This window comes from Bidens hawaiensis, unplaced genomic scaffold (genome assembly GCF_021521415.1).
Source record: "Bidens hawaiensis isolate Kalapana, Puna unplaced genomic scaffold, B.hawaiensis_p1.1 tig00009413_1, whole genome shotgun sequence".
In the NCBI taxonomy this organism is placed as follows: domain Eukaryota; kingdom Viridiplantae; phylum Streptophyta; class Magnoliopsida; order Asterales; family Asteraceae; genus Bidens; species Bidens hawaiensis.
This window is the reverse complement of record NW_027491695.1, coordinates 507,857-579,945: the sequence shown is the minus strand read 5'-3', so window position 1 is coordinate 579,945 and position 72,089 is coordinate 507,857. Positions and strand designations below refer to the sequence as shown.

The 72,089-nt window shown below is 38.1% G+C and overlaps 1 protein-coding gene across 2 annotated transcripts; it reads left to right on the top strand.

Moving 5' to 3' along the window:
* The first annotated feature begins 26,332 nt into the window (after positions 1 to 26,332).
* Positions 26,333 to 44,981, top strand: LOC143532230 (bidirectional sugar transporter SWEET14-like). 2 transcript variants are annotated; one of them, XM_077027341.1, is made up of 6 exons: positions 26,333 to 26,408; positions 27,349 to 27,385; positions 43,595 to 43,808; positions 43,897 to 44,058; positions 44,405 to 44,524; positions 44,602 to 44,981. In XM_077027341.1, the coding sequence occupies exons 1-6, from the start codon at positions 26,354 to 26,356 to the stop codon at positions 44,776 to 44,778; spliced, it is 765 nt and encodes a 254-aa protein (XP_076883456.1). In that variant the 5' UTR covers positions 26,333 to 26,353; the 3' UTR covers positions 44,779 to 44,981. The 2 variants fall into 2 exon arrangements, with proteins under 2 accessions (XP_076883456.1, XP_076883455.1); XM_077027340.1 differs by lacking the exons at positions 26,333 to 26,408; positions 27,349 to 27,385 and adding exons at positions 43,084 to 43,244; positions 43,437 to 43,473.
* The last annotated feature ends 27,108 nt before the right edge of the window (positions 44,982 to 72,089 follow it).

Here is a 72,089-nt window from a genome sequence, read left to right as displayed (position 1 = left end):
CTGCTTAAATTCATTAACCAGTTCATCACTTGAGGAGGTATAGATAATATCATCTACATATAAGCAAACGTAGATAATATCTCCTGTGAGAGTCTTTTTGACATACAAGGTGGGTTCATTTTGACTTCGTTTATACCCTTTTTCAGCAAAATACCTGTCGATCTTGGAATACCAGGCTCTCGGAGCCTGTTTTAATCCATACAGTGCCTTCTTAAGCTTGTACACCTTCTCTGGATTGGTTTTTGACACATAACCCTCTGGTTGCTCGACATAGATTTCCTCAGTAAGATCACCATTTAAAAAGGCTGATTCGACATCGAGTTGGTTCACATACCAACCCATATGCGCTGCTACTGCAAGTATGACCCTGATGGTTTCAAAACGTGCCACAGGTGCAAATGTCTCCTAGTAATCAATGCCAGGAAGTTGAGAATACCCCTTGGCCACCAACCGTGCCATATGCTTTACTACTTGACCATTCGAGCCCACTTTAGTCTTGTACAACCATTTAACACCAACTACATTTTTTCCAGGAGGCAAACTAACCAGCTCCCAGGTATTGTTCTTCTCGATGGCTTGCAACTCACAATGCATAGCCTTGACCAAATCACTGCATTTAACAGATTGAGAGTAGTGGATAGGGTTAGTGATATTGAGAGCAAAGTGGCATGTAGTTAATTCAGTATCACTATCTGAAAGACCTTATCCACTTTGGTACTCATTAAGCCAGGATGGAGGTTTAGAAACTCTTTTTGAACTAGTGGATGTAGGGTTTACAGGTGGGGTAGGCATATTTTCGTTGGTATGGGTGGATGTGGATGATTCATCATTGGTATTAGGTGAGTTTTGTGTGAGGGTATGAGTAATGTCAGGAGCATTAGTTTTAGGCAAAGGTATGGTATTTTCATGAATAGTATCACTACTATTAGCCTCATGTGGAGAGTCGTCATAGTCATAGGGAAATGGGTCTGCAAAAGTAAAAGTACTATCAGTACCTTTAGCATATTCAATACTTTTCCAAGACCATTTTTGGTTTTCAAATACTTCAACCTCCTCATATCTTTTGGTACTAAACTGTTTGGTGTCTGGGTTATAAAGTCTATACCCATGACTTTGACTAGAATATCCAATAAGGATATATCTAATTGCTCTACTGTCTAGTTTCCTAGTTAACTGGGAAGGAATTAGACCATAAGCAATGCTACCAAACAACTTCATACGAGAAACAGATGGCTTAATACCTGACCAGGCATGTAGCGGTGTTTGGTACACAAGAGCTTTAGTTGGTGATCGATTGATTGTGTAAATTGCAGTTGACACAGCTTCAGCCCACATAAATTTTGGCAATTCTTTTCCCTTTAGCATACTTCGAGTCAGGTTCATAATAGTTCTATTTTTTCTCTCAACGACACCATTGTGCTGAGGGGTGTATGGCACAGTGACTTCTCTTCGAATCTCAGCTTCATCACAAAAGTTGTTGTATTCCGTTGAGCAAAACTCACCACCGCGATCTAAGCGAAGTACTTTGATCATGCAGTTGCTTTCATTTTCCACCATGCTTTTGAACAACTTAAACTTTGTAAATGCCTCATTTTTATGCTTCAAGAAATATACCCAACACATACGGGTTAGATCATCAATAAAGAGCAAGTAGTAAAGACTGTTACCAAGGCTTGGAGTTTGTATGGGCCCACATAAATCAGTGTGGACCAGACCTAGTTTTGTGGTAGCACGCCAAGAGGTAGATTGAAATGGCTTCCTTGTTTGCTTGGCAACAATGCATGTCTCACACTTGACTATTGAATGTATTTTTGGTAGGTCAAGTACCATCTCTTTATCATGCAATTGTTTGAGAGCATCAAAGTTAAGGTGACAGAACCTTTGATGCCATTTAAGTGATTCCTCCTCTTTCTTGTTATGGGCCGGCTTGTCTTCAATGGTAATAAGACTTGTTGCATCAAATAGGAACATGTTGTTTGTTGCAACTATGATCTCCATGATGGTCTTGCCTGTGGCTTTGTTCTTGATTAAGCACTTATCATCATTGAAGTAAAGTGAATATCCCTTCTTCATCAACTGGCCAACACTCAATAGGTTGTATTCAAGTTCTGGTGCATAGTACACATTTTCAAGTAGCTTGAATGTGTTATGTCCCGTATGGATATTCACAGTACCTTTCCCTTCGACAGCTAGCTTCTTCTTGTTTCCTAGTTTTACCCCCAACTTGAAGGTTTCATCAAGAATGGTAAAACTTGTTTTTGAACCTATCATGTGATTCGAACAGCCTGAATCAACGAACCACATGTGAGACTTAGCACCAAAATCTTCAGTTTTTGACATCAATGTAAAACCATCATGGGTCATCTCATCAGGTAGTGCATGACAAGCAATCAGCAGGTGTTGAGATTCGGTTTCCTTGGGATCATTCTGATCTTCATTTTCAGCAACATTAACCTGAGCCTTATCGTTGTACCAACAATCCCTTTTAAGATGGCCGAATTTTTTGCAAACGTGACATTGAGGCACTTTGCTTCGATCCAAAGTACCTCTCCCACGACCAGCCCCTCTACCACGGAAGGCTCCCCGACCACGGCCTCATCCACGAGCAGCTTTGGACAAGGACAAATCTTGGAAAGCTTAAAGGGCTTGTTCATCTTTTACCTCCGACGTTTTGGTTTCTTTCTTACTCGGTGATCGGCTATTAATTCATTCCTCCTGTGACTGAAGTAGACCCATTAGCTTCACGGATGTAACTTCAGACAGATCGAACACAACTTCAATTGATGGTATAACATAGTCATACTTTGGTGATAGGCTTCTGAGAATTTTTTCAACAATTTTTTGATCAGTAACCTCTTCTCTGTAGGACCTTTGACGCCCTACGTTGTCCATAACCCGGGAAAAGTAATCGTCGATAGCCTCGTCGTCTTTCATGCCCAAGTTTTCAAAATCTCGCCTGAGACTTTGAAGTTTCACCGATTGCACTTGCGAGTCACCTTGAAATCCCACCTGCAAGATCTCCCACGTGTCTTTAGCAGATTCAGCAGCAGCAATACGAGAGAAGAGGTGATCATGCACCCCTTGTTGAATCAGAGACATGGCTAGTGCGTCCTTTTTTCGTGATTCCCTACGATCTTGCGAGGCATCATTGACAGCGGTGACTCCAAGATACACAACATCCCACAGTTCACGGGATCGGAGGATGGTTTTCATGCGAAGGCTCCAATGTTCATAGCCTTCACCCTTAAACACAAGAATGACTGGGTTGGGGTAGGCGGTAGGAAGGACAGAGTTTTCAGCCATGGAAGTGAGGAGTGAGAGTTTGATGAATTGGATCGTAAAGAGCTGTGCTCTAATACCACAAATGTTGGTATTAGAGGCAGAATTTAAACAGTAAACACAAAATGAAAGAGCTCAACTTGTTTTTTAATAAGGATAATTTCGAGGTGTACATGAAACTGAGAATTACAAGGCTTTAAATAGGGAAAAAGTAACCATAAAAGACTCTACCACCTACTAATTTAGTGGACTATCCTGTAACCCACTAGCCTATTATTATGGACCCACTACTTTGGAAATATTCAAAGACACACACATACAACAAACACGTGCAACATGACTTAACAGAATTAATAAACTACTTCAGCTTCATGCACACATATTAAGCTCCATGCAACTAAGTTTGAATCACACTTCATTAGTCACACCTCTCAATGCTCGATAAGCTTGCAAAAGCAACAAAATAATGGAGAAGCATGAGTTGTAATCCTTAAACCCAATTGGATGGGTGGGTGACGCGTAGGAAAGTGGAGATTGGGTCCCGCTGGTTAAGGGACACACACCCTATATATGGGAACTTGGGAAGTATGATCAAAGTGTAGGTGTGGGTCAAGTGGATTATATAGTCCTAAGAAACTATCTAGGGGCTCAAAATGACAAATTTTATTAGGCAACTGATTTTAAAGATACCAAAAGGAACAATGCCATTAATATTTTATATTGGGATACAGTTTACCAAAAGCATATACAAAATAAAAAAGTAATTAATTAGAAAGATAATATGTATCACAAAAAATCATATCTTTAACAAAAAGTTTTACCACAGAGGCGACTAGTTGGACGTGTTGGCTAGTGAATAAATTTAGTTTAATTATAATAAGATAATGTGTAATGGACGTTAACCCATTTTCAAATCACCAATAACTAGCGCAAAACACCATTATATGAGGAGGGAAATCGACATGGAAAAGGGGAGGAGAGCGCCATTGTGTTGGCTTCTTGTTTTTTTTTAGGGTGTGGTGTGGGTGTGGATGTGTGTGTGTGGGGGGGGGGGGGGGGGTGTTTATAATGGGTGGGGCCTTTCTATTTATGCGACAATACTTTTTTATTAGTTAACTCTCTCCACTACTCCTAGTTAGAGCATTTTCATCTTAGAGCAATCTCATCCAATGCTCTATATTATGACGATGAGTGTTTTTATAACTTAAAGAATGATTTAGGGTGTTTTGAGTGAAGATTTTTTATGTTTTATAAAACGTAGTGATTTTTCTAAATATTTGAAAAGTAACTGTTCACCCCTTATAATTTTTTAATATATTTTGAAAGTGGTTGTGAGTGAAGAAGAGAGAAATAATAATGATAAATGTATAAAAAATATTATTTAATTATAAATGAGAGAAAATGTAGTGTGTTATACTGTAATTTTGAGTTTTTTACCAAAATTGGTTGTGTGGAAAAGGTATTTACTAAAATAGGTGATTTGAAAACTATTTACCAAAATAAGTATTTTTCTCTTTCTTCTTGTAAAATGGTCTTTTCTCACTTCTAATATTCATGGATTAGAATAATTTCTATTACAGTTTTTTTTAAGTACTACAATATATATATATATATATATATATATATATATATATATATTAAAAAGTAATAAAACTCACATTTTTAAGTGAGTTAATGTACGAGCTTTATATTATCATATTTTGGTTTTGGTTTTATTATTATTATTATTATTATTATTATTATTATTATTTTTTTTTTTTTGTTCCACTGTTTTTTACTCCATGTTTTTTTATATAATATATTGGGGATACTTAAAATTTGATTTGAATATAATAACAAAATAAAACACAAAAGGTTAAAAAAAATAAAATAAAGTAAAAACACTAAAATTTAGAACCAAGATTTTTAAAGTTTTCTTTGCTTTTACTTTTTTAATCTCATTTTCATCCTTATATTTCAATAACGTAAAGATGACATGTGTTTGTTATTACTACTATTTCTTAAAAAAAAAAGAATAGGAAGTTGTGTTTAATTTTTTTCTCGACATTCCAGTATAACTTTTATAGAAAACCGAGTCGTATTTAAGTAAGAGTGTTACTTTTGGTAACGGGAGCTATATGAGTGTCGGCACTGTACCGGTACAATGCGAACCGAGCGCATTCCGATTGAAAAACATTGGTACTTGTATCGGTTTATTGGAAATTGGAACCGATATCAAATTCGGTTTTATTGCTTTCATAACCATGCTTATTTTTTTTCCTTTTTGACATTATAATACAAATTTTATTGCAACGGAGTAGTATTCAAAATAAAGTATTTTTTTATATCATAAGCTTTACGAGTATCGTATCGGTATCGATGGCGAAGTGAACCACATCTGACTTGATAACATTGGTACCGTAATTAGCATTAGTCCAATTTAAATTTCTAGGCCGCTTAATATATGAAAATAGTATGAAGAAAACCATAAAAGAACATATAGCAATAAAAACAATAAAGATAGAAAAAACAAATATATAATAATATAACACATTTTCTTTATCGGTTATGTTAATTAAATAGAAAAAAAAATAATATACAGTTTTCAAAAATATATTTGAATACTATTGAGGAAAAGAGATGCAAAACAAGGAGTTTTATTAATTTTCAATATATAAAAATATTTTGTATATCTTATAAAAATTATAATTGAAATTATTCTTATCCATTAATATGGTGCTTAATGATTAAGAAAGAGAAAATAACCTATTTTAGTAAATAGTACTAAAATCAGAACAGCATCATCAGAGCGACGAATAAAAGAACCGGAAAGAATGCGCGAAAGCAAGTCATTCTCACCTTAGATTCAACCTTATGCAAGAGTTTTCCCATAGTAAACATTTTTTTTGCTTTATGATTTTTGATTTTATTTATGATTTTTCAGAGAAAATAACCTATTTTAGTAAATAGTACTAAAATCATTCATTTTAGTAAATATTTTTTCCTTCTAACCCATTTTGATAAAAAAAACTCCTATAATTTTGGATTTAGAGATATGGGGTTGAATGAGAATGATTTTATCCCTTCAAATTATGTGAGGAGAGTTTGCAAATTATAGGGTGTAGTTTTGAGTGGTTGTGAGTGTAAATTATAGGTGAACAAATAAAAATGTAATGATTTTTTTTTTTTTGTAAATTTTGGGTAACAAAGTTTGCCCCTATTTTTTTTTATAATATTTGTTGAATTGGTTGTGAGTAAAAGAAGAAGAAAACTATAATGATAAAAGTATAAAAAAAATATTATTTATTTAAACATATAGAGAAATGTATTTTTTTAATGTAATTATAGAGAGAGATGTGAAATAGGTTGGGAACGCTCTTATGTAGTTTTAAAATGTTTAAGCAAACTACACTCTCCTTTTAATTAGGTGCTTAATTAATTATAATATAAATGTTATGACAAATTATGTGTTATTGTAACATTTATGCGAGTTCAAATATTTACACATTCTTGTTGACATTTGAACCGAGATCGGTGCAACTAATTCTCCCGCTTTTCATTTTTTAGAGAACGAAATTTTTTTGTTAAAATCAAGAAACATCAATGTAGTAGCTGCTAGAATTGGCGGCACATCTTATAGCACATTGTCGGGTGGCTACGGATTTGATCGATCATTCATGCTTCGGTTAAATGGCCGATTTTGCCGTATTTTGATATGGTGAAAGGATCTAGTGGAATTTCCATGTAAACATAAAAAATAATTACTAATATTACTAATTTATGGTATAAACGTAACTAACTTAAAACTAATTTGTTGTATCTTTACATACTCATCTTTTTAATTTCTACACCAAAATCAGAGCGTAACTACAAAATCTCACAAATCAAAAATCTATCGTTGATCATGGATAAATTAAAAAACAAAACCAAAGTTAAAATCGAGTGTCGTTGAACATCAATAATCTTCAAAGTGATCAAAACTTGATGATTTAATAAATTGAATTAATCTGCAGAAGCCTGTAAAATCATTAAAATATTATGAAATTGCAAAATATTACGCTCTAAATTAAATAAAATTGTGAAATTGCTAAATATTACACAATAAATTAATTAATGTTCCAAATATTACACGAATTGTTAGGGTAATTTTAATGCGTAGAAAGCATAATAGTTTTACCAAAGCCAAATGACTGGTTCGAGCAACATCACAATTTTAATGTGGAGCAACATCATTCTTGTTGAAAAAGTATTTTAACATTATTGAAAATTTTAACTTTTTTCTCTTTCATGGCACTATTGAAAAAATAAAAATTCTTAACATAATTTACTATAAAACGATTACAATAAAGTGGCAGGCAAACGGGCAAACGCCTATTTCGAAAAAACATTCTCCAACTATATTTTCTAAAATAAAGCCTATAATTTAAATTTGTTGTTAAACTAATTTATTTTAATTCTCAGTAAAAATTGTTTATTTTCTGTTACGATATTACTAGAAAACAATTCTCATAAAGAATCTCATATAGAATTTGTTTATATAAGTGAACTTTCTTTTATAAAAACATTTTTAACTAGATTATTATTTTCTCTTATTTGTCTTTTTAGTCATACATTATTTTCTTATATAAATATTAATTAACTTTTTTTATGACAAAGAAAAATAATTGCATTAGATAATTTTTCAATAAGATTTTAATTTAAGTGTTTTCTTTAGTATAGTTGTAAAACTAAAAAAAACATTTTAAAAGAGAATTAATAAATTTATTAAAACAAAATTTTTAAAATTTAGATTTTATTATAGAAAAAATCGATAGGATATATTTTTCTAAAAAAATGTTTATTTCTTTCTAAATACAAATAAGAATTTAGTAAAACTCACAATAATAAAATCGTGATATGTCAAAAAAGATGTCGATACATTTACGAGTACCAATGCCGGTTTCGATAATACAGATATAGTTAACAATATTGTTAGGTTGGAATCGATTTGATCTGTGAAGGTACGGACGCACTACGTAGTTCCACAAGATACTATATTCTGTGAAGATATACCACAACTCGTATAACTTACGTTCCATACAAGATATTATATTTTGAAAAATATCTGTTCTCAATAAACTTTACACTAGAACGACAAGAAAGAAAGAAAAAAGCCCTCTATATACAAACCTTTTCTTTTTATATATATAGTTACAATAATTTGATATCTATATATAAAAAAAATATGACACCTGCTTATAAAAATTAAATATACTAAATCTACGTTAATTATAAGATAGAAAACAGATCTTAAATACTTGGTTAAAAATGTTTTATAAAATTTGATTTGCGAATTTCTAGTTTGGAAAAATATATTAAATCCTTACTGCTATTTTTCTTTATTATTATGATATCCAATTTTTTTAAAAGAAAATAAAAATACCAGCCAATTATTTTTATAAATGTAGTATATTTGACATTTTTATGTTATTTTAATAAGAATTACTTTTAGTCACAGAAAATTCCCAAAATGAGCGTTTATGAATACGGTTTTTAGGTTTTAAGTGTCATTTCCAACAAATTCCCAAAATATGTATTATAAACTAGTCGTGACGAATAGTTTATTTTTACACACGAGTAGTTTGTATAACCAATTAAAACTTGTCACGTGTCCATAAACTAACCTTAAAGACCAGTTTCAATAATTATCTACTCGTAACGATTAAATAAGTTTAAAGCCCCGTAATCAACGCCCACGGTAAATAAGAAATCCTTTAGTCGCGACGAGTAGATTTTAAAACTTTACGATTCACGAGTAGTTTATCAAACTAACCACGACGATGTGTTTGTTTACCGGTTAGTTTTACAAAATACTAACCGGAATGGTTAGTTTGATAGGTCAAGTAGTCGGTACGAGTAGATCTTGGTCAACGACTAGTTTACATTCAACATACGAGTATTTTATTAAGTAACTCGTCTGGATAACTTTACCCGGTAAACATTACGCATATGAGTATTTTATATGTAGTTAACTCGTCGTGACTAGTTTACCTTGTTTACATTCCCGATACGAGAATTTTATTAGTAATTAACTTGTCCTGATAAGTTACTTGATTTACATTACCCATACGAGTAGTTTATACATAGTTAACTCGTCGTGAATAGTTTACCTTATTTACATTCCTATACGAGTAGTTAATTAGTAACTAACTCGTCTTGGCTAATTTAACGTAACAATCTACTCGTCTCATTAATTTATAATCTAAACTGGTCGTTACAATGTTGTTTTGAAGTTGTTGGGTTTATAAACGTCGTGTTCTTGTTGATTTGAACCTGCACATCAGTGGAGTAGGAAATTGATAATATTGTAGTTTGTTACGACTTAAAGTGGGAAAAACAAAAGGAGCTACTGAGTATATTCCGTTTGATTGTGGACTGCAAGGTGTATCTCTATCGTTGAGGTTCGTTATTGTGAATTTATATGTAGTTAATTCGTCGTGACTAGTTTATCTTGTTTACATTCCCGATATAACAATTTTAATAGTAATTAACTCGTCATGATAAGTTTACATGATTTACATTACCCATACGAGTAGTTTATATGTAGTTAACTAGTCGTGAATAGTTTACCTTGTTTTTCATTCCTATACGAGTAGTTAATTAGTAACTAACTCGTCTTGGCTAGTTTAATGTATACTCGTCTCATTACTTTATAATCAAAACTAATCGTTACAATGTTGTTTTGAAGTTGTTGGGTTTATAAACGTCATGTTCTTGTTGTTTTAAACCTGCACACCAGTGGAGTAGGAAATTGATAATATTGTAGTTTGTTACGACGTAAAGTGGGAAAAACAAAAGGAGCTACTGAGTACGTTCCGTTTGATTGTGGACTGCAAGGTGTATCTCTATCGTTGAGGTTCGGTTATTGTGAGTTTATAAATTTTGTTACCAGTCGTTTTAAAATAGGTCATGCCAAACAATTATCTTATAACTTATGTACTTACTCATATCTGATGGATATACAGGATGACTATGACATGACGTTTTTCTAAAACGTGCCAAAGGAAGACCTAATGAAGTCACAATGGGGTATCGAACCAACATACAAAACCACATCTAGATGCCTGCGGACAATGTATTGTGACATCAAAATTAATAAAAATGAATAACAAAAAAAAACTCACACTCTTGCAGCAGTAAAATCTTCTGACAGGATTTGCTTCGGTCCAAGAAATGCGAATCGTTGTAACAGAAACACAAGAACAAATAACCCTTCCATCATTGCGTCGGTGACAAAGTGATTCCGACAATTCATTTGACAACCTAGACATTTTCTACTTTTGGTGTTTTTTCAACGGTAATGGTTTGGTTGGTAAGTGCACTGATAAGGGATTATAGATAACTAAAAAAGTAATACACAAATAAATATATAGCCGTGACTAATTTATAGCTTGATGTTAGTCACGATGAGTTAATGACGGTGTATCGGAGCATGACCCGTAAGTGTGTTTAATTGATATAAAATGATATGTGTAAAGTGTTAGTTTCATGGAAATAGGATAACTACTGTTTTGTGGTTTATTGCAGACTAAAAGTAAGTTCCAGAGGCATTATGGTGTATAACGAAGAAACCAAAGGAACCGGCAAGTCAAGAAGGTCAAAATAAGTGAAATATGGAGTTTGTGGCTGAAGTCCACCGTGGCCCACTCAAAAGTAAACCGATTATAACTATTTAGATAGCGATAAGCGGGTGTCGAACACAAGGAGTTTGTGAAAAATGTGTTACTAAGTAGCTTTGTAATTAATCTATATTAAACTAAATGCAAAAAAAGTAAATTCAATGATTTGGTTGTTTTATTTGAATAACAAAAAGAACTAAAACAGATACACGAGTTTTAAAACAATATGAGAAAATATGCCTTCCCTCGATTTCAGGTTTCTATAAAAGCCAACATAAATGTTTAACTTAGATGAACGATAAAGATATAGTTCGTGATTATGCAACGATTGTGAAAATTGAGGACTAAGTACTTGGATTGTAAATGCAAGGTAATCACTCAAATATCAATTAGATTATCTAACTCCGAATCCCTCCCGATTAATCTCGATTGCATACAGAACCAAGAACTGACGGCTTAGAACACGAACTCAATAAACTAACAATCTAACAATCAATTCATAACACCATAATAATGAAATCAATAAGATTAAACTATTATCTCAGTAATTGCATAAACATTTAATCAACATTCATAAAGAAACCTTACAATCCGAGGGAAAACACAAAAAGAATTAGCCAAGCATCATTAGGTTCATCATCCTTTCGATTAAAGTAATCATACGAATCACTAAACCAAACTAATAATTACAATTCACCAACTATTGTCTTGCACTCTCAAAATTGTCCTTAAGGTGTTCTAGAATGAGAGAGAGATGAAAAGACAACCAAAAACGAATTAAAAATAACTTGAAATCGGCAGTTACGGCTCGAACCGTGGCCCACGGTTCACACCGTGGGTCACGGTGTTGTTCTTAATAAGTTGAACCGTGACCCACGACCACGGTGACATGGTTCTCCACGGTACGGTGGATTCTATTTCATTTGTTAATTTGGACAGTGGCTCACAGTCTGGACCGTGGGCCACGGTGGACTTCAGCCACAAACTCCATATTTCGCTTATTTTGACCTTCTTGACTTGCCTGTTCCTTTGGTTTCTTCGTTATACACCATAATGCCTCCAGAACTTCCTTTTAGCCTGCAATAAACCACAAAACAATAGTTATCCTATTTCCATGAAACTAACACTTTACGCATATCATTTTATATCGATTAAACACACTTACGGGTCATGCTCCGATACACCCGTCACATTCCCACACTTAACCGTTGCTTGCCCCCAAGCAACACCTCAACACAATTTTTTTTATTATTATTTTCAAATTATAACCACCAATCATACCAACAATTCCGGTTCAGTTAAGGTCCCAAGTCATACCCTATTCCCTCATTTCTATCGGTTGCACTAGTATACTTGATGTTCTATTTAAACTATAGAGTTCTCACTAAACCTAACATGCTTTCGATTTTTACCCATACATGAAACGCAATTACACTTCTTGGTGATCATGCGTACATTTTCATGAACAATCAATTCTCCTCGCATACGCTTGTACAATCATCAAATCTCTAACTATGTAAATGCTTTGACATGAATGCAAATGAAGAGGTACTAAAACAGTTTATAACAGGGCGACGTGTACGAGTATGGAAGGGAATATTTAAAGTAGCTCGATTGATTCGATCCGACTTATTACAAAGCAACTAGTAAATAATGAAATAACCAACTATATACATCACTAACTTCTCTATTTTTTATTTTTTTTTCAGTTTTTTCACTCTATAATACTTTAACATTGCATCTCTAACACAATTTTTTTTCAAAACATAATAAATATAATGCTTAATACATCCTATTGATATATACTAAAACAATTACAAAGAAAAATATTAAGTCGGATCGTTTCGCAATATAACATCGGGATTGATAGAATGAAAGAATAGGCCCAACAAAGTTTTCTAAAAGAACCAACCCTCCGCCCCTCTCATTATCCACGCTCATATATGCAATGTATGAGGCCCAACCCCCAAAACCACACTCGCACACATCCAGACGAGGCTCAACCTAATTTCCTCCTATCACTTTTGCACACATGCCAAGCTAAGATCTCGAAATGCACTAATTGTACAAGTTCTATCGGAGAATATCAGCCTTCTCACCAATCATTACTTTCTCAGTTATCAAATGTAAACGAACATGTTATGCAAGTTATTTCACTAAAAGCATGCTAACCTTGATTAGAAAACTACATAATATCCTTTTAAAAAAACAACTAGGCACATGTTATTTAGGGAATTGTGACCATGAAAAGGTACCAAAACCTTACCCCGCCATCTTACCATTTTCCGATTTCTTTAAAAAATTTTAAAATTTTCAAAATTTTTATTTTTATTTTAATTTTTTTATTTTTATTTTTTTAGATCAAACGAAAATTTTCAAAACAAACGAAATTTTCCTCATACCCACACTTGGGATACATTGTCCCCAGTGTACGGTTTTAAAAATGAAAACAAGCTACATCTTAAAAACAACATTCTTTTCAACACAACCCACAATACTTAATCATAAGTATTTCGTCCTCCACCCATCCGTCGAAAAACAAATAAAAACAAAAATGATAACAACAATACAGAAATATACAGAACGGTGTTCACCAGGTAAGACGAGACTCAATCTGGAGTAAGGCGATTGGGTCGGCCCGAAGATGGACATCATGAAGTCCGAAAAGTTCTCAAAGTTAAACGCCCCATCGCCACCGCTACTACCTTCTCCTTGTGGCGGTGGTGGTTCCATTGATTGCATAGGATTGACCCACATTGAGTGATGAAGAGGTGGTTTGGCATAGCGTACAAAACCATCATACGGTGGTAAAGTCATGTAATCCACAACTGGTGGATCCGGTATAACTGGTTCCCCCGCATGCCATTGTTCATGCATCCGCCGATTCCTATCATCCATATATCGCATGTTTATCTCTTGCTCCCGCCCGCAAGCTTGGGCAAGTTTCCGCATCTCCATTCTCTCGTGTCTCTCCTTTCAGCCCGCTCATCATAGGCACCATGAAGGTCTGATGGTCAAATAATGCACGCGACTCATCCGACCAATTTTCATACGTTGAAGGCCTATGCCTTTCCACCACCTCGTTCATTGACCCCACATAGGCCCAATTATTACCATACGAGTCATAGCCATCTGAATAATCCCAACCCCCCATGTTGGGAACCGCTACCACCACCACCCACATCCATGAAATCTGGCTCACCTACTTCCTCCACTTCTTCCACTTTCTCATCCACATCTGCCTCCACATCTTCTCTTATTACTCTCCATCTCACGTTATCACTCACAAGCTTGTGTTGTTTATAAGTTCGTGTGTATACCCACCTCGGTAATTCCGTCAACTTGAACTCTTTGAAAACTTTGGTCATTCCCACCGAATCCTCATTGATCACACCATGATTTTTTAATAATGCCGTGATTAGTCGACAATGCGGTATTAACTTCTGCTTGTTGCTTTCCCGACTTATCCAAATGTTGTGCAATACTAAATATCGGAAAGAAATGATGGGTTTCCTGCACATTAACGCGTACAAAACGTGAATATCACTGTTTCTCACAGTCGAAACGTTCCCCGACGGGGCACCACATTGTATAAACAAATAGACATCAACAAATTTGCCTCAACCTTTAGGTCATTTATCTTAATCTGATTACTCCAACCTCGACCTCCTTTAAGACCTTAGCTAACATGTTGTGCCATTGGGGATGCTTGTCAGGACTTTCAAACAAATCTTTGGCAGAAGGGTACACATATGAATTGCTCAGTTTACTGTCAAATAGAGATATCTGATTGAACGTGTCAAATGACATCACAACTTCATGTCCACCCTACGTTCCAATAAATTTCTTATCGGACCCCTTCTTGTATGTGGGACATCTCAACGTGGACACCCACTCCTCAATTTCTCTATCATACAAAGTGTTACTCTCTCCATCGTAACACTTAAGAGCTGCTTCCCATCCTAAGTCCTTAAATCTTTCAATTAACCCGAATGCCTCAAACCCGGGATCCGTTACCTCTTTCTCGCACATATACCCCTCGGTCTGATTTTTCAAAGTGGCCATTTTATCAGTGAATCACTCCGCTTGCCATTACAAAGCGTACTTTGACAACACCCCACCTCTCCAAGTGGGTTTTTTAGTTGGTATCTGCACCCGCGCTTGCTCTTCATGCAGTCTTTGATTTTTTGCTTGGGCTGCTCGGCCTCTAGAAGATGATGCCTTTCCATTTCCCTTATCCGAGGTTCTACCCATCTACACACAACAAACAACCTAAACAAACCAAGTTAAGTCAACATATACCTCCCCATACTTGCTTGTTACTATGAGTGTGGATAATCACTCGTTAATTAATTTACCAAAAATTTTAAGAATTGCTTCAACACATGATTTCCAAATTATCAATATAACAACCATATGTTTGTAACATTTATCCACTATCCACAACCATAATGTACAACCATTATACTAATTACTCATTCAAGCAAGTGGGTATATAGTTCAAATCAATTCTACCTTAACAATTTTTCAATATGTACAAGAAAATTGACAAAGCACATACATTGAGAGTTGAATAGGATGAACACTAACTCTTTCTTTACACAATAACAAAACCCCCCCAAAATTTCTTAAGAAATCCGTCAACCCTTTTTCTCAAAAAACGGATTAACACTTAACAATGAGTGGAATTAGGCTTGTTATTGTTAATCCTCACGAAAATCCAATGAAAATAGGGTCAAAAAACTTTGAAATTGGTGGTGATATGAAGAAGTTATGATATGTGGTTAGGGTTTGTAGAGAGTAATTGGGAAGAAGAAGAAGAAGAAGAAGAAGAAAATGGAAGTAAATAATAAAGGTAGGTGAATTATGTGGTATATATTTGTTTAAACATAAACTATTCTTTTATTTTTTAACCCAAACCCCGGCTCCCATCTGCAGTCCTGACCGCACCGTGGGCCACGGTTCACACCGTGGTCCACGATATACATTATTCTGCTCGTCATTGTCTGGCAGACCGTGGCTCACTGTTCACACCGTGGGTCACGGTGTGAATGTGTCAAATCGGCAGAAGGCACCATACCGTGGAACACCCATTCACCGTGTCTCACGGTCTCTTCACCGTGGGCCATTGTCTCCACCGTGGTCCACTTTCACTCTTTTTTTTAATCAAGAAAAAGAACCAGAGATAACAAAAATGATCAGAAAATTACTTGCTAAATCAAAATCAAAAAATTAAAATTAAAATTACCCTACCCCCATGAAAAACCCGAGTTCTCCCCAACACGGTAAAGAAATTCATAAAAACTTCCCCACACTTGATTTGGACAACTCCAAAGTGAGAAAGGTAATTCTTAAAACCAAAGTTGACAAAAAGCTAGACTAAACTGTACAACATACCTGGACCTTTACTAAGTGGAAGCATCCGGTGAGCTTAGGAAGAAACTCACCTTGTCATCTTCTAGCATATTGAGATCTTTACCTTCTAGGTATAGTTTGAGGCGATGTCCATTCACAACTTGTTTGACTTGATTTTGCATATCATCAATATCCACATCACCAAACCTCCCTACTCTTGTGATGACATACGGACCCATCCACTTGCTTTTTAGCTTCCCGGGAAACAATTTGAGTCACACAATGTACAACCATACTTTTTGCCCAACTTCAAATGTTCTCTTCCTTATCTTAGCATCGTGCACCCTTTTTAACTATTCTTTATACGCCGAGGCACATTCATACGCTTCATCCCGGATTTCCTCTGGTTCACTCAACTTCAACTTCCTCAACTTTCCGGCTTCATGATAATCCATATTAACACTCTTAAGTTCCCATAATACCCGGTGAGCCAACTCTATTGGTAAATGGCACCCCTTTCCATACACCAACCGATAAGGAGTAGTACTAATCGGTGTCTTGAAAGCGGTTCGATATGCTCATAACGCATCATCCAACTTAACCAACCTATCTTTCCTATCCACCAGAACCATTTTCATCAAAATTTCCTTAATTTGGCGATTGGAAACTTCAACTTGACCACTTCTTTGAGGATGGTAAGGTGTTGCAATTCGATGATTAACACCATAACGTTTTAACAACTTACCAAACGTGAAGTTCTTGAAGTGCGATCCACCATCACTTATAATTACTCTTGGGATACCAAATCTTGAAAAATTTTAGCTTGGACAAACTTACAAACCACAGAGTGATCATTAGTTCTTGCTGCAACCGCTTCAACCCATTTCGATACATAATCAACTGCAACAAGAGTGTACAAGTACCCACACGAGTTCGGAAACGGGCCCATAAAGTCTATGCCCCAAACATCAAAAATGTCAACCACCAAAATGGGTTGTAAAGGCATTTCATTCCTTTTTGATACACCCCCCATTTGTTGAAAATTCAAACACAGTTGGGCATATTCATTAGCATCTTTGAAAAGTGTTGGCCAATAAAACCCACATGTTTGTACTTTATACCCCGTTTTTGATCCACCAAAATGGCCCCCACATGCTGATGAATGAGCATGCGTTAAAATCTCATGCACTTCATTGTTGGGTACACATCTTCTAAGAACTTGATCCGCTCCAACCTTGAAAAGGTCCGTTTCATCCCATATGTATTGTTTGACTTGGGACATGAACTGTTGCCTCCGTTTCCTTGACCAATGTTCCGTAATCGCACCCGTGGCTAAATAACTAACATAATGGGCATGCCACGGTGCGGTTGAGACGACGAGCGACTGTTCATCCGGAAACTTTTCATTTATCTCCATCGGATCATCAACACCTTCAAGTGGAATCCGAGACAAGTGATCCACCACTACATTCTCACAACCCTTCTTGTCCCGGATTTCAAGATCAAATATTTGCAACAATAACACCCATCGAATCAAACGCGGTTTCGCGTCTTTCTTTTCCATCAAATATCGGACCGCTATGATCCGAGTACACTACAACTTAACTTTCCAAAATGTACGACCGAAATTTATCCAAGGCGTACACCACCGCAAGTAACTCTTTTTCGGTAGTGGTGTAATTCAATTGCGCCTCGGATAAAGTTTTGCTCGCATAATATATCACCACCGGATTTTTCTCCACTCTTTGACCCAATACCACTCTAACCGTGCTATCGCTAGCATCACACATGATTTCAAACGGACTTGACCAATCGGTGATTGTAAAATGTGTGCTTCTACTAATTTTTCCTTCAAACTGTCAAAAGCTTGCAAACATTCATCAATAAACTCAAAAGGGACATCCTTCATTAAGAGATTACATAAAGGTTTTGAAATTGCACTAAAACCCTTAATGAATCTCCTATAGAATCCGGCATGTCCCAAAACTGACCTCACCCCTTTGACATTTTTTGGGGGTGGTAAAGATGAAATTACTTTTATTTTAGCTTGGTCAACTTCCATTCCCCTACTTGAAACCACATGACTGAACACAATGCCCTCTTGCACCATGAAGTGACTTTTTTCCCAACTCAACACCAAGTTTGTCTCAACACAACGTTTTAAAACCTTTTCTAAATCATTAAGACAAAACTCAAAAGTTGAGCCAAAAATGGAAAAATCGTGCATAAAAACTTCAAGTGACTCCCCGAACATGTTAGAAAAGATGCTCATCATACATCTTTGAAAAGTGGTCGGGGCATTACACAGTCCAAATGGCATTCGCCTAAATGCAAAAGTACCATATGGAGAAGTGAAGGTGGTCTTGTGTTGGTCATCGGGATAAATTGCAATTTGATTGTAACCCGAATATCCATCCAAGAAACAATTATATTTTTAACCAGAAAGTTTTTCAATTATTTGATAAATAAATGGTAACGGAAAATGGTCCTTTGAGGTTGCATTATTTAATTTTCTATAATCAATGCACACTCGCCACCCGGTTACCGGTCGGGAGGCTATTTTTTCACCATTGTCATCTTTAATTACCTGGATGCCGGCTTTCTTGGGTACTACCTGTGTCGGGCTCACCCATGCACTGTCTGAAATGAGATAAATGATCCCCGCATCCAACCACTTAATCACCTCCTTTTTCACCACTTCGCGCATTCGGGTTCAATCTTCTTTGAGTTTTGCTTGTTGGTTTAGCCTCCTCACTAGTAATTATTTTATGCATAACAGTCGAGGGACTAATACCCTTTAAATCTGCAAGTGCTCATCCAATGGCAGCCTTATATGCTCCCAAAACCTTTACCAACGCCTTCTCTTGATCTTCCTCCAAGTTAGAACCAATGATAACCGGAAAGGTTTCATTATCCCCTAAAAATGCATATTTCAAATGACTTGGGAGTTCCTTCAACTCAACCTTTGGTGGACACTCCAAAGATGTCCTTGTGCCCGAATTGATCTCCGTTGGTAAATTCTCGAATTGATGAGTCCACGGTGGTCTTCCCTCTTGCATAGCTAAAGCATCTTGTTTTTGTTCTTTCATCCGCAAAGCACACACGTGTACCTATTCAGAATCATCACAAATACAAGCTTCCACACAATCTTCATCATATTCATGCGGAATACTATGATCCAGCAAATCTGCCATAAAACATTCTTCACCACTCAAAGAATTAGCAATGTTAGTAAACACATTAAGGCGCATTTTTCGATTACAAAACACCATATCAACAATACCAAATCTACAATCATCGATTGCATGAGCAATGTTCAAAAATGGTCGACCCAAGATAACATTTTGTTGTTGACTTGGGTCACCTGATGAATAATCTAACACCAAAAAATCCACAGGATAATAAAAATCCTCCACTTTCATAATAACATCCCGCACGATTCCACGGGAGAGTTTATGAGAAAAATCAGCCAATACAACCGTGGTCTCAACACGTTTCAAAGGACCAAAGTCATATTGGTCGTATAGACTCCGCGAGAGAATGCTTAATCTGGCCCCAAGATCTAGTAACACCCTAGACATTTGAAAATCGCCTACTTGAATATTAATTAAGGGCATCCCCGGATCTTGAAGCTTATGAGGAAGATATCCTTTTAAAACCGCACTTACCCGCTTAGTTTAATCCACTCGTTTAGGCACTTTTTGTTGACTCTTTTGAGTGCATAGTTCTTTTAAAAATTTAGCATAAGCAGGTACTTGCTTAATTGCCTCAAACAGAGGTAAATTCACTTTTACCTGTTTAAATACCTCCCACATTTCCTCCTTTTGAGACCTCGTTTCACAATTTCGTTTTTGTTACCCGAGTCAAGCAAAACCGAAGGAAATGGAACCGCATTTGGTTCGACTTCCTTAACTTTTATCTTTTAAATTTGGATCTTGACCCGAAGTTTGTAATGGTTTTTCAAAAGTGACATGTTTAGTGGGTTTATTGGTTACTATTTCATCATCACTTTCATTACCCGTAATGTCCTCAACTTCCCCATCAACAACACCCGGTGATAAATCCTTTTTGTATTCTTTACCACTTCTTAAAACACTAACATGGTTAATAGGAACATTACGAGAAGAGCTATGAGAAGGATTTACCTTTGTGTCGCTTGGCAGTTGACTCTTATTTTTCTTCAAGCCCGATACTTTGGTTGCAAGTTGACCCATTTGAGTGGTCAACGATTGAACGGCCATGTCAAGAACCTCATCCTTTTGCATGCGAATTTCATCAAGTTGATTTCTTCTTTGCATGTCTTGTTGCATCACCTTGAGCATCTCCATAACTTCATTTCCACATGATAAACCTTGACCCGCGGACCCACTTTGACCACCACCCCCTTGACCTTGGAATCCTTGATTTTTCCCGCCATGAAAATTACCTTGATTGTTATATTTATGGCGAGGAACATAATATCCTTGAAAATTTGGGTTGGATTGAGTAGCTGGATTTCCATAATGAAAATTCGGATGATTTCTCAATCCGGGGTGGTAAGTATTGGAGTTCATATTGTAATTCCTACCACCTACCCCTTGAAGTGCATTAACCTCCTCCACTTGCACTTGACCCATCGTACACACCTTTGAAGCATGGCCCAACTCATTACAATTTGTACAAACATCAATTACCTGATTAGTAGTGTGTACCCCTCCTTCTTCTACGGCTTGTACTTGTGGTCTTCCGACTGCCGGTCTTGCTCTTCTTTCGGTTTGAGCCTTTCTCTTTGAAGTAACCGCCATTTGTTCCAAATATGCCCAATCATCTTGTTCATAGTTAATACCAAATGTGCCATTTGTGATTGATCTCAAATCCCGTTCATCTTTCATGCTCAACCCCTCATGTAAAGCATTCAACAACTCCCAAAGAGCAATACTGTGATGAGGACAATTTTTAATCATCATGTTAAACCTCTCGAATGCTTCATGAAACATCTCACCCGATTGTTGTTGGAAGGTTCTCAAACTCCTTCTTGCATCATTGGTCATTTGGGCCGTGTAGAATTCTTCCAAGAATCTTTGTTGCATTTCGACCCAAGTATAAATGGATGTTGAAGGCAAAGTGTAAAACCATCTCTTTGCCATGTCTTCCAACGAGAATTGAAATAAGACCAACTTAACCTCATTCGATGTAAAACCTTGACTCCAATCATGTTGCAAATAGAGTCATATGCCTCCAAATGAAAGTAAGGTTCCTCCGTCACTAGACCCTTATACTTAGGTAGACTTTGGAGGGAATTTGTTCTCACCTCAAATGTCCTCCCTTGTTGATTGTGAGGAATAACAACCGAAGATGGATTATTAGTAATTATCGGTCGGAAATGAGCTTCAATACCCTTTACCATCTCTCTTTCATGTCTTCTTGGTACCCCCATTGGTACTCTTGGTTGACCCATTTGCTTATAAACGGGCCTTGGAGGTGCAAACTGTTGAAACTGTGGTTGTGGCATTTGTTGTTGAAATTGTTGATCTTTTTGTTGCCCTTGTGGTTGCCCTTGTTGTTGAGCTTGTTGTTGTTGTTGCATAACCTGTGGCGGTTGAACTTGTTGTTGAACAACCGGTGGTGGTTGTCTATTAAGCTCTTGCAACGGCTCCGGTTGTTGCCATTGACCATAACCAAAATTTCCTGGATTTACCCTTTTGTTTCCATCACCTCCCACGTAGTAACCTTCCACTTCATACCCCTCAAATTACTGTCAAACCCATATCTGTATCCGTCACCTTGTGTTCTTGAATGTTGCATGAAAGGTGGGGGTTGATATTGGTAGTTTGATTGGGATTGTTGAAAGGTTGGTTGTTGGTTTTGTTGAGATGATGATGCACCAACTGTAGGAAAAATGAGGGAACTATATGGCAATGTGGATGATGTTGAGTAGGTGTAATAAGCAGCTATGGGTTAGGTTGTGTGAGTTTGGTTCAATTCGCTTAATGCGGTAAGTATGGTAGTAGTGAAAGGTTTGGTTCAGTTCACTCGTTTATTTGCTTTAGTTCTTTTTGTTATTCAAATCAAACAACCAAATCATTGAATTTACTTTGTTTGCATTTAGTTTAATATAGATTAATTACAAAGCTACTTAGTAACACATTTCCCACAAACTCCTTGTGTTCGACACCCGCTTATCGTTATCTTTTTAGTTATAATCGGTTTATTTTTGAGTGAGTCTTCGACCTCACGTCAAATTTTGGCGCCGTTGCCAGGGAACACCCATTCACCGTGGTCCACGATTCACTCTTTTTTTTAATCAAGTAAAAGAACCAAAGATAACAAAAATGATCAAAAAATTACTTGCCAAATCAAAATCTAAAAATTAAAATTAAAAAAAAATGAAAATTTAAATTACCCTACCCCTCATGAAAATTTTCGACGTGAGGTCGAAGACTCACTAAAAAATAAACCGATTATAACTAATTAGATAGCGATAAGTGGGTCTCGAACACAAGGAGTTTGTCGAAAATGTGTTACTAAGTAGCTTTGTAATTAATCTATATTAAACTAAATGCAAAAAAAGTAAATTCAACGATTTGGTTGTTTGATTTGAATAACAAAAAGAATTAAGCAAATAAACGAGTTTTAAAACAATATGAGAAAATATGTCTTCCCTTGGTTTCAGGTTTCTACAAAAGCCAACATAAATGTTTAACTGAGATGAACGATAAAGATATAGTTCGTGATTATGCAACGATTGTAATAATTGAAGACTAAGTACTTGGATTGTAAATGCAAGGTAATCACCCAAATATTAATTAGATTATCTAACCCCGAATCCTTCCCGATTAATCTCGATTGCATACAGAACCAAGAACTGACGGCTTAGAACATGAACTCAATAAACTAACAATCTAACAATCAATTCATAACACCATAATAATGAAATCAATGAGATCAAACTATTATCTCAGAAATTGCATAAACATTCAATCAACATTCATAAAGAAACCTTACAATTCGAGGGAAAACACAAAAAGAATTAGCCAAGCATCATTAGGTTCATCATCCTTTCGATTAAAGTAATCATACGAATCACAAAACCAAACTAATAATTACAATCCACCAACTATTGTTCTTGCACTCCCAAAATAGTCCTTAAGGTGTTCTAGAATGAGAGATAGATGAAAAGACAGCCAAAAACGAATTAAAAATAACTTAAAATCGGCAGTTACGGCTCGGACCGTGGCCCACGGTTCACACCGTGGGTCACGGTGTTGTTCTTAATAAGTTGAACCGTGGCCTACGGCTCCCACCGTGGGCCACAGTGGCATGGTTCTCCATGGTACGGTGGCTTCTGTTTCATTTGCTAATTTGGACCGTGGCTCACGGTCTGGACCATGGGCCATGGTGGACTTCAGCCACAAACTCCATATTTCACTTATTTTTATCTTCTTGATTTGCCGGTTCCTTTGGTTTCTTCGTTATACACCATAATGCCTCCGGAACTTCCTTTTAGCCTGCAATTAACCACAAACAGTAATTATCCTATTTCCATGAAATTAACACTTTACGCATATCATTTTATATCGATTAAACACACTTACTGGTCATGGTCTGATGCACTCGTCAGTTAACTGCATATAAACTACACGTATGGGTAATGTAAATCAGGTAAATTTATCAGGACGAGCTAATTACTAATAAAATACTCTTATCGGGAATGTAAACAAGGTAAACTAGTCACGACGAGTTAACTACAGATAAACTACTCGTATGCGTAATGTTTAACATGTAAACTTATCGAGACAAGTTAATTACTAATAAAATACTCGTATAGAGAATGTAAACTAGTCGTTGATCAAGATCAACACGTAACGACGTTGACCTATCAAACTAACCATTTCTGTTAGTATTTTGTAAAATTAACCGGTTCGACGTATTTGGTAAATAAACGAATCGTCGTGCTTAGTTTGATAAACTACTCGTGAATCGTAAAGTTTTAAAATCTACTCGTCGCGACTAAAGGATTTCTTATTTAATCGTGGGCGTTGTTTACGAGGCTTTAAACTTATTTAAGCGTTACGAGTAGATAATTAGTGAAACTGGTTGTTATGATTTGTGTATAGACACGCGGAAAGTTTTAATTGGTTATACAAACTACTCGTGTGTAATAATAAACTGTTGATCACGACTAGTTTATAATACCTATTTTCGGAATTTGTTGGAAATGACATCTAAAATTTAAAAAACGTATTCATAAACGCTTATTTTAAGAATTTTTCCTTTAGTCAATAGGTTAAGAGTGAGAAAAAAGAAGTTTAACCTATTTTAATGAATACTTTTCAAAGTACCTATATTGGTTAGTTTTTCCCCTCTACCCATTTTAATAAAAACTAATAAAAAATCGATTGGAATTTCACAAACAGCAAAGCGTCAAAAATTGATATTAAATGGATTTCAATTTATATTAACTAAATTTATTACGCTTTTTGTTCAAACAGATCGATGAGTGAAAATTTGTTTATTAAGTATATTTCAGATGATTTATTACGCTTTTTATCCAAAAATAATAAATTATGATTTGTCAAATAATCAGTTTTTTTTAACGGCCAACAAACAGAATTTTCTAGGTACTCTGTATGGGTTGACCAATGGTGGCCAATGCCAATTGGCCCAACCCAGCCGTACAAAGCCCTTAAGCGCCTACAAGTTATCTCTAGTTCCGGGGAAAACTCACTCGCTCGAAGGCCCACTGGTGGCAAAATCCAGATGCCCCAAGGATCGAACTGAAGATCACAAAGATCCCACTCTTCATTCATTAAGTCACCCATGGCCCCTTCAAAGTGTTAGTGAGTAGGGATGGCAATGGGTCGGATTTGGGTCGGGTTTAGGTATTCCCAAACCCATACTCGGTTATTAAAATCCATCCCAAACCCGTCCCAAACCCGTCAGGTTTTAATCGGGTAATTACCCGTCGGGTTTCGAGTTTCCTATCGGGTTTTGATAAAATACCCATCGGGTATATTCGGATCAAAACCCGCCGGGTTTTGACAAAATATAACTAATCAATAACAAAGATGATTACCATAAAGATAAAATATCTCAAATAATTAACATAAACAAGTTTTGACAAATAATATATTTGAAATATAGTGTATATATATATATATATATATATATATATATATATATATAATATAATATAATAAGCTATATCGTACATCGGGTATATAATCGGGTAAATGGGTTTATGTTATCGGGTAAATGGGTCGGGTAATCGGGTATATTAGAAATCTCAAACCCGTCCCAAACCCGTGAAAAATTTTGAAACTAATCCCAAACCCTAATGGGTCGGGTATTACCCGTCTCATTTATGTCGGGTTTCGGGTTTTCCTATCAGGTTCGGGTTTCATTGACATCCCTATTAGTGAGGTTTAAACTTGGGTCTCAATTAAGAAACCCAAGCTTCTTACCACTATACCATATTAGAAAGAACGTCTAACACAAATTGAAATAGAAATTAATTACGCTTTGTCAAAAAAATAATGTAAATGAAATAACATTTTGTTTATTAATCATGTTCTTAATTATTATTATGCTCGTAATAATGACTCTCGTAATTGAAATCATGGTTTGATTAACGAACCAAAATCAAGCGGACTGATTAAATGCATTCGATTTTAAATTTCAATTTGATTTTGTTTTTCATATTTGGTATGCAATTTGGAGTCGAGGTCATCTCGTATGTGTTTTTTAATAACAAGGACATAGGTTATCTCGTACATTTGCCCTCATTTATGCACACATGTTTCTGTTTTGTTGACAGATATATTATTGTACAAGATTATACTATGCTAGCTTATGTATAAACATACTAGAGTGAAAAAGAAAAGTAAATTCATTTCACTAGATAATTCAGTACTCTATAGTTTAATATCCAACTTAACGATTGATTATGCACCTCATGGCCCAACGTATTCACCACCCTCAATCCCCTCTATATAAACCATGCATCTACTCAAAACATTTCTTATCACCACCATTAGCAGCAGCATTAGTTCATAGTAACCGGTTGATTTTAGTGTCTGATTTCAAGAGCATAAACTGTAAAAATGGTAATTGCTGGTCACTACCATCAACTCTTGCAAGATGGCTTTGCCGTTATGGGTACTCTCTCTCTCTCTCTCTATATATATATATATATATATATATAAAAGAGTTCAAATAAAAAACAAGTGTTTTGTGAGAAGTGTGAGAAGAGCTTTAAAATAAAACAAACCACCTAAATATGACACTATACAATGTAAATATAAAACAATATAATTATTTAGAAACTACCGATCTCAACCACTAGATCATAGATCCAAGGGCCTAGATCTATTCTTATTCTTCTCACAAAAATATTGTTTTTTACATTAACCCTACCATATATATATATATATATTAACATGCTAAACGTGAGAATCAAGTAGAGTAATTATATATATACAAATAGAGTAATTATGTAATTACATAATTACTCTACTTGTATATATAATTACTTTACTTGATTCTTACGTTTCAAACGTTAATATCATTTGTACGTTAACCTCCCCCCCCCTCTCTCTCTCTCTCTCTCTCTCTCTCTCTATATATATATATATATATATATATATATATATATATATATATATATATATATATATATATATAGGAGGGTTATCCTAAAAATAAGTAGTTTCTTAGGAATACTAGGAATAAATCATAGCCATTGGATCATGTTAATCAATGGTTGAGATTTAAAATTACCAATAACCGACATAGTTTCATAGAATTATAACTCTTTCATTATTATAACCGACATAGTTTACTAAAATTGTTCTTTGTAATGCCAAATGTCAAAATTTTGTTGGTTCTCACCATTCTTAGGAAACTCTTTATTCTTATTTGAACCTATTATATATATATATATATATATATATATATATATATTTCCTTTCTTTTTCATGAATAATACTCCATTATATATAAAATAAATGCATGGATGGTGCATGGAATGTACATGTTGACTAGCAAACCTTAACAAACTGTAATCCTAAACTTACCTAACACTATGCCTATTTTGCAGGCAATATTGTCTCATTCGGGGTGTTTCTTTCACCACTGTAAGTTTTCAATCCTCTTTTAAAACCATCCATATATAGTTAGTCTAAGTTTATATATATACACATGCATACACACTTATATATATGCACTTTTGACTTTCCTTATCAGTTCAAACATTTTCGCATTAAAAAATAAACAGGCCAACGTTCAATAAGATTTACAAAAAGAAATCAACTGAAGGGTTTCAATCAATACCTTATGTGGTGGTTGCTAAAGGGAAATCTGATGTTTCTGATCACCATCAACTCCGTTGGCATTGTCACACAAACCTTTTTTGTGTTTTCGTCTTCTATGCACCCACGAAAGCGAGGGTAGGCCTATTAAAATTTAGATTTGTTTTCATGTTTTGATCACGTGTTAATTTCTCTTCATACTAACTATTTGGAAGAGTATTTAAAGCTAATCACATTTTTCATAATTATTGGATTTGGATTGATTGTTCTCCTAACTCAATTCCTTACAAACGGAGATCATAAGCGTTACACAATTGTTGGATGGATTTGCCTTATATTTTCTATCTGTGTTTTTGTGGCACCTTTAGGTATCTTGGTACGTATAAAAACATAAATATATACATAATAAAATTTCACTCCTAGGAAGCTATTGATACATACGATGGGAATAAATCTTTCCTCTATCCCCAAAGATAGAAGAAAACATATAAAAGTATAACTATTGTTGGATTATGGTTTTAGTGAATATAATTAATCCTATTACGAAAACAAATTTGAAATTTATTAACAATTTATAATAAAAGTATATCAAAATTTAGACTGTACATATCTTCTACAGTTAACAATAATACTAACTTCGTAACATTTAAAGAAAAATAGCAATAATATATACTTTGTAACAATTAATGAAATATGAACTATTTCTTAAATTTACTTTTTTTTTCAGAGACAAGTGATCAAGACCAAAAGTGTTGTGTACATGCCAATTCTTTTGTCGGTCGCTGAAGAAACACTAAGTGACCCGGGGCAGATTATGGATAATCTGGGGGTTAAGTAATGTTTCCCACGAGGATGAGGTCCAGCAGAGAAGGTTTGTTCTTCAGGGGACCTGCAAAACAGACACCGTAAGCTCGTCACTGAGAAGGGGGGGGTTCCTCCTTGTGACCACCCTCCGGTGTGAGAATCAGACTAGATTGCTCTGAATATAAGTGTATATTAAGAGATTGCTAGATAAGATTGAGATATCAGATGATGTCCTTACCATTCCAAGGTGTTGGAGTATTTATAGTCGAAGGTAGGTTTCCTAGAAGGTACAGCCGGCTGAATAGTATTCCTGTTCCACCAACAGTGGACTACGCACAGACCATGCTGGTTGGTGGATAGGCTACGGCCAACAGTAAAGGTCGGCTGTACACTGTTCCTTTACTGCCGGCTACGCACTGTTCCACCAACTGTAGGCTGCGCACGTCCCATCGTAAGGGTTGGTGAGTAGGCAGCAGCTAATAGTGACAAACAGTACTAGAGGGTGCTCCTCCTCGTATTGTTGTCGGTGAGCTGTCACCCTGTGATTGGTTCATGGGCTGTTCTGGTCAAATTGTCTGTTCCGCCCATACCTTAGTAGGTATAGTACGAAAGATCTTCCAGAAGCATACGGACTGGCTCATTTGGGCGGGAGTATTCCTGCCTTGCTCATTCCTTCATGTGACTACTGAAGTAGCTAATGCCTTGTGCGTGTAGCCTTGCTGTTTGTGCGAGTAGCCTTGCTGTTAGTGCGGGTAGCCTTCCCTGATGGCTTGTATCCGCAACTGCGGGAACAGGCGGGGTACTTCACCATTGGGAGGCTTTTCTTGCGGGTACAGCTGGCGTACTGCGCGTAAGGTTCTCTGAGCATGGTGGGTCCTGCTGGAGCAGTTGGTCGTTGCGCAGACGTCCCTGTTCAAGGTAAGTCTTGCGGGTCCAACTGAGCTCTGCTGGGACCTACCTCTTCAAGTCCCCCCAGTCCAATGTTCTTCTCATGAATTATTAATAAGTGAGGTGAACTTTTGGACTTAGCAAGGGGTTTTGAAAAGGGTTTAGTTTTTAGGTTTTCCGTGGTGATTCTTCCCGCGGTTTTCCTGGTGTCACGCAGAAATTCCCGACTTTTCTGCTTGATCTTGGGGTATGAAGCGGGTAGGTTTGTAACCTTCTCGCAAGTCAGGAGCGTTGAGTCCCACTTGTGTGGATTCTCCATGGGGTTTTGATAGTTTTCAACATAGTGATCAATTATGCTAAAACCACCAATTCCATCTTGGAGTTTCAAACAATATAGTTCTCGACGTTCCCGTCATGCGGGGATGTTATTCCCGTTTCCGCAAGCATGGCCCAGAAGATTCTTCTTGGTTTGAATTCCCTGCAGAGTGCTAAGTATGTGAAGGGTTTTGCCTTGACACTGTACCCGCACTCGTCTTACGGTTACTTTATTCCCAAGGTATTCCTGGTGTCAATTCCCTGCGGGTGCTAAGTATGTGAAGGGTTTTGCCTTGACACTGTACCCGCACCCGTCTTATGGTTACTTGGTTACCAAGGTAAGGGGTATTTTCCCGCCTACTTTTGAATCTTTTTTGAATTTTTTTTGAAATTCGAAGAGTTGGTGAAAGGATAAGAACAGTCCAAACCTCTGAAACGTCGTGCGACGGTTTCTTCTGACTGTGTCAGGACGTGCAGGAAGTTATGGTGACGTGACAGTACATGGTCATTCCAGACGCTTTTTCAGGCGCGTGGGCGCGATTTTTCGGGCGCGTGGCCGCGAAATTAATGGTACGCGTCCTTTCAACAGCTGTTGCCAGCTTGCTTTTTGCCACGTGTCATAGTTTCATTGCACCTTTCGTTTTCTCTCTCTTCCGCATTAAATTCATCGCATTAATTGCGATTAGTATATAAAGGGGGAGAGGGTTCTTTGTAATTCACACTTTCACTTTTCTCTTCATCTTTAGAACGATTTCCGGTGAATACTCAACTTTTCAGTCGAGCCATTTCTCGAAATCGTTTTCTTTCATCTGCAAGATGTCGTCTCGTGATCTCGAATCTACAGCCGACGACAAGAGTACTGCTGGCGAGTGCCAGTGTGCTTTGCCTGTCGATCTGTACCAGTACGTCGTCAGGAAGTTCATGCTCGAGTCTCTCGAGCCTGAGTTTCCTGAACCCCATCAGACAGTGTACGATGCCCCCAGAGGCAAGATCGGGGTATATGCTGCATTCTTTGTTTATGGGAATCTTAGATTCCCATTGACAAAGTTTGTGTACCGTGTCCTGGAGAGGCACGGTGTGCACCTGACCGAGGTGCATCCGATGGCGATTGCCAAGATCCGGCACTTCGAGTGGGTGTGCCGGATTCTGGGCATTGAGCCCTATGTTGACCGCCTGATGACCTTCTACTCCTGGAGGTGCATCCAGGGGTGGTATACGTTGATAACCCGGATTAAGGGTTTGAAGATTTGCGCAACCGAGCGAAGTCTTCGCTCGTGGAAGCGGGAGTTCTTCTACATCTCCGCCTGCGCCATCCCCCTTGCCATGAAGTTCAAAAATGGGCAAGCACTTCCCAGCCTTCACGCCTCCAACTATGAGGAGGCGGAATGGTTTTCGAAGATATCCCGGGTCCAATCTCCGGTTTACCGGTTTGCGGAGTCCGGGATGGTAATGCTCGGGATGAGCCGGGTGTGGAAGGATGCGGATGCGCGAAAGATCCCGATCGTCCTCGAATACGGTTCGAACTCTGTTCCTTACGGTATGCTTTGTTTCTTTTTGTTGATTTAGAATCTCTTCTAACTTTTTTTTTTCCTGTTTATTTCAGAGGGGAACGACTTGCAGTCGCTCCTGTATCCGCGGGAGGCTGACGGTCCCGCTCGGATGGGTACTCGCGCTCTAGACGAGAACGAGTTGCCCATCCTAGAACAAACGGCGGATCGGTTCGTGGAGGTCTACCCGCTAGGCCACGAGATCCTGAGCGCCAGGCGGCCAGGTAAGGCGCTATTCGACCCTCGACCCCTCAATGTTGAAACCTCTGCTGGAATTCCTCTAATCTTATGTTCTGATGAGGAATCCGCAGATGGTCCTCCGTTGGTGCGGAAGAAGAAGGCTGCCGGCGGGAAGGGGAAGGAGAAGGTGGCCTCCACTGCCGATCCGGTGCCTCGGTCTGACTCCGAGGCCGAGAGCGAAGAGGTGGCGGGGAACCCCGGTGGTGAGAAGACCACCGCTCCGGAGGCTGTGACGACTGTCACCTCCGGAGAGCCCCGGATGACGACGGTGAGCGGCGCAAAGAGGCCGGCTCCATCGGGTTCATCCCCGCCTGTCCGTACTTTCAGGCTCAAGAAAACCCGTAAGTACAAACTTCCTTTATCTTTAACTTCATAGTTTTTCCATCATTAATACTTTTCTTTATGCAGGCGTGGATGTTGACGCATTCCAGGGTGGAGCGCAGAGGAGTACCTCCCCGCCAATGACGGTAGGCTTGGTCAGCCTACCTGAGGCGACGACCCAGGCGCCTGCGCCTGCTTCCGCTGGTTCAGTTGCTCACTCCTTTGAGCCGACTGTTCCAGCTGTGATGACGTCACCGCCGGCTGTGAGTGCTATTTTTACAGCATCTTTCACTGAGCCGGCGGTTACTTTTGTTGCGGACTCCGCAACGGCGACCGCGGCGGCTGTTACCATGCCGCCTCCGTCATCGGCCACGACGGCCGATCCTTCAGGTATGCCCGGTGCTTATCGCCAACCTCTGCCTCCTTCCCATCTGCCTGACCTCTTGGATGGATTTCCGTTGGGTTCAGGTGATGGGTTTGGCGGCTATCGGCCTGTTATTGACCCTACAGGTGCGTAGGGTTCTTTTGGCCTATTTTATATATTTTTATCATCTTTTCCGAACTGCCTTATGTTTTTTTTTTTTGCAGTGTCGGATTCCAATGAAGTGTATGTTCCACGCTGGAACATCCGCCGAGGAACAACCCTTCGCACACCTGTGGAGTGCGTGGAGTGGGCTCGTCACGCTGCTCCCTGTGGTGCGTTGGGGGAAGCCATGGCTAGCTACCAGGAGGGTAGGCTAAGCAATGAGCTTCGGGTTCTCCTGGCCCGGATGCAGCCTCGCGTCGAGCTGCTTTGTCGTGAAAACGACATGTTAAAAGCAGCTCGCCTTCAGGAAGTAGCTCAGGCGCGGGCTGTCCGGGAGGAGAATAGGAGGCTTTCCGCCGCGGCGGCGGAGAAGGAGAAGGCGTTCAAGGCCCTTGAAGTTGAGGTTCAGGCCCGTCTCGAGGCTCGCTCCAAGGCTGCCCAAGCTGTTAATAAACAGCTTCGGCTGGCTAAGGAAACTGCTAGGAACGCAACTGAAAGGGCCACCAAGGCTGAAGCTGTTGCTGAGCCTCTACGCGTGGAGAATGAAGAGCTTAAAGCCAAATTAGAGGCTCTCCAGCAGGCTCATGATGCCTTGGCGATGGAGGACGCGAAGAAGCTCCAAGAGATCCTGGACCAGAGGGGCGTGCTTGACCACACTGAGCGGAAGCTAAAGGGCGTCGAAGAGGCTGCTGCAAAGGAAGTGTTGCTTGCCAACCTTAATAAAAGTGAAGCCGAACGCGCCTGTACCCAAGCTCAAGCCGCCCTCCAAGAAGCTCTGGTTGCCAAGGAATGGCTTCTTCGAGAAGCGTTGTCTCAGGTAAGCTTTTCATATCTTTACGCTTTTCTTTGTAAATAGAAAAGATTCTTATGCTTGTATTTTTTCTTTGTAGGTTGTGCATCGGGTCTTCTCAGAGACGTCTTATGACGATGCTATGAGCGCAGCCCTCAACGCTTCTCATGAGGATGGGGAAAAGGCCGGCTTCCTGCTTGGTCTATGGTTCGTTGAGAAAGGCATCCCGCCTTCCAACTTCCCTTTGTATAATGTTGATACTGAAGCTGTTTACGACCAAGCAGTGAATCAGTATGCCGCCTTCCCGCATCCGGTGGTGGAGAAGGTGAACGAAGTCGCTGCTGCTGATGATGGGCTAGCTATCCTTAAAGCTTTCCTTGAACCACCACGCTCTACTGATGGAGCGGGTCCAAGTGGAAGTGGTCCTGAAGCTTGATTCTGAAGATCCCTTTCCACCATTAGCGTAGATTTTTGCTTTTGTATAGCTATCTTTGTAATATTTGAATTTGATGGAATAAAGATTGTGTTAGTTCTTTGCCTTGTTTATTTTACGCCTGTTTTGATCTAACTTAGCAACTTCTTTAGTACTTAGATAAGTTAACTTTTTAACGTGGTAAATTATAAGTTTGTTTCGCTTCCTCTTTTATGATTGTGCGGGTATGACCGTCACTTACACTTAGTAGGATGGCTTAACTTTACTTATATCTGACCTGCGTGGAAGTTTTCCTCATCTTTTCCTTTGAAATTTTCTAAGTGTTCAGAATAAGTTAACCTTTGAACGTGGTAGATGATAGGTTGAAGTTTTGCTTCCTTGTTCGTGATTGTGCGGGTAAGACCGTCACTTGCACTTACAAGGATGGCTAAACTTTACTTACATCTGACCTGCGTGTAGGTTTTCCTTAAAACTTGAGATTTTTAGCGTTTGTGTTTATGCGGGTTTTGCCGCCTTCCACACGTAACGACTTACTTCTTCCCCCATTTATGCGGTGAATACCGGCACATCAGTGTGGGAAGTTCATAAGTATAAAGGTAAGGCTATCAACGCATTGTGAAAGGAGAATCATTTCCATTAGAAGTGGCTCTAGGCCTTTTCTTTACAAGTTTGGAATTGATCTACATATAACATTTGCGTAATTGAGCTCCATTCCATGTTCTTGGGATGGGAGTGCCATCGAGCCTTTCGAGCAGGTATGCGCCCTTTCCCAGGACTTCTTTGATAATGTATGGCCCTTCTCAGACCGGGGCCAGCTTTCCTGGGCGTTCTTGGTTCGAAGCCTCGTTGTTACGCAGTATGTAGTCTCCTACATTGAAGTTGCAGAGTTTTACCCGCGTGTTGTAGTACTTTTGCATTTGTCGCTTGTAGTTCTCTTCACGCACTGCGGCTAAGTCTCTGCGTTCCTTGGTTAGCATAAGGTCCAACCGTCTTTCCGCATCATTGTCTTCTGGCTGAATCAAGACCCTTGGTGAGGGTAAACCAATTTCGACCGGGACCATGGCTTCAGTGCCATAAGTGAGGCTGAACGGGGTTTCTCCCGTACTGGCCTTCTTCAGTGTTCTGTTTGCCCAAAGGACGTGCGGAAGCTCGTCCACCCAGCCGGATCTGTGTTCCAAGAGTCTTTTCTTTATGCCTTCGACGAAGCTCTTATTTGCTCTTTCCACCTCACCATTACCTTGCGGGTGTGCCACTGAGGTAAAGGTGTAGGTGATTTGAAGTTCTTTCAGCCACTGTTGTAGCTTCTTGTCAGCAAAGTTGGTGCCGTTATCGCTCACCAAATTCTGTGGAAGTCCAAAACGACAAATAATAAATTCCCAAATAAATTTTTTGATATGTTTCGCGGTTGTTTGGGCTAAGGGTTTTGCTTCTATCCACTTGGTGAAGTAGTCGATGGCTACCACTAGGAACTGAACATTTCCTGCTGCTGTAGGAAATGGGCCTGTCACATCGATGGCCCACTTCTGAAATGGCCATGAAGAGGTGACTGGAACAAGTTCATTCTTCGGGCGGTGCGTGTTGGGTGCGTAAAGCTGGCAAGACCTGCATTTTCTGATGTATGCCAGCGCATCCGTATGCATCCCCGGCCAAAAGTATCCCGCGTTGTTTAGCTTAGCTACAACAGCGCGGGGACCTGCGTGTACTCCACAGATGCCTTCGTGTACTTCCCTTAGGAGGTAGTCAGCATCTTGGTTGTCCACATCTCTTAAGAGTGGGCCAAGAAAGTTACGTCTGTAAAGGATGTCATCGATGAGTTGATAATTTAGTGCTTTACAGCGTAGTTTTCTTGCCTGTGTTTTTGACTCTGGTAGTGTACCTGCCGCAAGGTATTTTATTATTGGTGTCATCCACGTTTCCGTGCCGGTTTGGATGACACAAATTTCTTTGTGCGGGACCGAAGGTGTCTCGAGGAGTTTAATGCGGATATCCTTTCCTAAGTGGGTGAAGGCTAATGATGCAAGCTTGCTTAACGCATCCGCAGATTTGTTTTCACTTCGCTTGACGTGTATGACTTTGCAGTCGTTGAAATCGCGCATAAGGGATTTTGCTTGTGCGAGGTACAGGGCCATTGTGTCATTCACGGCCGTGTACGTCCGTTTGATTTGATTGGCTACTAACATGGAATCCACGTGGGCTTCCAAGTTTTTCACTCCCATCTTACGCACAATTCTCAGCCCAGCCAAGAATGCCTCATACTCGGCTTCGTTATTCGTACTTGGAAAGTTCAGTCGAATAGCGTAAGTGTATTCTTGGCCTGCTGGGTTGGTTAGTTTCAGCCCTGCGCCTGAACCCTCGTTACTGGCTGCTCCATCAGTGTAGAGTCGCCAGACATCATTGATGTCTTGTGCTGGAGAGGGTTGAGCCTCTTCCTGGCACTCTTTTTCCCGCGATGCAGGCACCTCTGCAATAAAGTCGGCCAAAACCGGGCCTTTTATGGCTGGTCTTGGCTTATACTTTATCGCGTACTCCCCTAACTCAATTGCCCATTTGGCTAGGCGTCTCGATAACTCGGGTTTGCCTTGAACGTTTGCAAGTTTGAAGTTGGAGAGAATGGTGATTGGGTGACCCTGGAAATATCGTCATAACCTGCGTGAAGCGTGTATAAGTGCTAAGACTAATTTTTCGAGGGTAGAGTACCGGGTTTCTACGTCTGTTAGGATACGACTGACATAGTAGATTGGCATCTGGATGCCTTTTCGCTCTACTAGCAGGACTGCCCCAGTTGCTCTATCTGTTGCGGAAAGGTATAGGATTAACTCCTCCCCCGCTTTTGGTGCTGTGAGCGTTGGGAGTTCGATCAAGCGTGACCGAATCTCCTGAAAAGCTGCTTCCGCTTCTGGTGTCCAGCGGAAGTACGTTTTCTTTAAACATTTTCTCAACGTTGACACGAAGGGAAACGACTTATCCGCGTGGTTTGCCAAAAAGCGATTAAGTGCCACTAGTCGTCCATTCAGTGTCTGAGCCTGTTTGATGGTAGTAGGTGATTCCATTTTGATAATGGCTTCGCCCTTTTCAGGGTTCGCTCTGAAGCCATCTTTAGTGACGATGCCCCCAAGAACTTCCCTTCTTCCATTCCAAAGGCACACTTGCTCGGGTTGAGCTTCATGTTTATCTTCCTGAGCGTGTTGAAAGTTTCTTCGATGTCTTTCAACATCGCTTCTGGGTCAGGGCTTTTGATGACCAAGTCATCCATGTAGACTTCCAAGTTCCTCCCAATTTGGGCATGAAACTCTTTGTCCATTAGGCGTTGGTATGTGGACCCGGCATTCTTAAGTCCGAATGGCATCATTTGATAACAAAATGTGCCATCGGGCGTCCGAAAAGCGGTTTTGTCCTGATCATCAACGGCCATGTGGATTTGATGGTACCACTTATACGCGTCCAGGAAGCATTTAAGGCGGAACGGTGCCAACGAATCCACCTTAAGATCAATTTCAGGCAACGGATAACAATCTTTGGGGCATGCTTTGTTCAAATCCTTGAAATCTATGCACATGCGCCATTGTTTGTTATTCTTCGGTACCATAACGGGATTTGCAACCCAAGTTTGATATCTACTAACGCGTACGATGCCTGCGTCAAGGAGTTCCTTGACTTGGGTTCTACACGCGTTAGTTTGTTCTGGCCCCATTACTCTGCGCTTTTGTACGATTGGCGTAACAGCCGGATCGCATTTGAGCTTATGCTCTGCCTTACTTCGGGGTACACCAGTCATGTCAGCTGGTGTCCACGCGAAGATGTCAGCGTTTTTCTGTAATAAGCGCTTGAGTAAGGTGCGTGTGGGATCAACAACTGTTGGGCCAATGGAAACGGCCTGGTCGGGGTACTTGCCGTTGAAGGCCCATCTTTCTGGCTCGGTGATGGTTGGTTTAGCCATCTTTGATTTGGGTTTAGATGAGACAGACGCGATGCATACCTGGGGAATGCCGGTGATCATCGCTACACCCTCAGCTGTTGGCCATCCCATCATGCCGTGGACTGAGGATACCACGGCGTTGAATCTTGCCATCCCGTCTCTTCCGAAGAGAATGTCGTATGTGTGGTGTGGCTTCCTCATTTTGACAAAGTTCAAGTCTTCTGTGCGTGAGTGATTCCCGTCCGTGAGAGTGACGAGGAAAGATAGGATGCCCAGGGGGGTGTTTGTGCTGCCATCAAACCCTTCCATCGAGGCGCAGATTGTCTCCAGGCGCTCTTTGTCTTCGTCATCTAGCTTGTCGAAGAACTACCTGTACATCACCGTTGACGAGGCGCCGTTGTCAGCAAGAGTGCGGGAAGTGATGTAGTGCCCCAGTTGGCTTTTGATGACGATAGGGCCTTCTTTGCTGGGTCCTCCTGGCACTCGCGGGAAGCGCACCTCAGCTTCCTTCCACGCACATGGTTCTGTCGTTCGCCTTTTTCTTCCTCTGATTTTGCCATGAACCATGTTGATGCTGATGTCAACGGGCTTTCGTCCGTTGCCTCGGTACCGGTTGTCGTTCCTTCCTCCTTTCTTGATTGATGCCACCAGGTGTGCCAGTCTTCCATCCTTGACGAATGCTTCAACAATATCCTTCAAGGATGTACACTCTTCCGTACTATGACCTTTTGTCCCGTGGAAGTCACAGGATTTGCTCTGATCCGCATTAGGTCGCTGCCGGATCATTGGAGCTTTTGGCCATGGTAGCTTTTCAGTGGCAAATATCTCCGTGACGCTTTTGGTGAGTGGCGTCCACCGGTGTTTTTGGCTTGAAGGGTGTGTGTGATTTCTTCCGCCAACAAGAGGGTGAGAGCTGGATGAGGTGTCAAAGTTTACCCTTGACTGCCAGATACCTAGCTTCCTCTTTTTGTTCTGCCGGGCGATCCGAACATTGTTTTCTTTAGTCCTCTGCGTGTAGAGGTGTGTACTCTGGGGAAGATCCCTTCCCAGCTGCTTCTCCGTCTCGGCAAAGCGCTTGGCCGCCGTCATGATGGCATCCCATGTTTATGGCATGCCATCCTTACCCGTCAGTGTGCGGATAAGCTCTGGGTATTCGGCGCCCTAGATGAAAGCGGCGCGAACAAGATCTTCACTTATGTTGCCGAGACTTAGCTTTTTGGAGTTGAAGCGAGTGATGAAGTCTAGTAAAGATTCATCCTTCTCTCTAACGCACTTGAGGATCGTCCACTGTTCTTCAGTATATTTCCTCTGCTGGCTGAAGTGCTGGCTGAACTTGTTCTGAAAGTCCGCCCAATCATAAATGTGGTGGACCGGTAAACGGTCGAACCATGCCCTGGCCGCTCCAACCAGAGTCATCTGGAACATATAACACCACGTGAGCTCCGTCCAATTACTGACGGTTGCCCCCGCAATGAATCTGTTCAAGTGGTCGTCTGGGTCGGATAGACCATCGTAAGTGCCAATGTTGGACATTTGTTTGGCACTTCTCGGGGCGATTGCTTCCGCAATGTCCCTTGCGAACTTCGACTTTCCTGCATTTGTAGCAGTTGGTCTAAAGGTTTTGGAGAAGTCACGCGGGTTTCTCTCCGCATTCGTTGGTTTAAAGGCTTCCCCAAAATTCCTTTTTGGTTGGAAGTCCGTTTCCTTACGCTTCCCTTTCGCCTTATGGCGAGGGTTTGCGTCGGTATCGGATTCTTCCCTCTCATCGTCTGAGTACTCGCACTCACTGTTCATATTGAGGTGTTGGCGAGTACTGCCGAATTCGTCAGCCTGTTGAACTGAACGCAAGCGTTCATCCAATTCAGTTTGGAACTCTTTCTGACGTGCCTCGGCCCACGCCTTAACTTGATCTAGTGTTTGGCGAGGGACCCTCGTTCGTTTTTCCAACTGGGCATCAGTGAACCCCAGTGGAATATTTACTGCACTTGCCCCGGCTTGGGTAACCGGGGTAGTGTTCGTAAGATTTGTATAACCGCCGGTGGGTTGTGGTTACCGGGGTTTCTTGGTCGATTACTGGCCTTTGGACCGGAGTAACGTTAACCATTTCTTCAGAAATTTTGAAAAAACTAAGGACTAGTTCTAGCTTTTATGCACGGATGGCGCCAATGAAGAAACACTAAGTGACCCGGGGCAGATTATGGATAATCTGGGGGTTAAGTAATGTTTCCCACGAGGATGAGGTCCAGCAGAGAAGGTTTGTTCTTCAGGGGACCTGCAAAACAGACACCGTAAGCTCGTCACTGAGAAGGGGGGGTTCCTCCTTGTGACCACCCTCCGGTGTGAGAATCAGACTAGATTGCTCTGAATATAAGTGTATATTAAGAGATTGCTAGATAAGATTGAGATATCAGATGATGTCCTTACCATTCCAAGGTGTTGGAGTATTTATAGCCGAAGGTAGGTTTCCTAGAAGGTACAGCCGGCTGAATAGTATTCCTGTTCCACCAACAGTGGACTACGCACAGACCATGCTGGTTGGTGGATAGGCTACGGCCAACAGTAAAGGTCGGCTGTACACTGTTCCTTTACTGCCGGCTACGCACTGTTCCACCAACTGTAGGCTGCGCACGTCCCATCGTAAGGGTTGGTGAGTAGGCAGCGGCTAATAGTGACAAACAGTACTAGAGGGTGCTCCTCCTCGTATTGTTGTCGGTGAGCTGTCACCCTGTGATTGGTTCATGGGCTGTTCTGGTCAAATTGTCTGTTCCGCCATACCTTAGTAGGTATAGTACGAAAGATCTTCCAGAAGCATACGGACTGGCTCATTTGGGCGGGAGTATTCCTGCCTTGCTCATTCCTTCATGTGACTACTGAAGTAGCTAATGCCTTGTGCGTGTAGCCTTGCTGTTACTGCGGGTAGCCTTCCCTGATGGCTTGTATCCGCAGCTGCGGGAACAGGCGGGGTACTTCACCATTGGGAGGCTTTTCCTGCGGGTACAGCTGGCGTACTGCGCGTAAGGTTCTCTGAGCATGGTGGGTCCTGCTGGAGCAGTTGGTCGTTGCGCAGACGTCCCTGTTCAAGGTAAGTCTTGCGGGTCCAACTGGGCTCTGCTGGGACCTACCTCTTCAGTCGCTCTTACATTTAATGCTTTTATGTGGTTCTTTTATGTTCTACTTCTTTGGGACTTTAACATTAATTGCGGTAATCAATACTAAAATCTTGCAAAATATTTCATAATTTTCTTCAATTTTCTAACGCTCAATTTCTTGCTTACAGATCCCAAATACGCTTGGATTCGCCTTTGGTATCATTCAAGTTATACTCTACTTTGTTTACAAGAACAAGAAGCCAGTAATTGACGAAAACATCACTGAATTCAAAGAAATACGAGTGAAGTTGATGAACCGAGAGTCCCGGAAGGAAAAGCTCAATACACAATCGATATGATGTAGTCCAAGTGTGATTAATCACATCACTGAAGTTGCAGTTTGATGTCAAAGTGTGCCTTCTCTATAATTAATTGTACACCGCTTGATTACATGTATTGTTTAGGTATTAAATGAATTACTATATAAATAAATTTTATTTTCGATACATAACGTATTCTGCTTCATTTTATTAAAGAACTATAAAAGAGCTATCCATCTCTTCCGACTTTATCCAATACGACGAGTTGTGTGCCATACTATGTATTGAGTTTTTCTTATTATGAGAACATGTTATTAGAAAATTTATTAGATCATAACAGAACCGATAGATCATTGTTTGTATTAGGTAACTGACATTGAAGAGGTTATGATAAGAAACCAATGAAAATAAAATTTGAACATTCATTTAGAGAGTAAAAAAGAGATATATAAGGGAGAGATATTTTGAAAACCTTAATAAGTTGTAAGAAATTTAATAACTCAATATGGACCACACATTTAATTAAATGAGTATGAAATATGTGACTGACAATAAATCTGATTAAAAATTAATCAGGAGAGAAAATAAATATTTTTGATGATTACACAGGTTCACATGTTATAAGTCGATTCGGTGTATAAAAAAATACTATAATTTTTTTACGTTACATATACTTACGTATTACATATATGTCAAAACAATTTCAAAATAAAAAAAATTGTTATGTTTGGTTCATTCGATTTCTTAAAACTTAAAGTGGTTTTTAATATATATATATATATATATATATATATATATATATATATTCTCCTGAATAGGGATTAATTTTATAGAAAAAAGATTTTTTTTATATACTTTATGAGTTATTTTAATAAGTTTATTATTATTATTATTATTATTATTATTATTATTTGCTTTGTTCCGTATGGGCTTTTGGAAATGCAAAAAATTTGGTAAACTCGTCAAATTATTTATCATGATTTTAGGGTTATTTTTTCTCGTACCAAGCTCTGAAATTTTAAAGGAGTATTAGATACGGCATTGGTCACTAGAGGTACCACCTTGCTTCCTGAAACCAATCTGTATACTAATACATAGATCAAATGTACCGCTAAACAGACACATGAAGGCCATGGATACTTTTATTTAAGTTAAAATAGAGAAGAGCAAATAGTATCGGGTATTAATACTAAACTAGTTTTAGTACCGAATCCTACCGAAATGAGCGTTCGGTACTAGTACCGATCGATATCAAGTTTTTGTGAGAATCGGGATTGGTACCGGTATCGGTATTTACTGAAAACTTTTCTTACGATACCATTACTGTACCATATCAGTACCGAACCGAGCATTTTTGAACCGGTATCAAGTTTTTGAGTAATTTGGGATTGAAAAATTCGAGATTTATACCCTTTTGGTACCAAGCTCCTCCCTGAGTTAGAATGAACAAATAAATGAAAAGAATGAAAGCAAGAAAGAGAAGAAAAAACAAATTAAATAAAAAAGATGATATGCTATAATTTTAGGTTGACATAATGTAACAGATTTCAATTTTTAATAAAACACCGATCGAATCTATTATCCTTATTTATGCACTCATTTTATTGGTAGATAGAGCTTGGCTGTTCACGTAAACTCGTTTAAATTTCTTTATGGACTATAACCCATATTTTAAGAAAACATATATAATGAACATATTTTGGGTTTGGAATTGTGTGTAAACAAGTAATGAATTAATATGCACGTTTTACAAACTTGTATAATAATGCTCAGGTTATGTATTAGAAATAATAGAGGGAAAATTATTATGATCATTTCACGAGATGGTCAGAAATTTGTATGATAATGCTCAGATTTCAATTTTTAATAAAACACCGATCGAATCTATTATCCTTATTTATGCACTCATTTTATTGGTAGATAGAGCTTGGCTGTTCACGTAAACTCGTTTAAATTTCTTTATGGACTATAACCCATATTTTAAGAAAACATATATAATGAACATATTTTGGGTTTGGAATTGTGTGTAAACAAGTAATGAATTAATATGCACGTTTTACAAATTTGTATAATAATGCTCAGGTTATGTACTAGAAATAATAGAGGGAAAATTATTATGATCATTTCACGAGATGGTCGGAAAGGAAGTATGTGATAGCATGGTGTGAAAAGAAAATAATGCACTGGGAAAGCAGATAGTCTTTTATAAATCTTTAAAGTATTTCGGTCTTCTTTAGTTTAATTTCCAACTTTATGATATGATTAAATATAAAATAAATAGAACTTTCTATATCATGGCCCCACCATCCACCACCCACAACCCCTCTATATAAACCATCTACTGCAGCATTTCTCATCACCACCATCAGCAGCAGCCACAGCATCAGTTCACTGTAACTGGTTGATTTAAGTATCTGACTTCAAGAGCATAAGCTGTAAAAATGGTGGTTGCTGGTCAATACCATCACCTCTTGACTTTTGGATTTGGCCTTATGGGTACTCGATCTCTCTCGTTAATAATATCATTTATATATATATGTGTGTGTGTTTAACTTTTTCTTTCATTAATAGTAATAAATATATAAAAGCATGCATGATGCATGGAATATATAGAGGTTGCCAACCAAGCCTTAATAAACCCTAATCCTAGCTAAACTTAGCTAACATAGCACTATGCATGTTTTGCAGGCAATATTGTCTCATTCCTGGTGTTTCTTTCACCACTGTGAGTTTTGAATCCTCTTTTCATCATATATATCATCTGTAATTAGCCTAGGTTTAGATATCTATTTATATCTCTTCATGCACACACACTTAGCTCAACCATTTTTGCATTTAAAAAACAGGCCGACGTTCTACAAAGTTTACAAAAAGAAGTCAACCGAAGGGTTTCAATCGATACCTTATGTGGTGGGATTGTTTAGTGCCATGCTGTGGATCTACTACGCGTTGCTAAAGGGCCATGATGCCATGCTTCTTATCACCATCAACTCCGTCGGCATAGTCATACAAACGTTTTATCTTTGTGTTTACGTCATCTATGCGCCTACGAAAGCCAGGGTTTGTGATTTTTAGATTTGTTTTCCTGTTTTGATCATTGTTAATTTCTCTTAGCCCTAATTATTTGGAAGCATTATTTCATGTGCAGATGGACAGTTTGAAGTTGATCACATTGTTCATAATTGTTGGATTTGGATTGATTGTTCTTCTAACTCAATTCCTTACAAAAGGAGATAAGCGTTGCGCAATTGTCGGATGGATTTGTCTTATATTTTCTCTGTGTGTTTTTGTCGCGCCTTTAGGTGTCCTGGTACGTATAAAAACAAACAACATACATATCTAATAAAATTTCACTCATAGTAAGCTATTGATACTTAAGGCCGGGAGGTAGGATGGGAACAAATCTTTCCCATATCTCCGAAATTAGAGGAATAGATATTAAAGTACAGCTATTGTTGGATCCAGGTTTTAGGAAATCTATAATATTAATACTATTAAAAAGAATTTGAAAATAAATAGCATTATATAATAAAAGTATTTCAAATTTTAGATTATAAATTGATTTAGGGTATGTGAATCCATACCTACAATTAGCGATAATACTAACTTTGTAGCAATGAAAAGAAAACTATTTTTAAATTTACTTTGTTTTTCAGAGACAAGTGATCAAGACCAAAAGTGTTGCGTACATGCCAATTCTTTTGTCAATCGCTCTTACGATTAGTGCTGTCATGTGGTTCTTTTATGGTCTACTTCTTGGGGACTTCAACATTGCGGTAATCAAGACTAAGATCTTGCGAATTTTTCCTCATATTTTTCTTCAAGTTTCTAACGTTTGATTTCTTGTTAACAGATCCCAAATACGCTCGGATTCACCTTTGGTATCATTCAAATTATATTGTATTTTGTTTACAAGAACAAGAAGCCGGTTATCGATGAAAAAATCACCGAGTTCAAAGAAAAAATGAGTGAACTGGATGAGCCGAGAGTTCCAGAAGGAAAGGACCAAAACACAATCAACATGGTGTAGTCCAAGTGCGGCTAATCACACCACTGATGTGGTAGTGTGATCTTGATCGTAATTGATTTTGGTTTGATGTCAAAGTGTACCTTCTTTATAAATAATTGTGCACCTCTTGATTACATGTTTTTACCTTTATTTGGTCTCTCCTAGCTAACGTAACCCTTGAATTGTTTTCAGTATTGAATGTTGTATTGAATGTATTTTTATATAAATGAATTTGATTTTCTATACCTAATATCAAATGTATTCTGCTTCCTTTCATTTAAAGAACTTTAAAAGAGCCACTCGATCGTCTGATCATCCGAATTCATCCAACATGACGAGTTATGAGAACCTATTATCGAAAAACTTACTGGACCATAACGGAAGAACCATTAAATCACAGCCTGTGTTAGGTAAGTGACATTGAATTCGCGGTTATAGGAGGAAACCGATGAAAATAAAATTTGAACATGTAGTAATAGAGTAACCGATCGTCTGCTTACAGCTATAGCACACCACTCGCCTACTACGATTAGGAAAATTGCTGACTAAATCATGAACTTGGTTCATTGGTACTTTAATGTATCAAAACTTATAGATCAAGGTCATTATAATTTAGGAATATGGGAGATCGAAGGATTAGGGGATGAGTGGATAGCGTCATTATTTTTGTGCCCACACATGCAATAATTTATGTCGAGATAAAAAGGTTTCATGCATGAAAAAAGTAACAGAAAAAATAAATAAAAGGAAATCGACGTAAGGTGACAAATTCCACTTACCTTATGTGTCCAAATCTTCTTTAATCCCCTCGATATATCGATCCCTTTCTTAAAAACAGTTTTAAATAATTTAGTATTGATACTTTTATTTCCTATCCCATTTTTTACAAACGTTTTAATATAAGGCCGCAAATCATCAGGCTCGAATTGTGTTCAACGAGGCGTAACAAACCAACTTGAATTAGTAGTTTGAATGAATCTTTTTAATGTGATATTATGCTTACAATTAAGCTGAGTTTGATGTTTTATATATATTTGTCATGCTTAAAAGACATGTTAAAAACTGACATTTGCGAATTGGAGATCCTAGAGGCGAAGATGAGTGTACATGAGAAGAAAAGTAAGTGCAAAAGCAATATGTGGTGTGATTGAATTTGATTATAAATTAAAGTCCGTATAAATGGATGTGACGACGATCGATTAATGTCTTATGTTGAGACTAATGAACAACAATCGAACTCGCCTATTTCATCGTACTTAGGCAAACATTCTAACTCCAAATCCAAAAACTTGTCCTCACACTACTTATTCTCAACCTTTTCCTCAACACCAAACATCAACTCAAGTGAATCTCCCAAATCCAGTTCACCTCTATCTCTTTCTCTTCTTTCTTCACTAACGACCTCTGATAAGCAAGCAACCCACTCTTCTTCATTTATCTCATCATCAGAGTCATTCCCGTAATTAGTAAAAGTAACCTGTGAAATCGGAGGTAGGACTTCAACGTTCATTTTCGTCTCTGTTACTTGAGTGATCTCGTCATCTGACTCGTCCTCCCAAGAGGGAATACAATCCTCTGTCTGATTTTGCAACCCAACATCCTTAAACTTGATCATCGGCTCGTTCAATTGTATTTTACTCATTAAGCCTAGTCTAAAATCCTCTACAATATCCGAAAGTGGTGCATTTGTATCACAACTATGGATGACACGTAAGAAATCATGTAATATCTCTTCTGAATGTGGTATGTGATCCATCATTGCGCCAGATGAATCTTTACAACCGATAACATTCCCCATCTTATCAAACACCACGCAGAATCTAGGCTCGTAGTAACACTCCATGACGATCACTATAAAGACAAACTTAAACAGAAAAGAATCACGAGCACCAAATAGTATTAACAAACGATATATAAAAAAACAAAATAATTTAAAGCAATAAAACTAAACCATATTAACCTAATTAACTCTTACGACTCAAAACTGACTCGAAAAACAAAAAGAAAAATAAAAAGTAAGATAAAAGCTGCTTAGACTCCTACGACTCGATAACAAAAACAAAACAAACAACACGTATGTAACAAGTAAGTCTAATCAAAGCTAATGAACGTAATCGCCAAGAGTCCCCGGCAACGTTGCCGGAAATTTGATGTGCTAAAAGTAGTCAAACAATTTATTAACTAAAATATGCTAATCTAGACACTAAGTAATACTCTAAACTCTTAAAAACTAACCGACAAGTGTACCGGTCGACTCTAGTACAACTAAGTAAGTCCGGATAATGAACCCACGAGACTATTTAAATTACGTAACTAGCAAATTAGACTCGACTTACTGATTCGACTATGTATTAATATTATTTAAGGGGGGGGGGGGCGGGGGTTAAAACTATATTATATTCAATTAATAAAATAAACTAATTAATAAAAGACAATTAATGAAACATAAGACAAGCAAGTGTGACTGATTCAGATGATAATGAAAAACCACCTATGCTAGAATCCCTGAAGTTTCAGTTATCAAATAGTTGGAAAATAATAGTTATGGAACTGGAATCGTAAAATAGACACTTAAAATAAAACCCGAATAGAACCTTTGACCCTTCTCAAGAAGACACCTATGAGTTTCTAATAAGTTTTAAGACACACCAGTTTATAAATTAAACTCCCTTACGGTTATCAAATTAATTTATGAAAGAGTACATTTATAGTGAAATCTCACCTTACAATGCAGAAATCAAAGGTAATTTAATAAACTCAATTGACTCGCTAGATAAGGTTGATTAATCAAACATAGATGGACTCCTTACGAAGAACTAAATCTAGCAATATTAATCAACAAAGATCTAACAATAACCTATCACCTTACAACTTTCTAGGTTAGCAACACACTTTTATTCGTTTGACTAATAATATTATTCCTATGATCTTGTTTGAATTCATTCATAAACTAGTCAAGAACACACAGTAAATGACCTAACAAAATCCTATCATATGAAACAATCACCAAGGACTATGTGGAATAATAAAACTAGAACAACCAAACCAATTGCACATACACGTTAATCAAGTAAAATCAAATAGTTTACTAAATCATAAAATCATAACGAAAAGAAACAATCCAACTATAATCAAAACATCAACGATGGTTCATCATAAGCCTATGCAGTGTATAATGTTTAGTCTAGCATATTAAAATCAAACAAACAATGATAAAAGAAATCAAGGTGAAAAAACAATAGAAACGAAAGATTAAAGGCGATAAAACCCATAGTCTTCGTTCTTGAACAAGTAGCGCTTCACCGAGTGATTCATTGCCTTCAAAACCACCAAATATTGCAATCTAAGCTCCGAGAAACTCCAAATTCCCTCTTTCTCTCTATATTTACGGCACACACACGCATCACCATAATCCACATTCAAAATTCAAATCATATACACACACTCATATTCAAGTAACATCAAGATCAAATGGTGATTAGCAACTACGAAGGAGGATTAGAAGAAGGAACACCATACACACAACCACCACATTCTCATCTTCATCCCAGGATCTTCAAAACTCAAGTAAGTTATGATTATGAGTTAATTTATATGGTTAAATAGATTAGATTAGGTGTTCTTGAGTTGAGATTGATCTTAAAGATTGGAAATTGTGAATGATAGTGTGTGTGTGTGTGTGTGTATGAGCCGTGTGTGTAATGGGAAGTATTGAACCCACTCACACATTGTAACATCGAGAAAATTTCGAGTTCAAAATGTCAACTTTCCAAAGTCAAGGGACCAAACATGCCAAATTCCAAACCTTAGGGTTTAAAGTGAAAATTCTGTTTTCTTGTCCTTTCGCGATACGCGACGGGACAAAGGACAAGCCCATCGCGTATCGCGATGGGGCTTGGTCAAAGGTTCTGAAAGTAGTCAACAGCGATAAGCGATCGCTGTTGAACCAAACGTCATCGCGTATCGCGATGACGTGGTCTGACACATTGTGACACATATACCACGTGGCACACGGTGGCACCGTCTGCCGCCACGTGTTACCACGTGGAAACACGTCCGCCACGTGTCGCCACGCGGCGTAACGCCTGCCACGTGTCGCCACGTGGTAGGTCTACATGGTGACTGGCTGAGCCTACATCACGATACGCGATGGGCTCCAAAATTTGCCTATAAATAGAAGGCCACGGGTTCAGCTGATCTCACACCAAAACACACATACAAATCATCTCTCTAGAATATATAAACCATAACCTCGATCCATCTCGAAAAACGTACCATAATACCTCGATTTCCGTGTCCTGATCCTCGATTTCCGTGTCGACGTTACCTCGAAGTTTGTGCCACCCTCCACCCACATACAACCAAGAAGGTGTTTGTTCTAGAAAGGCGTGTCGACAATTCTCAAAGATTGGTGTTGTCTTTGGCGTGTCCAAATTGATCGAGAAAGAGAAGCGGCGTTGGAGTGCTGCTCGAGTTCCTAGGATTTCTAAATGCCAACAAGGTTAGGCGTAACGACAAATGAATATAATATAATAATATATTGAAGGCTTAAGCCTTAAGTCGAGGTTATACTCGATACCTCGATAAAAGAAATAAACATAACAAAGAAATGAATAAAAGAGTGAATTGCAAATATGTATATATGTGTGTAACTATTGATGTATATTCTTTGTTATGAAGTTATTATTTAAGTAATAATGAGTATTATTAAATAATAAAAAAAAAAGAATACGTTTCTTAGTATATGAAGAAACGTCGGGTTTTTATATAAACTAAAGGTTTATAATTTACTTTTAAACTAAAGGTTTTCAAGTAAAAGAAATCTATGAACAAAATGTTCATCGAGGTAGAGATATAAAATAAGACTAAAGGTCTTAAGCCGGATTGTATATCCGACTAACAAATAGTTATACTCGTACTATAGGTGCGAGATAGCAAGGGAAAGACCCTCGGACGGTCTTTGAATCCGATCCCAAAGCGATAATGTGAATACGCCCCAAACTTTTATAAACTTGTTTTCAAACGAGTCAAACATGTTATATGAAAATTGTTTACAAGGAACTACGTGTTCCTAAAACCATTATAAATGAGAGTATAAACCTAGCCCTCAGGCTGTGGTATACGTATGTCTGGATCCTTACATAGGTGGTACTACGCGATGGGCACATCTCACCACCCTGATCGTAGGACGCTTTCCCACGAAAAGTACGATCGTTGTGTATATTTACGGGTACTTAACTAAGTCAAACGCTGCGGTGTTTGCTGAGGTGACCTAGAGTAGAGACTTGAATTTATAAATGTGTTATTTAACTTTGTTATTCCTAAGCCACGTTGGGCCGAGGCAGGCGTAGTCTCGAGGGGTAATAAAGTAAAAGAAAATATTTTTGTGTCAGCGTGTTCACCAGCATTCGTTGCTGACGTATTTTATTTACATTTTTGAAGGTGAACAAGATTAGCGCTTGGAATGTCGAAGTGCTATTTATATATCCGATGGCTCGGATTTTCTTTGTGAACTTGAATACATATAATGGTGGTTTGTAACTAAAACAAATAATCTTTTGAAACTTAAACGAGAATATTTTATAATCCTGTCTTTTGTAATATTACAACTTTAATCCTTACATTTTATAAGACTTCCGCTAATCAAACGTAACTCTGATTTATATACAAATATGGTACCAACTATTGGGTCACACGCCTAGGCCCTAAGTGAGGGTGTGACAAGGTTGGTATCAGAGCCATCGATCTTAGCAAATTAGGTATCATAAAACAATACCCAAGCTTCGATCCAAGTATAGGAAATAATTGATTATTTGTTTTAGGGATAAGATGGGCTGGTAACCTTTTCTTTCCCTCCACATTCTAAACCACCCATAAATGATAGATGTCGTTTAAAAGTTGGATGGAAAAATATGTGCGAGAAGCAAAAGAGGCTGGAATCGCCGAACCTTTTCCCGAGGACAACATGAGTGATGGTTACTATGAAGCATACTTTGACCAAGACGTGGAACATGATTTGACTAAATCTGTGTACTACCCTGGAAGTAGACACTACCCAATAGACGTTCTTGATAATCCACCAAGACAAGGAATTGAACCACCAAGGCACTCAAGCTACCATCCGCCAACCATACCTATGTATCAACCCTCAGAAATACCGATGTACCATCCATCAGAAATTCCCACCTACCAACCACCACAAGTGTTGCAGTACTACCCAACCGGATATCTACCAAATCCACACCTGTCCTATGCCTTCCTATCAAACCGACCAATAAAGGAAGAACCAAGATCCCCATCCTCCGACTGGATGCAATGCCACTCTGACCCAAGAAGGTGTCTTACTGGAAGCTCCTCCATGAACGAAGTAAATTCTCAACCCACTAATGATGAAGGGACATCCCGGAAACCAAGAATGAGGGTGATGATGCCCTACTAATGTTTCAAAATACCCCCAATAGACTACCCAACATATGGAAGAGGAAGAACCTGAAGAGGAGGAAGAACCAACGGAAGAGGAGTAACCAAAATAGGAGGAGGATCCCGAAGAAGAGGAGGATCCTGAGGAAGAGTATGAGGAAGAACCGGAAGAAGAGCATCCCAATAATCCCAATTAGACATCATGGATGGATCACTCACTTCCCAAACCCCGAGCTACGGTTCTGTGGATCCATATGTCCAATATCTCGAAGCTCTCAAGAATCAAGCTTCATCAAGTTTCCGACCATTCCAAGGATAAATTCCCTTGATTCAAGAACAAGCTGATGAGATCCAAGAACTAAACCAGACTGCTAAAGCTTTCTTCTACCTTGCATCCGACATGACTGAGGTTCCGTATCCTGAGCCGAGGAATCACTATGAGATGGTGACATTGGGTTACCGCGACCCACCTCCACAATATGGATACCCCAACAAGGTCCCACAGTCGTATGAAGAAAACTTGGACTGTGCTCTGCACGAAACAGACGATTGGAGAAAGAAGGTAGCTGAGGAAGGAAAGAAAAAGAAGAAGATGGGAGAGAAGCTTCTTCATAAATGTAACAAGCTGACAAGGGTGGTGAAAAAGTTCTTGAAAGATTGAAGATAGTGGGGAAAAGTACAATGTGAAGTTGTGTGTTATATAATCATGTATATTATGTGAAATGTATGTAATAAGAACGTTGAAACGTTCTTAAAATAAAGATAGGATAATGTGTGTATATATATATATCATATGATATATATATATATATATATATATATGTGTGTGTGTGTGTATGTAATGTGTGAAATAAATATATATATATCCTTTGTGATATATATATAGGAATGTATAATAAAATATTATGTTTAATAGAAGGAAACATTGTTTAAATTTTAGATATAAATTGAAAAGAAAAGAAATATGTCTGAACAAAGTAATAACAACGAGAATGCTCGAAAAGAGCAAGAAATGAGAAAAAGAAAAGGGGAAAGACCCCGTGGGTAATTAAGAAGAAGAAATTCCCGAAAAATATATGAATAAAATACAAAAGATGATTAAAGATGCGGTGAGAGAAGAGTCTATGGCTAGGTCTCAATCAAGAAATTCAAAACATTTTCGTTCTGTTAATACTTCTCGAAAATATGTTTCAAAACCTCATTCTAGACCTTCACATAGGGAAGAAAGTATTCATGAGTCTAACGCCGATGGTGGAGTTAGGTGAGAGTTCAAGAAACTCAAAATTAGTGGGTGTTCATTCAAAGATTTCAAATACTATGGACCGAAAGAATTCCATGGTGACAAAGGAGCCATCATAACTGTGAGGTGGCTTGAGGAGATGGAGACGATTGCAATAACGAGCAAGTGTACCGATGAGGAGAAGATTCAATATTATGCGCTTATGTTCAAAGGAGAAGCGCTTGAGTGGTGGAACACGATGTTGATGAGTAAAGGGAGAGAGGCGATGTACAATCTGAGCTAGGATGAGTTCAAGGCTTTGTTGATGGGAAAGTTTTTTCCCATGCATGAGACCGACCAAATCCAAACGAAATTTGTAAATCTTAAGGTCGTGGGGACGAATCTTCGTGAATACAACACCAAGTTTCACGAGTATTGTCGCCTGGTTCCCTAGCTGGTGAATCCGGAATCAAGCAAGGTTACGTGGTATATATAGGGACTGCCGCGGGAAATCCGCGACATGGTGAGGTCACACTAACCACAAATTGCCGACTCCGCGATGGAGTTAGCTGGTTATTTGATGGGCGACATGGTACGCAGCAAGGAGGAAGATAAGATAGTTATAACAATAACCGCCCAAGGGAGAACTGGAGGAGGTGCCAACTTCAAAGGCAAAGGCGTAAACCGACACCAAAATCGGTACAATTCAAATGTTACGCCATGCAAGACCTGTAGGAGGTATCACAAGGGACGATGTAATTTTGCTCCGCCTCCTAAGGTTTGTGAATCATGCAATTGTACGGATCATGATGCTGCTGATTGCTGGAGGGAAAAGATGACTTGCTACAACTGTAAGGAGATGGGGCACTTGAGTTTTGAATGCCCAAAGAACAAACCCGCGACTGGTGGTGCGGGTGGAAGTGGCAAGGATAGGAAAGAAAACGCGCGATTCTTCGTACTCGACACAAAGAAAGCCGCTGACATGCCGGAAACCATTACCGGTACGTTTTAGTCAACGACACCTATGCTAGAGTTTTATTTGATTCAGGTGCCAATCTAAGTTTTATATATTATAGCTTTTGTAGTCTATTAAACTAACCTTTGATAAAGTTAGATAAAACTCTAAGCGTCGAGACTGCTAGTGGCGAAATCATTAAGATCTCCGAAGCCTTTGAAAACGGAAAAATTCTTTTAGCCGGTTATATTTTGCCTATCTGTTTGTTGCCCATGAGTCTGGCTGGTTTTGATATTGTACTTGGTATGGATTGGTTATCCGATAACCATGCTCGTATCATCTACAATAGCAAAACCGTTGAACTTCAAGCCCCTGATAAACGAACGATTCGAATAGAAAGGGACAAAGACGCTGGCCAAGTTAGCATAATTTCCATGATTAGAGCTAACAAGTGTTTAAATCAAGGATTCTTAGCAATCATGGCCTACGTCACTGAAGAATCAAAGCCAAAGGAGATAAAGGACGTACCCATAGTCTCCGAATTCTCTGATATCTTTCCTGATGAACTCCCCGGAATTCCTCCCAATCGCGAAGTAGAGTTTAGGATTGATCTTATTCTCGGTACCGCTCCGATCGCCAAAGCTCCGTATCGCTTAGAGCCAACTGAGATGAAGGAGTTAAAGAAACAACTTGATGAGCTATTGGAGAAAGGTTTCATCCGACCGAATTCGTCACCTTGGGGAGCACCAATCTTATTCGTCAGGAAGAAGGATGGATCCATGCGTATGTGTATCGATTATTGTGCGTTGAACAAAGTTACAATCAAAAACCGATATCCATTCCCTCGAATCGATAACCTTTTTGACCAACTTCAAGGTGCTAGCTTCTTTTCAAAAATCGATCTTCATTCCGGCTAACACCAACTCAAAGTCCAATCTGAGGATATTCCGAAAACCGCTTTTTGAACAAGGTATGGACATTATGAGTTCACAGTCATGCCGTTTGGACTTACTAATGCGCCAGCCGCGTTCATGGACATGATGAATAGTATTTGCAAGCCTTACTTGGATAAATTTGTGATCGTATTCATCGACGACATACTTATTTATTCTAAGTCCAAGGCCGATCATGAAGTCCATCTCCGAACGTTGCTTAAAATTCTTATAATCGAGAAGTTGTACACCAAGTTCTCGAAATGCGAGTTCTGGTTGCACGAGATACAATTTCTTGGACACATCATCAACATCAACATAATTCAAGTCAATCCCGCTAAGATTGAAGCTATCTCTAAGTGGGAGATTCCAAAATCGCCAACCGAGATCCGAAGTTTCTTAGGTTTGGCTGGTTATTACTGAAGATTCATTGAAAACTTTTCCCGAATCGCTGTTCCCTAACCTCTTTAACTCGTAAGAACATCAAGTATGAATGGGGAACAAAGCAACAAGAGACGTTCGATATACTTAAACAAAAACTTACTCAAGCACCGATACTGGCATTTCCAGAAGGTACTGAAGATTTTGTTGTAATTAGTGACGCATCTCACTCTGTTTTGGGATGTGTACTAATGCAACGCAAGAAAGTAATCGCTTACGCCTCTCGCCAACTCAAAGTACACGAGAAGAATTATACGACTCACGATCTAGAGTTAGGCGCCATAATCTTTGCACTTAAGATATGGAGGCATTATCTCTATGGAGTAATATTTACCGTGTACACCAATCATAAGAGCTTAAAACACATCTTTGATCTAAAAGAGCTCAATATGTGTCAACGACGCCGGATGGAGACTCTCAACGACTATGATTGTGAAATTGTCTATCATGAAGGCAAAGCCAACGTCATGGCTGATGCCTTAAGTCGTAAAGAGCATGAGAAGCCAAAAAGAGTCCGAGCATTGAGGCTAGAACTCCAAGTTGATCTCTTCGAACAAATCAAATCTGCTCAAATCCAAGCGATCAATGAAAACCAAATCTCCAATGAAAAATGTAACGGCACCATTGACTCGCTAGTCAAGGGTGACGATGGTATGCTTAGACTTGGTAATAGGATTTGGGTACCAATCGTTGGAGGTTTGCGTGAGAAAATTTTGAACGTGGCTCACAAATCCAAGTATATGATGCATCCTGGAAGCGACAAAATGTACCATAACCTCAAAACAAACTATTGGTGGAATGGGATGAATAGGGATGTCGCTTCGCATGTTGTGAAATGTTTGACATGTTTGAAAGTCAAGGCTGAACACCAAAAGCCTTCGGGATTGCTTCAGCAACCCGAACTTCCCGTATGGAAGTGGGAGTTAATCACTATGGATTTCATCACTAAACTCCCAAAGACGACTCGACAACACAATGCTATTGGGTGATTGTGGATCGATTAACAAAGTCCGCACACTTCATACCCATCAATGAGTCATACTCAATGGACAAGCTAGCACGTATCTATGTAAACAACATTGTTGCTTTGCATGGGGCACCGCTATCCATAATTTCTGATCAAGACAGTCATTTTACGTCTCACTTTTGGAAAAGCTTCCAACAAGCACTCGATACAAAACTCAACCTTAGCACCGCCTATAATCCGCAAACTGATGGGCAAAGCGAAAGGACAATTCAAACGTTGGAAGACATGCTCCGAGCTTGTGTGATCGACTTAGGTGGAAGTTGGGATGACCACTTACCCCTAATGGAATTCTCGTATAATAATAGCTATCACACAAGTATTCAAGCCAAACCATTTGAGGCGTTATATGGTCGAAAGTGTAGAACGCCTGTGTGTTGGTTTGAAACCGAAGACAATCAATTATCTGGACCCGAGATAGTCCAAGAAACCACCGAAAAGATTCTCCAAATCTGAGAACGACTTAAAACGGCACGTGATCGCCAAAAGAGTTACGTCGATGTCCGTCGTAAGCCGTTGGAACTCAAAGTTGGTGACAAAATATTATTGAAAGTCTCGCCTTGGAGAGGCGTGGTTCGATCGGTAAGAAAGGAAAGTTAAGTCCTTGATTCGCCGGACCTTTTGAGGTGCTCGAACGAATCGGCACTGTTGCATACCGCTTGCGACTGCCTGAGAAAATTCAAGGGATACACGATGTATTCCATGTTTCGAATATGCGTAAATGCTTGACCGATGAATCATTAGCTATGCCATTAAAAGACGTTGAAATAAATGAAAACTTAAAATTTGTAGAGCGTCCAATTCAAATTGAAGATTCGAAAACATAGAAATTGAAAATAGGAACATTGAAAATTGTGAAAGTAAAATGGGACTCGCGTAGCGGGCCCGAATATACTTGGGAACTCGAATCGGAAATGAGAAAAAAATACCCCCACTTGTTCTTGTAAAGAAATATCGAGGACGAGATTTATTTCAAGGTGGGGAGGATGTAACATTGAGAAAATTTCGAGTTCAAAATGTCAACTTTCCGAAGTCAAGGGACCAAACATGCCAAGTTCCAAACCTTAGGGTTTAAAGTGAAAATTTTGTTTTCTTGTCCTATCGCGATACGCGACGGGACAAAGGACAAGCCCATCGTGTATCGCGATGGGGCTTGGTCAAAGGTTCTGGAAGTAGTCAACAGCGATACACGATCGCTGTTGAACCAAACGTTATCGCGTATCGCGATGTCGTGAACTGACTCATTTTGACACGTGTACCACGTGGCACACGGTGGAACCGTCTGCCGCCACATGTCACACGTGGCAACACGTCCTCCATGTGTCGCCACGCGGCGTAACGCCTGCCACGTGTCGCCACGTGGTAGGTCTACATGGTGACAGGCTGAGCCTACATCGTGATTCGCGATGGGCTTGGCCATGAGGCCATCGCGTATCGCGATAGGCTCCAAAATTTGCCAAAACACACATACAAATCATCTCTCTAGCCTCTCTCTAGAATATATAAATCATACCCTCGATCCGTCTCGAAAAACGTACCATAATACCTCGATTTCCGTGTCCCGATCCTCGATTTCTGTGTCGACGTTACCTCGAAGTTTGTGCCACCCTCCACCCACATACAACCAAGAAGGTGTTTGTTCTCGAAAGGCATGTCGACAATTCTCAAAGATTGGTGTTGTCTTTGGCGTGTCCAAATTGATCGAGAAAGAGAAGCGGCGTTGGAGTGCTGCTCGAGTTCCTAGGATTTCTAAACGCCAACAAGGTTAGGAGTAACGACAAATGAATATAATATAATATTATATTGAAGGCTTAAGCCTTAATTCGAGGTTATACTCGATACCTCGATAAAAAAAATAAACATAACAAAGAAATGAATAAAAGAGTGAATTGCAAATATGTATATATGTGTGTAAGTATATATGTATATTCTTTGTTATGAAGTTATTATTTAAGTAATAATGAGTATTATTAAATAATAAAAGAAAAAGAATACGTTTTTTAGAGAAGAAGAAACGTCGGGTTTTTTATAAACTAAAGGTTTATAATTTACTTTTAAACTAAAGGTTTTCAAGTAAAAGAAATCTATGAACTAAAGGTTCATCGAGTTAGAGATATAAAATAAGACTAAAGATCTTAAGCCAAATTGTATATCCGACTAACAAATAGTTATACTCGTACTATAGGTGCGAGATAGCAAGGGAAAGACCCTCGGACGGTGTTTAAAGCCGATCCCAAAGCGATAATGTGAATACGCCCCAAAATTTTATAAACTTGTTTTCAAACGAGTCAAACATGTTATATGAAAATTTTTTACAAGGAACTACGTGTTCCTAAAACCATTATAAATGAGAGTATAAACCTAGCCCTCAGGCTGTGGTATACGTATGTTTGGATCCTTACATAGGTGGTACTACGCGATGGGCACATCGCACCACCCTAATTGTAGGACGCTTTCCCGCGGAAAGTACGATCGTTGTGTATATTTACGGGTACTTAACTAAGTCAAACGCTGCGGTGTTTGCTAAGGTGACCTAGAGTAGAGACTTGAATTTATAAATGTGTTATTTAACTTTGTTATTCCTAAGCCACGTTGGGCCGAGGCAGGCGTAGTCTCGAGGGGTAATAAAGTAAAAGAAAATATTTTTGCGTCAGCGTGTTCACCAGCATTCGTTGCTGACGTATTTTATTTACATTTTTGAAGGTGAACAAGATTAGCGCTTGGAATGTCGAAGTGCTATTTATAAATCCGATGGCTCGGATTTTCTTTGTGAACTTGAATACATATAATGGTGGTTTGTAACTAAAACAAATAATCTTTTGAAACTTAAACGAGAATTTTTTATAGTCCCATCTTTTGTAATATTACAACTTTAATCCTTACATTTTATAAGACTTCCGCTAATCAAACGTAACTCTGATTTATATACAAATATGGTACCAACTATTGGGTCACACGCCTCGGCCCTAAGTGAGGGTGTGACATACATGCATACATTCATCTTGAAGATCATATTTGGATTGATAAGATTGATTAGAAGTGTTGTTAGAATATTTGATATTTAGGTGAAACCATGGATGAATTTGATGTTTGAGTTTGATGTTTGAATGAATTTTGGGTAGGTAATGATCAATAGGATTAATGGTTTGAGTATAATCTATTGAATTGCTAGTGTTGAAATTGAAATTGAAATTGACAAGAACTTGTTCATGGTTTGCAATATGGGGATTTTTGAATTACTTGGATTATTTGATGATTTCAATGAATTAATGAAATTAGAAAGTGATTTGGATTGATATGAATTGATATTAACAGTAGGATGTATGCTAGTGGATTCATAAAACCATTAGTTTGAAAGATAATACTTGAAGATTGTTGAAATTGTTAGATTGCCAAATAAGGAAACTTTATTGAATGTATAGTTGAATCTTTGACTATGATATAAATACTTAGCATATATGTATTTGATATATGATGAGCTACTTACTTGAATTAGAATAGAATACAGTGTTAAAGTATACATTGGATTATCATATGGATCAATTGTCACTTACTTACTAGAAATAGAAACTTTGAAAACTTGAATAATGGAAGAATCAAAATCTAAATAGAACAATAGGATGCATGAAACTATGTCAAACTAGTTGAATGAGATAAACAAGATTCATACTTAATCATGATTGAAAGATTGAATCAGATAGACTTATCAAAGATTAAAAGGTACTATAATAAAAAACTTTGTTGGTTGAACACTTTGGAAATTCAAAAAGTTAATTAGTTAATAATGAAATTCTTGAATTTGTGCATAAATGATGATATAAGTTGATGATTTGATGATCTGATGATGACAGGAATGATCATTGATTGTTGGATTGATTTTTAAAAAGAACACTCATGATTAAACACAAATGTTAGAACATTCTAAATACGAATAAAGAATATAGTTGAAAAGTGTAAATTTGACTTGTTGTGAGAATCATGATAATGGTGTGAATCTGTATTTTTAAGTATTATAATGATGTTTGTTCATGTATGAAATGATAAGTTTGATTATTGTTATTATTAATAAACTTAAGTTATGAATTAGGAGCTTATAATTGATTTAAATGTGTTATATGAAATAATGTGATCAATTCTATAAATAAGGATGAATTATATGTTATAATGTGTATATTTAGTTCATAGGGTAATTGGTGTGGACATATTTGGTTTATTTTACTTGTCGGTAACTTTAACGGTCGAAAAATCGACTTTTTAACGTAAACCGACACGAAGGTTAGGGACTGTTTTAGAAAAGCCCCTAAAGTTTCAAAACAATCATATATAACATAAGTTAATATATGATAAGAGTACAATATAACAAAACTTAGTCCTAAACGGTTCGTGTTGCGAAAACCGACACGAAAACATCAAAAGTTGTTATTTTAAGAAAATATTAAAGAAAATGAAAAATAACATGTTTTTGTAAAATATCTACTAAAAATTAACTAATATATATGTAAGAAGTGTTTTCCAAGACTTAAAAATTATATTTTATACGAAAAATCGAACGATTTGTTTTTAAACGCGAAGCTGACAAAAAACGACAAAACCGACAAGATCCAAAAAATAATAAATTAACATTCTAAAACTTTCTAGAAACTGAAACTTTAATATTTTATTATATTTATATACTTACTTTATTTATTAATTAATTCAGTTATTAAGACAATAATTAACAAAACTCGAACTATCCGTACTCGTTAACTTGATAGGAATTTACTTGCTTATGTGCTTGTGTGGAAATTAGACTAGGATTAGCAAATAAAAGAATTTTACAAACTAATATTCAAATCAAGTTTTAATAACAAAACGTGTACTAATACAGGACACTCAATTTTTGAAACGAAAAGCTTCAACCGTGAGTTTCTCTATCGACCCTCGTTTTCGAAATATTTTTATTGTGTTTTGGAGAAAAAACATATTCTTTCTATTGAAATTTTATTTTACTGAAATTTTATAGTGATTTTTATAAAACATTTTATTTTACAAACCGTGTAAAAAGTGGGATGAGTCAACAATTGGTTAAACAACTGTTAATCATATTAATAAGGGCACATAAATATTGGTAGATCTAACGGGGTGAACCCCCCCCCCCCAGCCCCCACCACTTCCGATCACGTTGGGTTAAAAGTGAGAATATTTTGAGTATGGTAGGTATCGAGTTACCAATTTTGATAGTCATACACTTGTTGTATTCATTGCTAGTCTACAATAGTACGATTTGTTAAAAGATTAAATGCTATGTTTTCTTATGAATTTTAAAGATATAATTACCATGTTAAAAGAACGGTATGAAAAGATTACTATCGTTGCTTATGGTAATAGTTTATAAAAAGAATGGTCATTGAACCATTGTATGGTGAGAATTTATATGTACTCGTTTACTACATTTCCCGATAAATTGATATAATAATGTTTACTATGATTCTATGATGACTTGAATTGAAGTTTCGATTGCCATACTTTCATTATAATACGTATATATATGTATATATGTGTATATATATAATAAGCATATATATAAATATATTATTTTCGAATAAAGAGAACTCACCAACATTCGTGTTGACATTTATTTTAATATGCTTTTCAGGTAAGTGATGGCTTCGAGGAGACAAGGAAAATGGAGAGTTGGAAGTGTGTTTGAATAATGTGAAAACTAGGATTATAATAAACCGTGCAGTAGCACGTGTAAAACTCTGATTATGTAATAAATATTTTTTATTAAATAAATGTTAAACTTTATATTGATTGGCTATTGACATCTGTCACGACCCGAATGACTTAGTTAAAGTCTTCCGCTGCCTTGATTTTGGTTTTCGGGGTGTGACACTTGAAATTTAGGGTTTTCTATAATTTTGAAATTTGGTCAAACCTTTTGATAAGAAATAGGGCTTCAATTGAATTGAAATATCGTAACACTTCAAATCATCAGTTGAATCAACACTACAAATCATCAATTGAGTCGATGACAAGTGGTGGTTCTTCGATTCGGTTCTTCAAATCTTCAATTGAATTGATAACGACTCTTGAATTAAGTGATTTCTTCTTCAGTTTTGGTTCTTTCAAATTCAATTGAATCATGTTGACTGTCGTGGTCTTTAATTTTGGTTATTAAACTCTTCAATATTATCTACTTATAATTGTTTCCTATTACTTCTTCTATTTTCTTGCAATCACCCTTTTATTTTATTTTTTTTTTCTTTTCGTATTCATTTATCTAAAATTTATATTTTTTAAGTTTTTAAGAGTTAACATGTTAAATAATATGCACAGTTATTTTTTTTTTAACTTTTTAATGAAGAAATATGTTAAAATAATGTCTAGTTATAATATTTAGTAATATGTTAAAGAACGCAACACGTACGTGATGCGCTCACATCGCGCAACATATTTTGAGACCAATCGCATCAGAGCGCATTACGCAATTTTAAAACCAAGCACGTGAGATTAATATGTGACTTGTTAAACTAGAACTCACTCAGTATAGTTGACTTTTAGTATGCATACAGGTAAATAAGATGAATGAGCTGGCTTGAGAGAGACACATGACGTTGATTGAGTTGACTGACATCTAGTGAAGAAAAGTTATGTCAAGACAATTTGACAGTTTAAAGACAAACTTTGGAAGGTTTTGTAATGAATGGTTGATGCTCTATTTATTCCGCGAAAAATTTTAACTCACTATGATATTTAAGGGTGTTTGGGATTCCTTATTTTACCTCCTTATAGGGATTCCTTATTTTACCTCCTTAAAACTATTCATTAAGTTAATAAGTTACAATATTGTAACTTATTAAACCTTTCATCTCACAATATAAGCAATCTCAAACACCTTATTACTTTTCAAAAATTTTATACGTTATAAGTTTGTGAAAATAAGCAATCCCAAACACTCCTTTAAAACTGTGTTTTTGAGTAAATCCAACGATAAAGTATGACACCGGGACTAGGGCCTTACATATATAAAATAATAATTGAGATTGTTGAGTGCCACTAATAGAAAACAAGAATCTGGTCCTGGAATACTTTTGTGTTCTAACATCTGCAATGTATAGATCTTGAAAACCCAAACCTGGAAGATATATAGAAATCTTGAAAAAAAATTGCACAACTTTGTGTTAAATTTGAACCACCTTTTGACCTCTTATTAATAACATTGAAGATTGTTGGCTTTTGCTTATTTGCCTTAACCCCAAAAATGATAATGGCATTCGCGGTAGAGAAGCCGGTGACAGAACCGAAGTTTCATGGTTATAGGGTTTCTGATCATCTAAATAACCAAACTCATCTTCAAATTTTTTCTCAATTCGCCAAACATGATTCAAGTTGTGAGTCCGGCTTAGCATCTTTTTGGGATTCATTAACTTGGTATGCCGGAAACTTACGCTGCACTGTGCAGGGAAGACGAAGGAGCATCAGTGGTCGGTGTAGGTGCGCGTCGGTGACGGAGTGGAGCTGTGTGGTGGCTGGCGGAATCGGAGGTGGAGGGGCAGGGATGCCGGGAGGTGAATATGGAAAAAGTGGGTGTGTGTTTATAGGGTTTGAACTGTTGGTAATTAACCGAGTCGGACATGTCGAGTCCGGGCCTAAGTATCTCATTATGGTGTATGGGATTAAGAGGCTATATGGTAGTTGGCATTAACTAATGTGGTTGGCATTAACTTATGTAGTTGGCCATAACTAATGTAATTGGCCATAAGTTTGGTGGTTGGGCATTTATGTCAAGTAGTTGGACATAAATGCAAGTAGTTGGCAAGTTGGCTAAATTAGTATAAATAGATCCAACAAGTTAGAGTTAGATATCACCCACCACTATCATCTTTCAAAGTTTATTGTATAAAGGTTTTGAGTTAGTTTTCTTGATATAATAATAAGTGAAGTTCGGTATATTTCTTTGTACGTTTAATCGATTGGCTTGGGACTTGAATCGTTATCAGAGCCGCTCAAGGACCAATCGATAAGCGTTCGTTCCTGCCAAGAAGGAGAGAAACCGAGGTGTTGATAATTTTGTTGAACGAGCTAGGTTTAATCAAAGATTGTTCAAACAAGTTGGGTTTGATCAGTCAAGGGTGACTCAACTACACCACCGCCGCTAGCCAAGCAGGGCAGTAGCTCGGGTTCGTTTCAATGCCCGATGTTAACAGCAACAAACAACATAGTATGGGCAATCCGCATGAAGGTTATTTTTAATGTGTATAGCGTATGGGATGCGATAGATCTTGGTACGTCTGATGCAAAGACAAATGACGTGGCGACCGCCCTACTTTTTCAATCCATACCCGAACAACAGTTTTTGCAAGTCGGCAGTCTGATCTCGACAAAAGAGATGTGGGAAGCAATCCGAACCCGACATCTAGGAGCCGAAAGGTAAGAGAAGCAAGGCTCCAAACATTTATAGCTGAGTTTGATGCCTTGAAGATGAAACACTCAGAAAAGATCGATGTTACGCAAACAGAATATCGGAGATCTCTTCAAATTCTGCCATGCTCGGAGAGACTTTTGAGCAGCAGAAAATTGTCAAGAAATTTCTCACAAGCTTACCTCGTCGATTTGTTCATATTTTTGCTTCACTTGAACAAATCCTAGATCTAAAGACGGTTGGGTTTGAAGACGTAGTGGATCGGCTCAAGGCTTATGAAGAATGAACCAAAGACGAAGAACCGCAATCCGTAGATCAAGGTAATCTATTGTTTCATTATTCCGATAATCGGAATTGTGAATCAAGTAGAGGAAGGGGACGGGGAACTGGTGGAAATCAGAGTAGGGGTCAAGGTCGAGGTCGAGATAATGGCCAAAACTGGGGAACCCGAGACAACTCCGAACAACAAACCGATGAAAAGCATAAGGGTAAAGATCAGTCAAAGTTACAATGTTACCGATGCGACCAGATAGGTCATTTCGCTTCCTCTTGTCCTGAACGAAGGAAGGAAGCAAATCTAACCGAGGCCAACGAGATCCTTATGATGTTACAACAAGTAGATGAGTCGGTCTACTTAAATGAAGAGAAAGTTTTACCAAGTCGGTACCAATCCGAAGGACCGGAATAAGGGATTTGGTACCTTGATAATGGTGCTAGAAATCACATGACGGGAGGGCGGTCATTCTTTATAAGCTTGATGAAAGAGTGGTAGGCTGAGTCCGTTTTGGTGATAATTCCTAATTCAAAATCAAGGGGAAAGGCACTATAATGTTACATTGCAACAATGGGAAGGTAAAACAAATAACTAATGTTTATTTTATACCAATCTTCGGTGTAATATTTTAAGCTTGGGTCAAGCTACTGACAATGGGTGTGAGGTTCTTTTGAAAAAGAATGATCTTTGGATGTATGATCGTAGCAGTAGGCTAATCATGAAAGTACCAAAGACGAACCGACTTTACAAGGTCAAGATGCGTGTTGCAAAGAACATGTGTTTACACGTAAACGAAGACCTGGTTTCTCAAACATGGCATGTCTGAGTAACGACCCGAGCGGTAAAAGACAAGACTCCGAATGAAGCATTTGAAAAGCAGAAACCGAATATAAGTCATTTAAAGGTATTTGGTTGTATTGGATTCGCAAAATTCCCAACCCAACACCTAAAGAAACTCGATGATTGGAGTAAGAAATTGGTGTATCTTGGAAACGAGCATGGTTCCAAGGCTTTTCGTTTATTTGACCCGACTACAACGAAAATTATGGTTAGCCGGGATGCTAAATGTGATGAAGGAAAAGGGTGGAGTTGGTTCGAGAATTCGAACGAAACAGTTGATGAGCGTGTTTGGAAAGATTTTGTTATCGGTTGGGGAGAGAAAGATGTGCAATTCGATAACGAAAATGTGTACGAGTTTGGTTCCGGACTTAGGATGTCCACACGGGTGTCGGTTCCACCAAGATACTTTGATGATTATGTAGTCGATGAAGATTCAATGCTTTTAATTGAAGACGAACCTACAAAATATGAAGAAGCAAAACAAAGTAAAAAGTGGGTTCAAACAATGAAAGTCGAGTTAGAATCAATCGAGAACAACAACATGGTGAAGCGTACGGTGTGTCCTAACGAGGTGAAGCCGATTGGGGTAAAGTGGGTTTTCAAAGTTAAGAAAAATCCGGATGGTTCGGTAAACAAGTACAAGTTCGGTAAAATCCGGGATCGATTACGATGAGGTGTTCGCACCCGTGGCCCGACTCGAGACAGGTCGACTTATTCTAGTTCGAGAACTATTAAGTGAAGTAACCAGGAAAGAAGTGGATGGAGTACTCTTGCTTATTGATAATACTTCAACCATAGAACTCGTTAAAAATCATGTTTTTCATGGAAGGACCAAGCACATCAAGGCCCAATATCATTTTATTAGGGATGTTGTTGAAGAAGGGGATGTAGTGGTCGTGCATATAAGCGAGAAAGAACAACGAGCTTATATTCTAACCAAAGCCCTTGGAAGAATCAAGTTCAAGGAGATGCACGAGTTACTTGGAGTTGAAGACCTCCCGAAATCCAACTCGGAAATTAGGGGGGTGAATGTTGGTAATTGTCCGAGTCGGACATGTCGAGCCCGGGCCTAAGTATCTCATTATGGTGTATGGGATTAAGAGGCTATATGGTAGTTGGCATTAACTATGGTAGTTGGCATTAACTAATGTGGTTGGGATTAAGTTATGTAGTTGGCCATAACTAATGTAATTGGCCATAAGTTTGGTGGTTGGGCATTTATGTCAAGTAGTTGGCAAGTTGGCTAAATTAGTATAAATAGATCTAGCAAGTTAGAGTTAGATATCACCCACCATTATCATCTTTCAAAGTTTATTGTATTAAGGTTTTGAGTTAGTTTCATTCATATAATAATAAGTGAAGTTCGGTATATTTCTTTGTTGGTTTAATCAATTGGCTTGGGACTTGATGAACATGTAAAATAAAACTAAATGAAATAAAAGATGAGAAAAGACATGAAGATGTGAGAAGTGGTTGATCCAGGTATACGCGAAGAAAAAGGCGTGCAGACCATTTTTTTATGAAATCTCTTTTAAAAAACAAACAATATACCTTAATGTTTGCGCGTGGTCTACGCGGAGCTAACAAACAATTTAAGAAGACTTTTTCAAAAAAAAACAAACACCCCATATATGCATGAAGCATCAAACCATTCGCCAACCGGCCTACAATACGCCCGGGCGACTTTTGTGGGGTGTTGTTTTGGGCGTGAAAAGATTTACTCGTGTGTATTATATCATGAATTCTCACTTATTTTAACTTGTCAAACATATATTTTCATGTAAATTAATCACAACTAACGGAGGAAGATCACGTTTCGAGATGAATATATAAAAAAACATTTAGAACTACTAGATGAATGCTCGCGCAATGTGGTGGGAAACAAAAATCATACTAATCACGTAATAATTATGGTTGTTCAGTGTTCGTTTAAAACCTTAAAAACGTTAAACCAATCATCGATTTTGGTCAGCCGAATTCCGAATGTTCAAACCGCAACAAACAGTTTGATTTACGGTTTATATCGAAATCGGCCATATAAAAACGGACCGGGCAGTAAGCTTATTATCGAAACTCAAGGCGTGAACCAAATCATTAGTAACAATTCAGTTTAAGTTTTCAACGGTTTAGTTTCGGTTTTCAATGACAAAAAATCAAACCAACGACTCATGGTTTAACTTAGAAATCGTTAAAACCAAATTGTGAACACCCATACGTAACATGATAATTTTTTAAATTAAAAAAAACTATAGCAATACTATACCCAAATTAAAGATAATAAAATACTCATTTTTGTGGTGCAATTTTAATAAAAATATATTAACGTATAAAAAAGTTACGGGCGTTAAAAAAACGTTGGTAGGAATTTAGTTTACAATTAAAATTAAAAGAAATAAAAGGGTATAAATGAAGGTTCAAAGTTGTATTATTTTTTAAGTTTATAAAAGTTGAGTAAAGTTTAGGGGGCAATGTTGTAATTATTTTTATTCATATATTCTAATGGACAAGTTTGTTTTTATATTATATGCATGCTATAGAAGGTGTACCTTATACATTACAAGTAGTAAATTACTTAAAATATAAGATATCTTAATTTGCTCATGTCTCATTTATTATATATAGGATATGTTTGGCAAAACAGCTAGTAGCTGTAGTTTTTAAATATATTTAGATATTTGACAGAGTAGTTGGAACTTTTAATAAAATAGAATGACCAAAATGGGCATAACTAAAATAGATAATTGTAAATGTATTTATTTTAAAAGGTTATTTAAGTAATTTAAAATACTAAAAACTTGTAGTTTTTTTTCTAAGCGTTACTAGCAGGAGCTTAAAGCTTTAAGTTTTTCTTCCTAACCTAAAATCTTCGAACTCTTAAACCAAACAAAACTTTTAATTAAATATAAACTAATTTTTAAAAGCTTAAAGGTAGAATCTTTTAAAAACTTCAAAAAGCTCTAAACCAAACCTACCCATAATATACGATGTGTCAATTAAGTCCATGTACATAAAAATTCAATGTTTTGATTCTAGATAAACTTTAGTAAAATAATAAAGTTAAACACGTTACAAAGTTAATAGCAATACTTTCAAATGTTTCTTACTAAAAAAACAAATTGGGACATGTTTTCGTAGATAAAACGATTTATGAAAATAAAGGGTCGGGTTACATTCAAGTTTAGTTAATATACCGAAAAACATTTGGACTCAAACTCTTATCACATTAAATTCAATAAAAGTTAATGTACCAAAAAACACTATTATATGTTTTACACATTTGATCCTTCTCACTAGTCACTACAAATTAGAGTATTACACCGACAAGCATACGTGTGACGTATTTTGTCAGAGAAGACACGAGTCATCGGTGGACTTTTGTGGAAAACCAAACGCTTCTAAAGACCTCACCAACGGATCAACATTCACGCTCGTATTACTGGCGAAACATTACTATTTACTACCTTCGAAAGATTACTGATGGTTATATGTTTAGAACCCACAACTTGTCTTTGTTAATGCAAGGGTTTATGTTTATGGTCTACTCTCGTAATAATCTTTCGGTGATTAAGTAAGGGCATCGACGAATTTTAGAACATTACTTTTGTTTATATTATATATGTCGATGATACACCGTGTCCACAAATGAAATCGATCATCGACTTTTTCATCGCGGATAGTATGTGAAGAGTCTACATAATCATCGACTTTTTCATCGCGGATAGTATGTGAAGAGTCTACATAAGATACAGGCTCATAAAACAACCCAAATAAGAAGAGAATGAAGCGTCTAATGGGAAGCCCACAAAGCCCAATAAAGATAGAGTAAAGAAGAGAAATGGAGGGCACTGTTGCCTAGTCCAGGCGAACGGCCCAAGGAACTTGTCTCTCAAGCTCAATAAAATACACTATGAATAATTGCATATACGCGGAAAAGAAGGGTTCAACGAAAAAGACATAGGACCAGAGGGAAATAGCTCTCCCCAGGATCTCAATATAATACCATATGTAATCCACATCCTCTATTTTCTTATAAGAAAGATGGATCAATACTTGTAATAACAGAGATTGAGATTCATAATGATATTCATATATTCACTCGCTAAACTTGATCAACCATTCTCTAAAGTAATCAAGAACTTGAGAATTCATCTAGAGTTCCAACGGTACGTATCTTCTTTCGGTATTTTTAGATGCTAGTTATATTCGTTTAGTTTATGATTAATTTCCTTATTAATTAACTCACCACATACGAACATTTATAATAAATATAGAATAATAACAAAATGCTTTGATTAAAATGTTGTATAAAATTAAATTTTCTGTTTTTGGATATTAAAATGAGGTTAACATACGCAAGGATAAAAGGTCCAAAGTCAATTGCATGAAACGAGAAGGTAACAAAAACCAACTTCACACATCAACCTGTTATTTATTTGTGGAGAAGAATTTGCAACTTGTAGGTAAGTTGTGGATCCCAAAACCTTTAATGGATCTTATTTTTTTTATTCTGTTCTAAGATATTTTTTCAAAATATGATATCTAGTGGTATATCTAAAAGAAACTAATTGTTTTATCTTATACTTCTAAAGTTGGTGTAGAGTTCATAATATTATGCATTTTTCAATGTATTAGTGTCACCCTCACAGTATTATGGTTGTTGCATATTTTGGTTACAGAGGCCAGAAGATATAATAATAATAATAATAATAATAATAATAATAATAATAATAATAATAATTTTAACACGTTTTAGAGTTATGATTATGTCATGAATATCCATATTTTCATACACATGCATGCGTACATGTAGTTTGTATGATAAATGACTAAGTAAAGTCAAGAAATATCAAATATGGAAAGGTGAGCTGAAAGAGATTGTGGGTTGTTTCCGGACTTCTGGTAGCGAAGATTCTCCACTTATAATTATTCCGATGTTTTAAGAAATGGTGGTCATTATTTTATGGAAATATATGTAGGTTTATTTATGAAGAAACACTAAGTGAACCCTGGGCAGATTATAGATAATCTGGGGGGTTAAGTAATGTTTCCCACGAGGATGAGGTTCAGCAGAGAAGATTGTTCTTCAGATGACCTGCAAAACAGACACCGTAAGCTCGTCACTGAGAAGGGGGGGGGGGTTCCTCCTTGTGACCACCCTCCGGCGTGAGAATCAGACTAGATTGCTCTGAATATAAGTGTATATTAAGAGATTGCTAGATAAGATGAGATATCAGATGATGTCCTTACCATTCCAAGGTGTTGGAGTATTTATAGCCGAAGGTAGGTTTCCTAGAAGGTACAGCCGGCTGAATAGTATTCCTGTTCCACCAACAGTGGACTACGCACAGGCCATGTTGGTTGGTGGATAGGCTACGACCAACAGTAAAGGTCGGCTGTACACTGTACCTTTACTGCCGGCTACGCACTGTTCCACCAACTGTAGGCTGCGCACGTCCCATCGTAAGGGTTGGTGAGTAGGCAGCGGCTAATAGTGACAAACAGTACTAGAGGGTGCTCCTCCTCGTATTGTTGTCGGTGAGCTGTCACCCTGTGATTGGTTCATGGGCTGTTCTGGTCAAATTGTCTGTTCCGCCCATACCTTAGTAGGTATAGTACGAAAGATCTTCCAGAAGCATACGGACTGGCTCATTTAGGCGGGAGTATTCCTGCCTTGCTCATTCCTTCATGTGACTACTGAAGTAGCTAATGCCTTGTGCGTGTAGCCTTGCTGTTAGTGCGGGTAGCCTTCCCTGATGGCTTGTATCCGCAGCTGCGGGAACAGGCGGGGTACTTCACCATTGGGAGGCTTTCCCTGCGGGTACAGCTGGCGTACTGCGCGTAAGGTTCTCTGAGCATGGTGGGTCCTGCTGGAGCAGTTGGTCGTTGCGCAGACGTCCCTGTTCAAGGTGAGTCTTGCGGGTCCAACTGGGCTCTGCTGGGACATACCTCTTCAAGTCCCCCCAGTCCAATGTTCTTCTCATGAATTATTAATAAGTGAGGTGAACTTTTGGACTTAGCAAGGGGTTTTGAAAAGGGTTTAGTTTTTAGGTTTTCCGTGGTGATTCTCCCCGCGGTTTTCCTGATGTCACGCAGAAATTCCCGACTTTTCTGCTTGATCTTAGGATATGAAGCGGGTAGGTTTGTAACCTTCTCGCAAGTCAGGAGCGTTGAGTCCCACTTGTGTGGATTCTCCATGGGGTTTTGATAGTTTTCAACATAGTGATCAATTATGCTAAAACCACCAATTCCATCTTGGAGTTTCAAACAATATAGTTCTCGACGTTCCCGTCATGCGGGGATGTTATTCCCGTTTCCGCAAGCATGGCCCAGAAGATCCTTCTTGGTTTGAATTCCCTGCAGAGTGCTAAGTATGTGAAGGGTTTTGCCTTGACACTGTACCCGCACTCGTCTTACGGTTACTTTATTCCCAAGGTATTCCTGGTATCAATTCCCTGCGGGTGCTAAGTATGTGAAGGGTTTTGCCTTGACACTGTACCCGCACCCGTCTTATGGTTACTTGGTTACCAAGGTAAGGGGTATTTTCCCGCCTACTTTTGAATCTTTTTTGAATTTTTTTGAAATTCTAAGAGTTGGTGAAAGGATAAGAACAGTCCAAACCTCTGAAACGTCGTTCGACGGTTTCTTCTGACTGTGTCAGGACGTGCAAGAAGTTATGGTGACGTGACAGTACATGGTCATTCCAGACGCTTTTTCAGGCGCGTGGGCGCGATTTTTCGGGCGCGTGGCCGCGGAATTAATGGTACGCGTCCTTTCAACAGCTGTTGGCAGCTTGCTTTTTGCCACGTGTCATAGTTTCATTGCA

What these genes read in the sequence shown, in the direction of transcription:
- LOC143532230 (XM_077027341.1), top strand. Translation starts at nt 26,354, where the DNA reads ATGGTAATTGCTGGTCACTACCATCAACTCTTGCAAGATGGCTTTGCC. An exon ending in AGATGGCTTTGCCGTTATGG is followed by an intron (nt 26,409 to 27,348) that starts GTACTCTCTCTC and finishes CCTATTTTGCAG; the next exon opens with GCAATATTGTCTCATTCGGG. An exon ending in TTGGGGACTTCAACATTGCG is followed by an intron (nt 44,525 to 44,601) that starts GTAATCAAGACT and finishes TCTTGTTAACAG; the next exon opens with ATCCCAAATACGCTCGGATT.